The sequence below is a fragment of the Nicotiana tabacum genome, chromosome 7 (assembly GCF_000715075.1).
Source record: "Nicotiana tabacum cultivar K326 chromosome 7, ASM71507v2, whole genome shotgun sequence".
Classification (NCBI taxonomy): domain Eukaryota; kingdom Viridiplantae; phylum Streptophyta; class Magnoliopsida; order Solanales; family Solanaceae; genus Nicotiana; species Nicotiana tabacum.
The window spans coordinates 169,033,079-169,086,044 of record NC_134086.1 but is presented as its reverse complement, the minus strand read 5'-3'; the positions used below and the strand labels follow the sequence as shown (position 1 = coordinate 169,086,044).

General features: G+C 35.5%; 2 protein-coding genes and 1 pseudogene across 40 annotated transcripts; 1 reads left to right on the top strand and 2 right to left on the bottom strand.

The window, feature by feature from the left end:
- Positions 1 to 13,707: 13,707 nt before the first annotated feature.
- Positions 13,708 to 28,546, bottom strand: LOC107783644 (uncharacterized). 37 transcript variants are annotated; one of them, XM_075218061.1, is made up of 16 exons: positions 28,165 to 28,546; positions 25,408 to 25,471; positions 24,260 to 24,545; positions 24,022 to 24,102; positions 23,879 to 23,941; positions 18,833 to 18,886; positions 18,471 to 18,615; positions 17,272 to 17,340; positions 16,489 to 16,663; positions 15,589 to 15,802; positions 15,456 to 15,505; positions 14,661 to 14,788; positions 14,414 to 14,479; positions 14,152 to 14,318; positions 14,029 to 14,070; positions 13,708 to 13,942 (listed from the first exon to the last, which is right to left on the bottom strand). In XM_075218061.1, the coding sequence occupies exons 1-7, from the start codon at positions 28,173 to 28,175 to the stop codon at positions 18,605 to 18,607; spliced, it is 570 nt and encodes a 189-aa protein (XP_075074162.1). In that variant the 5' UTR covers positions 28,176 to 28,546; the 3' UTR covers positions 13,708 to 13,942; positions 14,029 to 14,070; positions 14,152 to 14,318; positions 14,414 to 14,479; positions 14,661 to 14,788; positions 15,456 to 15,505; positions 15,589 to 15,802; positions 16,489 to 16,663; positions 17,272 to 17,340; positions 18,471 to 18,604. The 37 variants fall into 37 exon arrangements, with proteins under 37 accessions (XP_075074162.1, XP_075074149.1, XP_075074176.1 ...); XM_075218048.1 differs by having other exon boundaries at positions 24,022 to 24,105; positions 24,260 to 24,561; positions 28,396 to 28,532; XM_075218075.1 differs by lacking the exon at positions 17,272 to 17,340 and having other exon boundaries at positions 15,589 to 16,663; positions 24,260 to 24,500; positions 28,165 to 28,289; positions 28,396 to 28,533.
- Positions 28,547 to 28,690: 144 nt separating this feature from the next.
- On the top strand, positions 28,691 to 38,231 carry LOC107830203 (putative E3 ubiquitin ligase SUD1). Of its 2 annotated transcripts, none has more exons than XM_016657690.2 (9): positions 28,691 to 29,232; positions 31,876 to 32,565; positions 32,798 to 33,565; positions 33,654 to 33,865; positions 33,986 to 34,339; positions 35,441 to 35,601; positions 35,689 to 35,852; positions 35,938 to 36,084; positions 37,368 to 38,231. In XM_016657690.2, the coding sequence occupies exons 1-9, from the start codon at positions 28,885 to 28,887 to the stop codon at positions 37,860 to 37,862; spliced, it is 3,339 nt and encodes a 1,112-aa protein (XP_016513176.1). In that variant the 5' UTR covers positions 28,691 to 28,884; the 3' UTR covers positions 37,863 to 38,231. The 2 variants fall into 2 exon arrangements, with proteins under 2 accessions (XP_016513176.1, XP_016513180.1); XM_016657694.2 differs by having other exon boundaries at positions 28,692 to 29,232; positions 35,444 to 35,601.
- A 1,156-nt stretch (positions 38,232 to 39,387) lies between these two features.
- Positions 39,388 to 46,549, bottom strand: LOC107830216 (polyadenylate-binding protein 2-like; annotated as a pseudogene). Its single transcript, XR_012693689.1, has 9 exons — positions 45,858 to 46,549; positions 44,292 to 44,410; positions 43,507 to 44,162; positions 43,324 to 43,401; positions 43,143 to 43,232; positions 42,483 to 42,620; positions 41,044 to 41,223; positions 40,768 to 40,971; positions 39,388 to 39,840 (listed from the first exon to the last, which is right to left on the bottom strand). The product of XR_012693689.1 is annotated as a polyadenylate-binding protein 2-like (transcript).
- Positions 46,550 to 52,966: the final 6,417 nt, after the last annotated feature.

The window sequence follows — 52,966 nt, the reverse complement described above, 5'->3', positions numbered from 1 at the left end:
AAGTTACTCCATTACGAAGTAATAAAAACTAATTTAGAAACAAAGAACTTATGAAGAAATATTATTCTTCTAGAAGAAAGAAAACAAGTAAAAAATACTAAAGAAAAGAAAGAGACCAAAGAGTAGTTTCTCCCAACAAGACTCAATGTCTTCTATCCAAAAATCACACTCTATTTATAGAGTTTTTTTTGCCTGAGGTTCTCCATAGTTGCAACTATGAAAATTGTAGGTGCGACTATGAAAGTTATAGGTGCAACTATGATTTTGCCAATTGAGTTGAAAGACTATAGTTTCAACTATAATTCTCTAGTTGCAACTATGTATTTGTTTCATGATTTTCAGTTGCCATCATCGCAACTATGGTGATATAGTCCATTTGCTTCTTCATTCCCAGTTGACTACTCAATTCCCACTTTTTTGCTTCTTTTCTTCAATTTTCATATGCTCTTCTCCTACGAAATATGTTAGAAAATATGGGAGAACGTAATATATTTATCATGTTTTATTTAAAATCTTTAATATTTAATATATAAAAATATACGAATAAATTATACCCATTAATGTTATATCTAAATAATGCATCTTATTTATTATAAATCAAAATACTTTAAATATATTATTATTTATAGTCAGTTTTATTTTAAAGCAAAGTACAAATATATACAACTGATCCCTCAACCATCTCTCTTCTCCCTCAGTTCTCTCTGCTTTTTGGTATCTCGAAGTAGGAAAGAAGATCTTGGTTCCGAGTTTAATTCGCTGGAATGGAACAATTTTTCATTACAAACCTGGTCATGAAGCGAACTTCATAAATGTTGGTATGTCATTAAAAATCTCAAAATTTCCGACTTCCACTGTCCTCAAACTACTGTTAATTCTCAATTTTGTTATTTTAACATCCGATAACTCTATCTCATTTTCGCCTCTCTCTCAGAGAGGGCTAAAGGCCCAAGCGGCTGAAGCAAGGCTTTAGGCCCCGTAAGTTTGGAGGCCCCATTTTTTAGTAACCTAGGTTTATCTAATTTTTTTTGTCATGACCCAAAAACTATAATAGGTCGCGATAGTGCCTAACGCTATCGTTAGGCAGGCCCACATGTGAACCTTCAATTTAATTATCCCTTTTTAACTTTTAAAAATAAAATTTTCCTTTTAAAACACCGAAATAAGTAAGATCTCATGCAATCATACATACTTCTTTCTTAAAATATCAAGCGTGAAAAATACATAAACCATAGTGATATTAATAATAAGTACAACAATACATAAACGCTAGAAGCCCCCAAAACCCGGTGTCACAAGTGCATGAGCAATCTAGAGAATATACAAAACTAATAAACCTAATGTCTGAAGTATAATAGACAAAAACAGTAAACAAGGTAGAGGGAGACTCCGATATTCGATCCTTGAGATCAGTACATGTATTTGGTTAGACTTCGTGACTCAGTATTACTAGTCTTGGGAGGTTGTATCATTATTTCCGTTGTTGGTTTTGACACTTGTATTAAATTATATTTCAAAAAAAAAATGGCTTGAATTGTTATTATGATCGGCTTACTTAGTCTTGGAGACTAAGTGCCATCACGATACTTGTGGTGGAATTTTTGATTGTGACAAGTTGGTATCAGAGCTCTAGTTTCATAGGTTCTACGAGTCACAAATGGGTTTAGTAGAGTCTTGCGCATCGGCCACTTCTCATTCCTTATGGTGCGACATTTATTCAGCTTGAAGCATATATCTTATGTTCTTTTGCATCCACTGGTGTATGAAGTTGTGCACATGGTATCAACTATACGCCAACGGTTCATGACACTATAGAGGGTATATAAGGGAGCCATGGTTGCTCAAACATTGCTACAACGTGTCGTCCAGATCGAGGATGCGGAAGTATTAAGAGATCATTTAGTTGTGCACGTGGGGGTGCAGTAGGTTCTGACATCTGGTTGATAAGTATGAGCTTGAGAATATTTATTTGGTTGCCTAATCGTCACAATCGTAGTAGGGTCATGAGGTGGATGTAGATCTGAAGATAGTTGGTGGTATTAAAGACTATGTGGTTCGTATGGGATTTCCATTTAGTGAAGAGTACATACTAGCAGTCAAGGCACTGGAGGAAGCAATTTTGATTGTCATAAGGATGACATCTTCCTAATAAATGGATTATTGTGTCTTATGACTAGTGTCGTACGAGCGGTGAAGGTTAGTATTGTGGATCATCGGACTGTGTCCTATGGCTTTGCGCCAAGTGAGGGGAGTCCACTATCAACAATCAGATTGCGAGGTCATGTGTTATATTAGTTTTGGCTTGAGATGTATATATGTAGTATTGAAAGGTTCTTCGAAACTTGTATATGATTAAGAACTGAGATTTGTATGGGATGATGTTGGGATTTGTGGTATTCCCGCATCCTTAATAATTCTACATTTAAGTAGTAGCGGGGTTATGGAAATAATTTCAGAATACTCGAGGTGCTCCAGTAAGTTTTTTTAATGCACCACTAGCACGGGGTTCCTATATTGGTTATTCCATCTATCCGTCACAGACTCAATATGAGCAGCTGAACCTGCAGAGCGATTGTTATCAGTGTGGTGATACTAGACATATCATGAGAGATTGTCCCAGACATTGGAGAGGCCGATTTCATCAGAATACTCAAGTTACAGGCTTTATTCCAGTTACGACCCCATATGCACTGTCAGTTATGGGTGGAGGACAGGCGGGTAGAGGGCGCCCTAGAAGGGGAAGGCCCGACCCGTTGATATAATTGATATGGTATGGCTGAAGCCGCTACACCAGATGATGTCGTTACAGGTATGATTTTTATTCTTAATAAAGGAGCATTATTCTTATTATGATTCAATTCCGATTATCGAGGCGAACCCTCTTATTACACTCTACTTATGGGTAAGCTTCGTAATTTTGTGACCCATTAATATGTTTATCCCTGTTGGGATATTTGATGGTATTAGCCCGTGTCTATCATTTTGTTTTGCTCACTATTGAGGGTTATAAGTCCAAAAGTGACTTTCTATTACTCACTACAGTTGGTTTTAATGTGATTTCGAAATAATTGATTTCAATTTATGAATTATATTCCCTACTGGTATGGGGGTTCATTGTACGTTGTGAAATTGTTTATCGAAATTTATGAAAAGAAGAACAAGAAATGGAAAATTTCAGTGGCACTATGTGCAAGATACTTGTGATTTAAAGTTGAGGACGAGATCCTCGCATTTTTATATGATGTGAAATATTTAAAATAGGCTACAAGCTGCGGTAGAAATTATATAAGGACGAGGTCCTTGTGGTGAAAAATTTATTTGTTTAAATTCTCCTTTTGTGAAATTAAAATTTGTACTATAGTATTAATAGGGAGTCATACCTCTTGGGCTTATTTGATAAATTCTTGTATGTATTTTTGTATAGATTTAGCCATATTCATGCTGTGAATATTGAATTTTAGCTTACGACGTTAGTTCCCATGTGGCATTAAATGTGACTCGTTAATTCGGGTAAATAATTCCGAGGTCTTCATGCCTCGCGTGTTACTGTCAATGTTGTGAAAATCTGAAACGAGGTTTTAATTAATATGAGATTAATTGTCGGTGCTATAATTGATTATGAATAGCTATTATGATCAAAGATGTGGTTATGGGCATACGTATGATATGTGCGAGTGTAAGCGCGAAATTGCTACAGCCGGTTGAGATTAACACAGTGTGTTAATATGAAAATCAAGCTTTTTTTAAATTTATCAGAGTGTGAGAAATAGGCTTTAAAGTTTATAAATGAGGATAAAAGGAATAAGCTCAACTGAGATGGTGTTGTCAGATCCATGTTAAATTACGGTGACGTAAAATCACCCACGAGTATATGTGTAAGAATACACTCAGAAATTTAATGTCCTCAGAATAATTCTTTGCACGTTCGAGGACGAAAGTATGTTTTAAGAGGGAGAGAATATAACGATCCGACTTGTCGTTTTAAGAATTAACACCTCATTCAACGAGTTAAGGTCCCGAGCAAATTCGTAATACGTATTATGACTTGCGTGTGCGGTCAAGTTTGATTTTCAGAAGATTTGGAATTAAATTGAAAGAACAATTCTCATTTTTGAAGCTTAAGTGAAAAGAGTTGACTAGAGTTTGACTTTTGAGCAAATGACTCCGAAATGGAGTTTTGATGATTCCAATAGCTTCATATGGTGATTTCGGACTTAGGCGTGTGCCCGGAATTGGATTTGAAGAGGTCCGTAGAATAAATTGAAGCATTTTGGCGAAAGTTGAAAAAATGAAATTCGGAAGTTTGACCAAGAGTTGACTTTTGATATCGTGGTCGGAATCCAATTCTGGAAATTGGAACAGGTCTGTTATGTCATTTATGATTTGTGTGCAAAATTTGAGGTTAATCAGACTTAATTTGATAGGTTTCGGCATCGAATGTAAAAGTTGTAATTTCTTAGTTTCATTATGCTTGAGTTGGAGTGTGATTCATATTTTAGCGTTGTTTGGTGTGATTTGAGGCCTCGACTAAGTTCGTAATATGTTTTGAGACTTGTTGGTATGTTCATATGGGGTCCCGAGAGCCTCGGGTGAATTTCGGGGTAGTTTCAGATCCTTTATAGGCCATTTGTAGCTGTTGGTTTTTGGCTACAGCAGTGTGCTATGCGATCGCTTGGAATTAGCCACGATCACGATGAGTAAAATGGGAAAAATTGTCCAGTGATTCGCAATCGCGGAAGGACTTTCGTGATCGCGTAGAGAAAATTTTTACTGCACTAACCCGACTTTGGAAGCTTGTATCTCGCAATCTATAAAGAATTTGGAGATGATCCAAAAAATAAAAGTTGTAGCCCTTTGTGTCTAGTTTTCAGAAATCAAACCATTTGGCATTTTGAGTTATGTACAAAATGTTATGGTTGGTACACTACAACCTTTCCGGGAAGAGTTTGGAAATTGTGAAGAAGAAATTTATGTTGCACAAGGCTGATTTTGGCAGCTTATATTTCGTAATCTATATGGAACTGAGAGATGAGCAAACCATAAAAGTTGTAGCTCTTGGTGTTTAGTTTTTAAAAAGTTAAATCATTTGCAATTTGGAGTTTTGTACAAAAAGTTATGACCATTATACTAGAGGCTGTATGGAAGAGCTGGACACTTGTTCTTTGCGATTGCGAAGGGCAAATTTTGGGCTGAGAAATGTTGTGCTTCACGATCGCGAAGCATTTTCCGCGATCATGAAGAGTAAATACCTGACGAGTAACTATATTTTGAAGTTTCGGCCATTTTTAACATATTTGGAGCTATGAAGCTCGGATTGAAGCGATTTTCACCATATAGATTGGGGTAAGTGTTCTATATTCGAAAGTGATATTCTTCATGATTCTATGGTTATATTCATCATTTATTTTGGATTTAAATGAAAGAAATCAATTTTTTTGCGAAACTTTTCAAGAACAAAAATTTAAGATTTAGAGGTAAAGTTGTTATCGGCATTTGATAAAATTGGTATGGTTGAGCTCGTATCTGAATGAGTGTTCAGATTTCATGAAAATTATGTTGGGTTCTGAGAGGCGGGTCCCGCGTTGACTTTTGGTTGACTTTTTAATGTGAAATTTTGACTCAACATTTTATTATCCGGAATTATTTCCGATGAATTTTAATGATGTTGTATTAATTTGGATAGATTTGAGCTGTCCGGAGGTCAATTCAAGCTAGAAGGCTATTTTGGAATATCGGCCTAATTGCGTAAAGGTAAGTATCTTACCTAACCTTGAGTGAAAAAATTACCCCTTAGACATTGAGTACTATGTGTCATTTCTGAAATGTGAAAAACCGTGTACGCGAGGTGATAAGCACGTACTCAGGTTTATATGTGCAAAACTTATTGGTTTAAAGTCTTAATTATTTTTATGTATTAAACTGAATAATTGTGGACATTTATTCAATCCTCTATTTGTCATGCCTCAAATCCTTATTTGTCGAATTTATTTTTATATGATAAATTGGTGTGATTGTTACTTGAATTTTTCTGTGAATTCTCTGTATTTGTTGATTCGATATTCCCCGCAAAATAACTATATTATGGATTTTACTATTTGCAAATAATTAAGTAAATAAGTTTAAAAAGAGGCGTTATATATTTATCAGAAATTTGGATTAAAGAAGGTGTTGTCCTATGCTGAGTTACTTTTCCATCCTTGTGGTTGTTTTTGAGGTTTTATATACGTTGTGTGGAGCTTTGGGCTAATTGTTGTGAAGTTAACTGATTTTGTCGTATCTTTGGAATTGGTTGTGGCCTACGGGCAATTTGTGACATGTTGTAATATTTGAGCACTTGATGTGCAATTTGTGACATGTTGTAATATTTGAGCACTTGATGTGCAATTTGTGATGCGTTGTGATATTTGAGCACTTGAGGTGCAAGTTGTATTATGCTGTGTTATTTACTTTTGGGACTACGAGGCGGTACCTCGGGAGCTCCCCTATCTTGCATATTTACTTTTGGGACTACGAGGCGGTACCTTGGGAGTTTTCTGTCTTGCATATCTACTTTTGGGACTACAAGGCAGTACCTCGGGAGCTCCTCTGTCGTGCATTTACTTTTGGGACTAGGAGGCGGTACCTTAGGAGCGCCCTTGTTGTTTACTCCTATTGTATTATGTTGTCTTTTCGTGCGACACTCTGAGGATTTGTATTTCTGGTTTGTACTTGTTATCAATGAATGAGTTGTTTTAAATAAACGAAATTACTATTATGTTTTAATTTAATAAATTTTACCTCCAAATCAGTAGCGTATCGGATGCTTTATTTTAATTGAAATGTCATTTTATTCTCTCAAACTATTTCAAAAATAAATTCATTTCTTTGATGATTTCTTACTTGATTTAAAAATTGTAACCTTACTTTATTGAAAATAAATTGATCATGCGGATTTTTATATATTGATATTTTATGCACGTGAGTTGTTTGTGCGGTTATGATGGAAATATGGGCACGAGGTACCATGAAAATATGAAAGTAGGCTGAGACTCGTATTTTTACGATTATGAAATCAGGTTTCACATGGTGACTTTTATTTGAAAGAATTATATTCAAAAATATCATTTGAAAGAATTATAGTGAAAGATATTTATTGGAAAGAATTATATTCGAAAAATATTTATTTGAAGGGAGTATATTCGAAATATATATTTATTTGAAAGGATTATATTCTAAAGATTTTTATCTGAAAAACTTATATTTGAAAGATTTATACTTGAAATACTTACATTTGAAAGACGTATGTTTGAGGGACTTGATTAATTGGCCGTATTTGTATTCCTTATTCGTTTGAGCAATATTTATGGTGTTCTCGTTGCCTTGTTGTTTATATCACTGGTTGATTATTGTTGTTATCACTGCTATTAGCTTCCTATTATTTTTATGCTATATTGCACAGGTTATTAGACTAGTGAGTGTCTTGACAGTACCTCGTCACTACTCCACCGAGGTTAGTCTTGATACCTACTGGGTACCGACTGTGGTGTACTCATACTACACTTCTGTACATTTTTGTGTAGAGCCATGTATTGAAGACATCAGACTCAGACAGAGTTAGAGTGTGATCGCAAGAACTTAAGGTAGAGCTGCTTGGTCGTCGCAGTCTCTTGGAGTCTTTCCATTTATTGTATTGTCAACTTGTATTCGAATAGTATTGTATATTCGATCCTTGAGATCAGTACATATATTCGGTTAGAGTTCGTGACTCAGTATTACCAGTCTTGGGAGGTTGTATCACTATTTCCGTTGTTGGTTTTGACACTTGTATTAAACTCACTTTTAAAAAAATAGCTTGAATTGTTATTATGATCGGCTTACTTAGTCTTAGAGATAAAGTGTCATCACGACACCTGTGGTAGGATTTTTGGCCGTGACATCAGTATCTTTATTCTAATCCTCAATCTCATTCATAATCAAGGAAATCAATACACAAGATAAATACAAATAGCACAACTAAGGTACGATGTGAATCTAATTCTACCTGGACATAACATGAATATAGCTACGTGCGGATTCTCGTCACCAGGAGCGAATTTAGGGGGCGCAAGGGTGTTCACCCGAACCCCCTTCGCCAAAAAATTACACTGTGTATATAAGGCAAAATCTGGTTTACTTCTGTATATTATGTTTTGAATCCCCTTAAAATAGCCCAAAAGCATGGCTTAGTGGTCAAGGAGGTTCAAAATAATTGTGAGGTCTTTGGTTCAATTTCCACTAGCTACAATCTCATCAAAATTTTTAACTTATTCCTTTTTTGAACCCTCCTAGCAAAAGTCTTGCCTCCGCCACTGCTCGTCACCTCGTGCGTACGTAGCTCTCCACAACAAGTAGCACACAATATTTAATACACCTAAGAAAATAAATTCCGTCTTACAAGGTTAGGCAAGATACTTACCTCGCTTCCAAGTCCTCTATCTGGCACTTTAACCTTACTAGGACTCCTCAAACGACGCCGAGCAATCCGAAAATAATCAAAAGTTGCATGAACTAATCAATATACGCTCAAAAGTTCATAATTTAGCTATTAAACTAATTTCCCAACAATTCCAGAAAGTCCATAAAAATTATCCCCACCTGCCCGGATTCAGAAATTTTTTGAAGATAAATGTTACCCACGACCTCACAAAATCAAATATATAATTTGCTCCAAATTTCATAACCAAATCTGTGATCAAAATCCAATTTTACTTAAACCCTAGGTTCTCCGTAATATCTCACAAATTCTCACTAATTTTCATGTTTAATCTACCCAAAAACCCATGTTTTTAACTTAAAAATAGGTAGAATTTACTTACATTGTGATGTTCCACAATGTGCTCCCAAATTCGCCCAAGACCAAGTGAAAATGTGGGGAAAGTAAGCTAAGTCCCGAATTAAATGCACCCTTCTGCCCAGCGTTTATCGCACCTACAGTCACTTGACCGCATTTGCGGTCTGGCAGGTGCGGTCCAAAGATCGCATATGCTATCACCCTCAGCCTCCAGCATTTTTGCTTTTGCAAACAAGGATCCGTTTCTGCGAGTCCGCCTCTACGGACTTTCTTCGCTTCTGCATGTCCGCTTATGTGGTCTTCAGCCCATCGAATCGTTTCCGCTTCTGCGGAGTACCCATTGCATTTGCGGGCTCGCAGATTCGGGATAAACCTCACATTTGTAGCCTCCCGGTTCCAGCCCAAAATTCGCTTCTACGACCATGTGGCTGCTCTTGAGGTCTCGCACCTGCGGCCATTTCCTCGCAGGTGTGATTGCACCTGACCTGAAGCCTTCAGCAATTCCTTAAGTCCAAAACTCAATCCGATGTCAATCTGATTCGTACTCGAGGCCCCTTGGACCCCATCCAACCACACCAACTCATCCTAAAATATGATACAAACTTAGTCAAAGCTTAAAATCACATTAAACAACATCAAAATCACGAATTGTGTCTTAAAACCTTATTAATCAACTTCTAAGCTTCAAACTCATTTCATCCAGCTCCAAACGCGTCGAAACATACCGAGACAACTTGGAATAGTGCTAAATTTTAATCCAACTCCGAACACATCGAAACATACTTAGACAACTTGGAATAATGCTAAATTTTAATCCAATTCCGAACGCATCGAAACATACTTAGACAACTTGGAATAATGCTAAATTTTACGCACAAGTCATAAATCACGACAGAAACCTATTTCAAGGTTCGGAATCCCAAACGAACATTGATAACATCAAAATCCACTTCAAGTCAAACTTAGGAAATTCTAAAACCTTCAAAATGCCAACTTTCAACAATAAGCGTCGAAATGCTCCTGGCCCACTCGAAACTCAATCTGAATATACGCCCAAGTCAAAATTATTGTACGAACCTATTGGAACCTTTAAATCCCGATTCTAAAGTCATTTACTAAAAGTGTTGACTCAAGTCAAACTTGGCCACCTTAGGCCACTATTATGGAACTAAATGTTCTGAATTCAACCCAAACTCTTCCAAAACCAAACTAACCATTTCCACAAGTCATAAAACAGTAAAAATACATGCAGAAAGTCTTAAATAGAGAAACAGGGATGTAAAAGACAAAACGACATATCGGATCGTTACATTTTAAAAATAAAGTTTTAATATAAAAAGTACTACAATATTTTTATGAAAAGGAAAAAGAACCTTGCTCTATTACAAATGTTAACTATTAGCATATTTAGGGGATATAAATCCTTTTTCACTTCGGGGGTATGGAACGTTTTTTTGGTAAAGGTGAACTTTTTACGTGATTAATTTTTTTTTCCATATTTATATTTTTACAACAACTCTCACATTATTTTATCTTCTTTATCTTCTTCATCAAGTTTTGGGAAGTGTCTATAATATATTTCTTACTCCCTTCTGTCAAAAGCACACATAAGACTCTTATCATTCTTCTTTGTGGAACAAAATTCGAAGGTGGTAAAGTCAAAAAAATTCTAATTTTCTCTACATATACTGAATATAGAAATTTGTGAGTTTTTTTTTTTATTTTTCTCCAAGTTTTAAGCACAAAAGCGGCGAAAGTTATTTTGATATCAACTCATCAATTGAATTATCCAACCAAGTTATATTGCCCTAATCTTTTACTATTTTTTATTTAAAATTTATTATTTTTGATATTTCGATAATGTCTCAAGAGTGATAAATGAATAGCTATTTTATTAGAAGAAGTAGCTATTCAATTAGAAGTAAATGGAAAAAATTATTAATAATTTTGTCTCAATTGAAAAGGAATTATTAGAAGAAGTAAATTATAAAAAATTATTAATAATTTCGCAACTCACAAAGTTAGGAAAATGGACTTCAAATAAAAATAATGACCCAAGAGTTTTTTTTTTAAAAAAAGAAAAACACCAAGGTCTCACATTGCAGTTTGGCTTTAGGCCCCAAATTGGGTTGAGCCGCCTCGGCTCTCTCTTGGCGTTTGATCCAGATCCATATCTCGAATTGGGTTGAGCCGCCTCTGCTCTCTCTTCGCCCTCGGCAAGGCCGTCGTTTGATCCAGATCCAGAACTGACGATGTTAGATCCTGATCCCGATCCAGGCGGTGGGTGGTGACTTCGTAATTTCAGATCTGGTAGTGGGTGGTGATGGTTTTGGTTCGACGGTTGTGATTTGCGGAGACGACAAAGGGCGGTGATGTGTGCAGACGATAGAGGGTGGTGACTTGCTCGGCCGGAAGACGCCATCTTCGAGGAATTTTCTTCTCTTCTTTGCTATTGAGTTAGATACAATGATACGAATACATTGTATTCTGTACAAATAAACTCAAAATGGAGTGTATTCGGTATTTTTCAATGCAAATACAACTTAGTTTTTTTGTATTTTCGCCTATATTTATGTATTCAAAAGGATTTTTGTGGCAGATCCTTGTATTTTTTGAATTTTTATGTGAATACAGCCGAATTAAATGTAGTGAATTGAATACAGTAAATTGAATATAACTGAATATCATTATTTTTGTAATTTTTATTGTTTGAATACAATCAAATTGAATACAATGAAATTAAATACAACGTAAAATAGTTAAGAATGAATATAGCTGAAATTGAATACAATGTATACAATCGAATTGAATAGAGCAGTATACATCCTATTTCTTAATTTTTTATTGTTTGAATACTACTGAATTCAATACATTGAATAGAATATAAAATATACAAGAGCAAATACATCATAATTGAATACAGTATAAACAACTGAATTGAAATCGACATACATCCTATGACAAACAATAGTAGCTACGGATTAGCTAAATTATAGCTACGACGAGCAATAAGCCTCCAAACAATAGTCATTTCTTAAAGTTTTCTAGATTGAGGGCTTTGGCCCATGGCTTTGGCCCAATTAGCATCTGAACAAAGATCTGATTTCTAACTATATTCTTTGGAGCAGTTCTGTTGAAGTTAATATTTCTCATTCATTTGAGTTACTGTAAACGATTAGTAGAACATACATGAGAATCATTATCAGAAGTGTGTTAAAATGTCTAGAACTACAGATGTGGATAGGTAGCAGTAATGCATCTTTTTAAGTTGCGTGTTTCTTTTCTTCGTATACACGATCGTTTTTTTCCAACAACACTCATAGTTAAGTGATAAGGGTTGTGGTGGAGCGGTACTCGTTCGTCCTTTACTAGATGTCTCGGGTTCGAGTCTCTAGGTATGGAGTCGTCTTTGTTAGAGAGCGCTTTACCTCTAATGTAGGACTTTCCGGAGCGAATCCGGATTTAGTCGGGCTCGGGCCCCAATTAGAGGCGGATGCATTGTGATAGTTACGGGTTCAATTAAACCCATAACTTTTGATGCGGAGTAAAAATTTATATGTAAAAATTCATTAAAATTGCAAAAATAATAGATTAGAACCCATAACATTAAAAATATTATGGATTCAATATTAAAAATCTTAAAAGTTGAACTCATAGAGTTTAAATCATGAATCCGTCTCTGATCCCAATGTGGATACCGGACACCGGGTGGAAAACCAAAAAAAGGTGATAAATATTTAAATAAAAAAGAATAACATGTATTTCTCATATATTAATCTCATACATCTAAGTATCTAACAAGTGTGGTAATTTTCTCTTCTCTGAAAATGGAACAAGCAATGAGGTAAACTTATAAGCAATTATCCCAAGAAAAGGAAATCTTTTTGAGCATGCATATTTTGTTCTCTCCCACTCTTTTTACCTTCATAGCTGCATTGGCCGTTACTTTGCGGCAAATGTTTTCATTGCAATTCCCAATTTTCACTAGAGAAAAAAAACTCTGGTGCGTACTACTAGAGGGACAGAATAATGTAAGAAAAAGAATTCAGATAAAGTTTCTTTGGCACTTAGTTTAAATGACGACAATATTTGCACTTAAAATAGTAAAACAAAAAAAAGTTGATTTAATGACTTAAATGTGCATTATCCATTTTAATTTACACCTATTATCTTAGACTCAATATATTTGGATCGCTTCATTCGTCTTCCTTAAAAATAAAAAATAAAAAAATCGACGTCTGCCTTAAAATTTGAAACATGAAAATTTAAGTCCATGTGATAAAAATCAAATAAGTATTAATTCTATCAGGTCCCACTGGTTCATTGTTCCAACACAATACTGATCAATCACTTTCTCCCACTGGCCGAGTTTATTTTTGGCCAAAAGTGTTTTTTTTTTTGCCAAAAGCACTTTTGATCAAAAATTGAGGTGTTTAGCCAAGTTTCTGGAAGGAAAAATTGTGTTTTTGAGGAGAAGCAGAAGCAGTTTCGGAGAAGCAGAAAAAAGTAGTTTCTCTCCAAAAGCACTTTTGAGAAAAATACACTTAGAAGCAGTTTTTTAAAGCTTGGCCAAACACTATTGCTGCTCAGAACTGATTTTCAAACTAATTAATCAAACACAAACTGTTTCTCACCAAAAGTACTTTTGAGAAAAAAACACAACTCAAAATAAACTAATTTTTACAGCTTGGCCAAACGGGCTATGAATATACTAGATGATCTTGCCCATGCTTCGCATGGGCCCAACAATTTGCAGTCTAAAGTTCTCTTCATTTGTAGTAAAGATTATAACCACATGATCTTGCTTATGCTCTAACAATTTAAAGTCTAAAGTAATGGTCAATTCACTGCCAAATTTTATCCTAAGTTGAAACTGCAATCTTGAAGCTTTGAAATAATTGAGGCAAAAATAGCACAAGTGTCTAGTCTTGTATACTGAACCATAAATGTAAACCAATACAACAGCAAATAGAAGATAAAAGAGGATACAACATGATTTGTTTTATTAATTTGATCATGTCTACAAAAATAGGGCTCTAGCTTTTGAATAAGATAAAGCAATCCTATTCTGTTTCCCAAGAATTCAAAATCTATCTCATCTCTCAACGGCGCTGCATCAACTTCCGAGCACATCTGCACCCAATGCAAATTAAAATCCCCATTACACCCATTTATATGTATTAATATTTTATTTTATGCACAAAGTTTTGTAAGCTTACATAAAATGTTGTCACAACACCAGCAGAATCACAAACCACAATCTATATACCAAGAATGTGAATATTCAAATGTTAAGAAAAGAAAAAGAATGTAAGAAATAAAAATATTTGGGTTTTAATCACCTAATACTTGGTCTAAGGTGAGATAGCAGATATGTCCATGTGAGAAGTCTTGAAATGAGCACCAGTTTTCCTGAAGTTGTTTTCACCTCCCATGAGAGGGCACCAACAGGACAATAGCCAATTCCACACAGAAAGTTCAATTGAAGAGCATTATATTCACCCAGTCCCTATCAATAGATGAGCAAAAGCAGAAAAGCATGTGACTTTTAGAAAGAATGGGGATATTAGAGAGTTCAGTCCGATTATATTATAACACTCTTACTTGCTGATGTCATCAAGGTGGTCATCGAGATCCAAACATACTTCAATTTGTCTGATGAGATGTAATCTAGAAGGGCCATATTTACTAATGGTTATATGGTCGAAACCAAACCTTGTTTTTAACAAAATTATTTGTTCAAGGGAAGAACAGAGAAAAATTCCTCGTTTAAACTAATGAAGAAATTATAACCCTCTCAAAAGTTAGAAAGCATGAGTATACAATTCTAACTTCTAACAGGGACACTTACCTTCATGGTTGTGTTGTTGAACTGATGGATATCTCGACTCCAAATGATAATTTATGTTGTGCCATAGATGAAACTGTTTAAGCACCTTTAGATTGGCGAGTTAGCATAATCATCTTGAGCAGCAAATACTGAAAGAAGGGATAAAACATAGGAAAAAAATCAAAAGTGGTGTGGACGGCACTGGAGCAATATGTCAGAAGAAACATAAATGAGAAAATCCGCTACCAATAATGTGAGCAACAAAGGATATAATAGTAGGGCAGGGCAGAGCTAACTAATAACTCTAGACATCAGAGAAACCATAATTCATTTTTTCACAGGCTTTCTTATTTCACGAAGAACCAAGTAGTTTTCTACGTAGAAAATTATCGAATTGACCAAAATCATCGTTTTCTCAGCTGTTGCCTCTTAGAGTTCTTACTTGAGTACTTTTGCTACAAACATCACAAATTCTCCATCAAATAGTGCACCTAAACCATCAGCAGTAACAATTACTGAAACAGAAAGTGCCAAATAGGTATAAATGACTTTATAATTAGCATGTTAAATTATTTGGTTCAGGGAAAAGATGTATTTTATTAGAGCAGCTGCTGAACTACAGGTAAATTGCCTAAAACATGCTGCCGAACCCTTTTTATTCTAAAATTTAATCGGCAAAAGCACAAATCTTTTTAAAGGGAATTATCATTATGCTATGAGGTTTTAAAGTATAAAACTTCACTATTACATAAATCAAACGCAGCAGAAAACCAAAAGGAAAATATATGGAATCGAATTAGTATGAACTAAACTCACCCCGGAAGCACAATTCATTCTCTCCCAATAAATATGAATGAGCTAATAACCTGAGGACGATTTGAAACAGGGTAAAATAGAGTGAAGAGAGAATCCATAATAACCACAAAAGCAGAGGGATGGCTAAGCATACCTGAGAAAAGGCGGGACACGCGCCGCTGTTTTAAGATACATATCGATGCAGCGTTGTATCCTAATAGTGTGCCCAGCCATAAATTCCACTTAAAATGTTGGTGCTTTCTTAAAAAGAAATTGGCCACTCTTTTTCAAAAGAATGTCATTCATCTTGTGATACAACTTCCACAATGCTCTTGGAGAAATCTAACCAATGAAGTTCCTTTTGTAGTCTTAAGAGGAAGCAATAGCACAGTTGTGCCTATGAATTAGCATCGAGGTTCATAGAAGTATGTATTGTTTCTTTCTTTAAGAAACAAGCGACATATAAAGGAGAAGTGGACCAACAAAGTAAATATGTTAAAGAAAGGAATAGAGCAAAATATCAGAAATAAAGTTCTCCAGAAATAGCCTGCACTACACCACTCCCATCAGGTATAAAGTTTTAAATTTTACAGTTTAATTAACAAACCACAACTAAAAAACTATGAGACAACTAAAAGCTATGTGAAAATTTAAACCAATTAACTCAAGATGACAACAGGTCTATTGTTATATTACTGATTTACTGGTAGTAGCCACTCTTCAGTTTACTCATGAATTTTTGTAAAGTAATTCTTCGAGCTTTAATTAATCCACTTCAGATTATTTCCTACTTCTGCCCTTCCTCTCCTTATTGCTTTTACTTTACTGAACGTGATGAATAGGCATTGCTTTATAATTCTCAGTCTTTCTTCAATGTCACTCAAAACAATTTCTAGAGATCAACGTCAAGAGAAATTTTAAGCACAAGAGCATTTTATTCAATTACAAATGATCTAAAAATAGAGCACTTTATTCAATTATATAAGAAGAAGTATCACAGAGTTCAAATGTAGCAACTTATCCAAAGAAAAGAATTATATGTGGAACAACTTACCCATCACTTCTAGTTTCTGAATCTGATATTTTAGTTGGTCAGGATCCTTCTTCAATATACCCACTTCTGTCACTTTCTTCCTCTCTTTCTTGTTCTGGGAAAGAGGTCGTCCTTAGAACCATCCCTCAATTTTCCTTCTGTCTCCAATAGATGTCCCATAAGACTCAAAGCTTGTCTGTGCGTACATAAAAATGTAGAATATGCAAGTAAAAACGATAGGCTTCAAGGTTATGTCCACAAAGCATATAAGCAAAATAATTAATCTGAACCAATCTCTTTTCCTAATTTTCTGTCGTATCACATTATATATGGTATAAACATATAGCCATTGCTAGATAATAGATGTTTCCTATCAAAGAGTTAATCTCACAACTTCAGACGAATCCTATAATAAGGATGAAGTATATGAAGCCACTCAACATTTAAGACATTTAGAATGAGGATACATGAGCATATAGCTATAACAGTACAAGTGCAAGAAAAAGGTCAACTAACATAAACTTATAGCTACTTCTATTTCTCAAATTTCTCATCAGTAGTAAAATGTAAGAAAAATCACATGAACTGTTTTTAGGAAAAAAAAACTCAATATTTAAGAAAGGGGGGTTAAAGGCGACATTCAAATCAGGGGCTTCTTCAGGACACAATTAACTAAAGTTCCTTTTCAATTCCTGTTTGATACAATAATGCTTAAAAAGCTTTCACCACTTTTTTATTTTTCATTATTTCTTTCCAAGTAATATAATTCTATACTATTTATATGTGACAACAAAATTACCTAACCTGTTTCACAACAAAGCAACGAGCCCTCTTATAACAGGAGAATCCTGCTTCGTAAAAATACTGCTAGCCCTAGAAGATGATGCATTAGCTGAGTTACGAATAACTAAATTGTCAAGAAAACAACATTTTTTCAATTCAATTTAATTCAGCTCTGTAATTTCGTTTTCATGCAATTCTCTCAACTTTGAATTACTCTTTTCTTTTCCCTTTGTGACATGCAATTTCACAAACACATAACAGGCAAACTGAAAGTGAAGCTGCCAAAGAAAAACAATTAAAACCTAGAAAGCAATTGGTGATTCCTTAGACCTATTTAAACCCAGAAGCAACACAGGAAGAAAGAGAAGTAATTACTTCCAAAATGCAGGGATCAAATCTTAAGAAGTAGAGTAAGAAAAAACCAAATAGAGAGACACAAATTGAGAAAGATGAAAATTTTTAAAAAGAAGAAATATGACCATCGGATATAGAAGAGACAGAGTCAAAGGAATCAGTAGAAAAACAGAAGAGAAATGCTCATTTTGTGACAGAATCGTGCACTCTATATGATTTTGTCGAGTGAACAAGCACATGACTTTGTTAAAGCTAATTTCGTGCACTTTAAATGATTTTCGCTCGACAAAATCAAGATTGTAGCTGTCTGAAATCAACCTGTGCTACACATAAGTGAAGTAAAATTAAAAATTCACCTTAATTACTGAAGCCAGTCTATATGAATATCCCACCTACAAGCTACAACTCAATAGAGAAGAATATTACCAAACCATGTAGCATGACCAGACAGTTCAAGAACAAAGCGAGTAAGTACCATAAAACAAATGATACCTATTTTGTTTTATAAGGTGAAATTTGGAGATGAATGACTTGTGAAAAACATAGAAATTTTCTCTAGAAAGATGCAGTCATTTGAAGACCAATGAAAGATGGCAAGAAATTCAAAGCTATTTGACTTATGGGGTGCCAATGCAAGAAGTTCATCATAAAGGCATAGATTATTTGACGGCTGGACAAAATCAGTGTTGTCTATCTTCGTTAGTTAGAGGTGCTTACGGAAAACTGATTTGCGATTCTACTACCATAATATAATCACCCACAAGAGAACATACTTGTTATTATTCACACCAAGGTTGAAGAGGGCTATGATTTCAATTTCTTGAGCAATCAAAATTAGCACAGACGTTTCAGGAGAAAGAGGAAACCTGAGGGTTGTTTAATTCCATAACAGCCCCCTGCAGCAGCTATGTAAATATTTTCAAAAGCAATCCTTTGTTGCCAGACCAATTCGACAGTTGTGCATTAACTCGTGTATTATGACGCAACAAATAATACTGGGTCATTTAGTTTCTGTCAAATATATATGATGTCAATTATTTGTATGTATTCATAATAGTTGAATGAATATAATAAAGACATTAAAGAAGATTAATTGGACAACTTCCAGTAGTAAAACTAATCACATCATTGAAATATGCAAAGATATCCATATAAAATCAAATAATGAAACAATCTCTAAGGTAGAAAATGAAATTACTATATCAAAATTTGGTTAGTGTGACAGTACCTTTTAGTACCAACTTGTGAAAACATTTTACTTTAGAAGATCTTTTTAAAATACCTGCAACACAGATTATACGTATCAGTAAGCAGTAAAGGAATATAAAGACATCAAAATAGAAGATGAATAAATTTTTAATTTATTTCTCATTTTGTTTCTTAAACGAACAACAAATTTTTTTTCGCCAACATATTGAATAGTGATGTATAAAAATTTATAAGAGGAAATCAGTAAGTACATTCAAATGAAGAAATAAGATACAATTGTTATTACCAATATACAATAGACCGTCCTCCTTTATCCGGGCTTGGGACCGGCTGTGTTACAATATAATTTGAACACAGGCGGAGTTAAAAATATATATTTTTTTTTGATGTAAATGTCAGTCAGGTCAGCTTCACAGAGTTGGAAAAAAATCACATAAATATGCAAGTTGCTATTGTATTTATAGATTTGTAAAGATGAATGCTTTGACTTATTGGTCTTGGAAAGTTTCACAATGTAAATATTCTGATTTGTATATTTGGCATCCAAAAACTATATCAGATGAGTAAAAGTTTAGGAAGGATTTGTAGATACACAAGTCAACTCTTATTTAGCACATAGTAAATTGCAGAGAAACTATCTCAAGTCTCAAGAAAATTATTGAAATAAAGAATATAAGGTTAAACCAGGAATATAAAGAAGAAAGCTACAGACTTATAGAAGTGCTTTTTGAATGATTTCGTCATACACTATGTTATATGTAGAATGGTCATCATCGTTATCTACGGTTGGTGGTCGGATTAATATTTTAATACAACTTGAACTCTTTGCTCTGGATAAAGCAACATATAGCTGGCCATGAGAAAATACTGGCTCACGCAAATAAATACCAACATAATTTAATATTTGCCCTTGCGCTTTATTTATCGTCATTGCAAAACACAAGCGTATTGGAAATTGAGTTCTTTTAAATGGGATTGGTAGCTTCTCATCATCTGAAGATAACAATGGTATTCTGGGAATAAATACATGCGTATCTTTAAAATCACCACTTGCAATTTTAGCACATATAACACGACTCTTAAAATCACAGCATATCAGTCGTGTACCATTGCATAAACCCTCACAAGGATTTAAATTTCGCAGCAACATGACAGGACAATTTTCCTTCAAGATTAATTTGTAAGGAGGCAAACCAGCAGGGTTCAATAAATGTAAAAAACCCTCAAACTGGCTCTGATCATTTGGTTTAACAGTTTCATCCATTGCAATAAATGTTTTAGCTTCTTTAGGGAATTGAGCTATAAGTCTATCATTTATTTCATCAACAAAGTCATTTTTTGTTGTCAAAATAACGCGCGAAGTTAAAAAAGAAGAATTGTGAAGAGACATGTGCAAATTAGGATATATTATGTTAAATAAAAGACCCAAAGATTCTTTTTCAGTAATATAAGGAACAATGAAAGACTTTGGAATTTCTATTTTATTATCCATGTTTTTTTTTTCTTTTCCATTTCCAATTCGCATCAAATATTCACAAAAAGAGGGATCAGTTTTGGCACGCATATTCTCTGATAATTGCAATTTTTCAAGTTCGTTCCATATTTCGAAGTTCAATATGCTTTCTCGAATGAAATCTTCCTTTTTTCCACTTCGAACCACAGGAAGAGTTTGTCTAAAATCCTCTCCAAACACAACAACTTTTCCGCCGAAAAGCACATTTGTGTTCATTATATCTTTCAAGAGAGAATCTAAAGCTTCAATCATGTTCTTTTTTGCCATTGATACTTCATCCCACACAATCAATTTTGCATCACGAATCAAAGATGCCAATGAGCTTTGCTTGCTAATATTGCAAGAAAATTTTTCATCGATATTAATCGGAAATTTAAAACGTAAATGAACTGTTCGTCCTCCTGGAAGGATCGAAGCTGCAACTCCAGAAGTTGTTGTTGCTAATGCTACAAATCCTTTAGATCTCACAGTTGCTAATAAGGCACAGCATAAAAACGTCTTACCACTTCCTCCAGGACCATCAATGAAAAATGCTCTTGATTCATTGACAAATACTCTTTGCAAGATTATGTCGTATGCTATTTTCTGTTATGTATTTAATTTTCTATGTAACAACAAATCTTCGTTACCCACAATGATGTTTCTTTCGAAATATGCTTCCTTCGCTTCATTTGCCATTTTCGAAGATGTAATATTTTCTGAAACAAGATTGAATTCATTAATATCACGACCCATAGAATGTAGTATATCATTGATGTGATTCAGAACAGCGATGTGGATATCTTTTGCTGTATATTGGCTAGGATTTTAAAATCTTCGGACATTGAATCTTCAAACTGTTCCCGTAGTTCTCTTGGATTGTCAGGGCTACAGTATACTAATAATGTAGCAAATAAACGTCTTAAACTATAAGGCATTTGATAACATGCAGCCTCTAACATACATTCAATCAAGTTGTTATCACAATGTAACAACCCTTTTTTTTCTGCAGATTCTCTAAATGTGTCGCAGCATATTTCATTTACCGTTAGAAGATCTTTGTATGATTTTGGTGCTCTCACATTCATTAGTAATAATCTAAGGTAATATCTTTCTCCCTCTGTTGGATGACATGTTACAACCCGGCCAATAACGTGACCTTGTTGTCGTTGAGTCCACATTTTATAGCTAGATGACCATACGAAGTGTTGTGGAAAATCTTTATACATTAATTTAAACTCTTTAGCATCTTTGTTTGTTTCATTCATCAAAAAGAATTCTGTCAGCATCGTCTTCTTGATCATAGGATTTTTCACGATACTATCTATTGTGTCGTTTTTTTAAAAGAGACAAATTGTAGTCCATCAAGATGTAATGGGAGGTGGTAACCACTCGGAGTTATTTCACTAATAGGAAACGCAAATAAGCGCCACATAGCTTCTGAAGGTGACACCCATCTAGCAGATTGATACTCTTTTATCTCATCTATTTGTATACTTGTGTTATCTTCGTGTAAGCCAAATGATATCTTATCATGTCCTTTACAGATATATTTGTATATATATTTCACAACTTTAATATCGGAGCAAACTTCTACATTTATATGGCAATTGTATTTACATAGCAGATAGGGGTTGTGTAGGGAACAACCCATGAGTTATCAAGAAATTGTTTTCTAACTTTCACAGATTTACCAGTATTTCGTCTTCTATAAATTGGGTATGAGTTCTTTCCTTTCGTCGTCTTATCAACGAAACTCTTGGGGTACTTAAATTTGCACTCATTTCTTTTCATACATAAATTTGTGGGATTTAAATGACCACAAGGCCCATGCATCATGTGTTTAACGACAAGCTTATGTAAGTATGAGTATGTATCAGGGTCAGGCAACTTAGCACAAACAAATTTGTCATAAGCCTCGGGCGTTAATAATTTGTAGTCATCAGTAAGTATAACAAGAAAATGGGCATGTGGAAGACCGGATTTTTGAAATTCTAAACTGTACACAAAGGAGGCAACTTTTCCAAATATGCTTCTTTTTAATATATCTGTTTTCATCTCTTCTACCTTTGCTCTGAATACTCGACTAATTAAATTAGGCCTATTTTGAGTTTCGTCTGTTGGGAGCAAATGTTCCTTTATTTCAAGCCAAGAGGGATTACATTTTATGGTCAGAAATATATCAGGCTTTCCAAAATGCTGTACTAACGCAATAGCATCCATATAACGTTGACGCATATCTCTCGGACCACCCGTAAAACTTGTTGGAAGAAAGTTTTGTTTTCCTATCTTAGAAGCTTCTCTTTCGCCAAGTCTCAAGATATCTAAAAGTCCTTGTAGTACATCAATTCGAAATAAATCTTGGTTAAATGAGGCAAAATCTAATCTTTGAGTTTCTACTTTTATGAATTCATCAACTGAATATTGTTGAAATAATCTACCAGAATGTAAAACTCCGTTTTCCTCATTGTCTCTCATCTGGAGTTTGTAACAGTAGTATTCACGACAAGAAACATTATTTCTTTTTCGTTTCCCCTTTTGCAGAACATCCGCTTCCATATCAAGTAGTCCATCAATTGAACACATGTTAGAGACACTCGGAAGCTGCTCAGTCTCATAGTAAGCTCGCTTTCTCAATTTAATTCTAGGTTGTACGATTTTTGGAATACCGCAATGCCAGCCGTTTTGACCATAAGGAAATAAAAGTGGATATTGCAAAGGATCAGAGCAACCATAATAGTAATTTACTAATTGGTTTTTGTTACTGTGAGTATAAATTCGAATATGGGGTGTAAAACTATTATTGCTCATTTCTTGTTCTAGCCATAATGCTGCTACTTCTGACACAGTTGGCAGGTTATATACTCATTGATCTAAGCCAGAGCCACATCTCAATGCAATATAAAAGTTTGATAATTCTGGAATATGTATTAGAGATTTCAAGAAGATACAATAAGGATTTATCTTTCGTATGTTCATTTGATTCTGAACAATTGATTGTCGAAGTATATCCGACGAAGCCATTCGTTTTAATATTTCTGCATTCTCATCGTAAAAATACAACTGTAAATTTCTTGGTCGCCGATTTGTTGGAATTAAATCATTTATAAAGTGATACATTTGACCTTGTACTCTAAATGTATAAATTCCTTGGTTTCTTTTTGCTAGTACTTTGTCATAGTGCACCCCAAGGGAAGTAAATGCAAACATATTGTTGTATAATCTAAGGTAGGTACGGAAGTGTTCAAATTCTTCGGTATTGCCTAAATATAAATTCAAGAGTTCATTAGGCATTTCATGTGACGTCAACTTAACTGAACCATTGCTACAACAAAATGCCGGCAGCTCATATTCAAATATTTTTGCTCCACAATATTTACAATCTGGTACAGTTTTTAAAATGGTTGCATCAGTGGGTAGTTCTCTAATGTTCCAGTTCCAACTTATTATTTTTTATTTAGAACCTGTGTATATTAGTTGCAACAATATATCCTATTAGTGTTGAGAAGAGAGAGGCAGCAGGTGGTGTTATAAGATTAAATTGAGATAAACCTAGATTAAATTGAGACAAACCTTTGTTTATGTCAGTAGACGTCTCTACATGATGTCGGTCACAGGGTGCACCAGAGGTCGAACCTAACATACAAATAATTCTAATTAGTATATTAAAAGGGAGTACAGTCAAGCTACAAAAAAACATATTTTCACTCACTTACCATGTTCAAAAATGGAGAAGTGATCAGCAATATTTTTTCCTTTGTGACAATCAACTACTGCCCCCACAGCTGAAGATATACCTGCTAATATGGAAATCTAAATATGTTTAGTAAGAGCAAATTGTATTTAAGTACAATCACGACGAAGAACACATATATACATGCATATATTTCTGTCTACAAATAGTGTATATGTAGATGTGTCTTTTGTTCGAATAAATCTTTTTCGGTTTCTAACCTTTCCCAGCAATGCATGGTGCCTCGACTATCGTCAGATTTTTTTCTGTATGCAGCTCAAACCCAGCAGCTTGTTTGGTATATTCAAGCAGCGCAGTCGAACCCTTTTTTAATTCAAGTTTTTTTGATCGCCGGCGTGTTAAAAGCAATTCTTTTTTATCAACTGATAACTGCTTGTATAGATCACGTCTTCTACGATTAATTTTAGAGACGATTTCTGTTGAGCACTGTTGCTTCCTTTTCTGCGCACAACAAGCTGACGGTAAATGCTTTTTAACAGTTGACATCTGCAGTTCAAGTAATCTATAAAACTTTAACATCAAATCTGCAGTAACAACGATTTCTATATATGAAATGTTCTACAAACAGATACAGAGAGTTACAGTTCAAAGTGTGTATTTGCTATTCTAGGCAAATAAGATGGTGACCAATACAAAGAATTCAATAGTGGTAACGCTGGAAAGCAAACGAATTAATACTATAATTGTTTCTTATTATAGAATTAGTTTTTGTATATGGCAGAAACTTTGAACATTGACTATGGTTTTAGTGTACAATAGAAAGAAGAGCACAATGATAGACGAAGCTTATAAATATTTATTGGTAACTTATTAAAAAAATAGTCAAATTACTAAACGTATTAAAGCTGTTACACCACTGGAAGAAATACAAACTATTGTCAAATTTCAAATAGTTTTAAGTTGATTAGAGGAAATTATTGAAAACATGAAAAAGAATCTCTGTTGTAGCTGCACTATTAGTTGCCTCAAGAGAATGAAAAGAAGAAACTTCATTCTTTCTCATTTTCTTTTGTAGACCTTTCAACTGCTAACTCAGGAATTAACTTTTAACAATTATTTCACTGCCTTGGAAAATTTAGATTCTCAAGATACATATATCTGGGGCTCAGAGCACAGAGCAATGGTAAACTAATATAACCAATATTTTGTCAAATACAGCCTTTGAAAATACAAGTTCCAAAATAGATATAGGTCTATCCCTCCAAATCTTCATTACAAACATACACAAGATCATTAGTTTATCATTCCAAACTAAATCCAAATAAAAAATTAGAAACCACAATCTCGAAAATAAATCATGAATCAACAAAACAAATTTTATCGTTAGGGAAAAGTAGAATTTTTTTACCTTAGATTCATTTTTGGACTCGTTGGCAGTAGCTTCAGTATTTCTTGCCATAGGAAAGTTGTACCTTTAGATGTGCAAGAAAAGGGAACACATTAGAGAAGCCCAAAAAAAAACCTATTTTAAAAAACTTCATTGTTATGCATCACAAGTTTATCAATGGAAATATCTTGTAATAGGGGGAGAGATCAGTACAAATTCGAAGTTAATTAGATCAGCTAGCATTCATGCCAAAAGGAAATAGGGTTTTTTAAAAGAAGTATACGAAAAGTAGTGTGTGTATTATACCAAAAATGCAATATTTTATATTATGCGATTTCAAATGCGATCGAAGAAAAATTTAAGCAAAAGAGATGTCATTTAATCTAGATGATGTTATCTTCTTCCCAGATAGTGAGAATTAAGTGCCCCTCTAATGAAACAAAAAACTCTATGGTTTTCCGAAAAAGATTTTAATCTAGTGTGATTTAGTGTCAACAATAAGTAAAATTTGTAGGCAAAAGTGCTTGAACAAATTAAGAGGGACAGAAACTTGCACTTGCTCAAGATAAGGCAATATGATGGTTCATAAGAACTTTAAAATCATTTTAAGCAGCTACTGCCAAATGCTGCAAAGAATTACTGTGAACTAATAAATCAAATAAACCAAACAGTGAAACAGAGCTGTTAAAAGGTCAAAATGCAGAAAATACAAACTATTGCATTTTTTTTTAATTTTTTACCAAGAATTGATTGGCCTTAACAAAACTTATTACCAACTGAAAAGAGATACAAAATCTACCACATGAACAACAATAGTTCGTCATAGAGTGTAGTAGATAATGCACTTCAACAACTGCATCAACAAAGTACGCAAATAAATAAATTCTAAATAGAGCTTCATAGATAGATTCGCCGTTTCAGTGATGTCTTGGAAAATCAACAATGAGATGATTAGTTAAACTTGTTTTGCTGAATAACTGTAAAGTATCCTCTTTTCTTCTGACATGTCATATATATAGTGTTATAAGATAAGCTACATGTTGCCCATTCAAATTATGTTTATAATCACTCACCGAGATGCATATGTAATTATATTTAATTTCACATGAAGATTGAATACTTTGATAACCACTTTCGAGATACCATATTCAAAATATTTTTTGGGTAACCCAAAGTCAAGTTGTTTAAATATATTTATGCTTCCAAGTTCAAATATGCAATAAAAAGGTGACAGCAATTCCCGATGTATCCATTGTTCTTATGATGCAAGTGGAATATGAATTTCCAATAAAAAATTTCATGGTAACTGGAATGCAGTTTATCACTTGAACTATCATGTATGGTTTCTATGAACTGCTTTGGTAATTGCATGGTTTCTATGAACTACTTTGGTAATTACATTCTTTGGTAATGCTCAATCTTGAAGACTATGGGCGACTAAGCTTAGGGCAGATCTTATTTTCACATAGTTTCATTAGTGCTTTCTACTTTTGTTTCCACCTTTTTAATAACTCTTCAGCCTTTATCTTCCTTTTCTTTAAGGTATGAGAGAAGTGAGAACAGAGATGATGAAGAGGTACATTATTTTTGTATACCCTGTACTTTTGTTAAAAAAATCATGTAAGCAACTGTAGGACTGATTGAAGTCTATCAATTAGTTCAATATCTACAATTTATGCAAGAAAATTAGAAGTCAAATGATATGCATAACAACAAGTTATAGTAGATTTGCTATAGAAGTGTTTATTAGTTATATGCTAATACACATAGCGTTACAATTTTATAATCAGTTCCACAAATAAGCCATGAACATTCATGTTACCTTCTTAGGAAAAAGAAAAACTATGAAGATTTTCCATGACTTCATGTTTCAAGTTAGTTCTTGTCAAAGTTTATTGAAAGATGGTAACATTGTAGCCTTCCAGTTAAATATACGCTAAAATTGTGGGAGTGCCCAAAAGATTAAAGATGACCAAGTCTCTCTCTCTGTATGTGTGTATTTACCTAATTTCTCCATATGAGCTCTTTCCTACATGCTAACAATTAAACATCACATTTCTATCGCCGGATAGATTGTCAAATCTAATAGTGAATATAGCTTAGCTCAGAATTCACATTTTTTTTATCAAAAAAGACAATGAGCTCATATTCACATTTCTTGATAACAATAAAAAAATACAATGAGCTCATAATGACCTCCAAATTATTAAAATCTCAGCTTTCTCACTAATCTTTTTATAAACTAAACAAAACTTTGCTTGTTAGAGAAATCTCAGAGGAAGCATATCAATACCCTTTCCTCTTATACATAAGAAAGACTTATTTTTTAGATTATCCATAAAAAAAAGTTTACATATTAGTACATAAAAAATATCATTGAACATTGCTGGTTTAAACCCCTATGCGTGGTCCCAAATACCACCAAAATTTCAACTGATATTAAATTTTGAACCCATAATCTCAACTCAATGGACAACCAATTGTCACCCTCTGTATTTGTTAGTTTTCCTTATTGGGAAAATCCATATTGAATAGGAAGGTGCAGAGAACTTCAATTAATGGATGATCTCCAGAATAGCAGCAAAGTGGCTACCAAAGCAATAAAGAGCCTAAACGTTAGATAGTCGAAGGAAATCCCAATTTCTTTTCTAGGTATTTTTGAATTTCACAAAACTAACATAAAATTACAATTTAATTTCGAGCAACAAATCAGCAAGACCCCAAAAATAAAACAATCACAATCACATGTAATGGAAAAAGATAGAACAATAAACTAACCTTTCAGCCATATGATTATGTCAATTGAGGAACTACTGAACTACAAAACCCCAAACAAAACCCTAATTTTCTGTTACAACGAAGAAGCAGAAGCCAAAGGAATTCTGAGCGAAGATCAGCGGTGACTGTGAACCATGTGATTATGTCAATTTAGCAACTAATGAACCACAAAAATCCAAGCCAAACACCAATTCTTTCTTACAGCGAAGAAAAAGGTTGTGGAATTCTCACCGAAGAGAGGAAAAAGCATAGCAAATGTAATTCTGTACTTTGAAATTAGATACAAATTAGATAGAGAAAAACAAAGAAGATGAACAGATAGAGATAGAGAGTGACTTATCTGTCATACTGAAGTACCGCAGATAAATCAGTAATGCGTCAGCTGTCATATTGATCACACGCGTTAGCTTTCAGTCAAATTTAGTAGCAATATGAAATGACCAGAATACCCTTTAGCGGAAAGCAGACATGACGACCTTCTGCTTCTCTCGCTCTTCTATATATTAGTAAAATGCGAAATCCTCGTTATCATCAACCAAAAATCAAAAGAAAAATAAGCAGACGCGTAAATATAAATATCGAGGGACAAAACCGTAATCAGACACAACCGACGTTCTCCCTTCGTCCACGATCCTTCATCCTCTTTTAAACCAAACACAGTTCCTTTAATTCGTCACGATCTCAAAGAAACCCTAGGAAACCGAAGGAGATTACTCGCTCATGGAGTTCGCAACGGCGGTGCCGGCGTCTAGTAACGGCGCCGAGGGAATTTCTCCGGCGGAGCGCTCCTCCTCCGTTGATGCGATCAATTCGTCTTCATCCCCGTCTTCTTCCTCGGGTTCAGTTGCGTTGTCTCCGGCGCAGGTGATTGGTAAGGATTCGAATTCTGTGGCTACGAGCAGGTATGATGACGACGACGAAGAAGAGGACGTTTGTCGGATCTGTCGAAACCCTGGCGAGGCCGATAATCCCCTGCGGTATCCTTGTGCTTGCAGTGGTAGCATAAAGTTTGTTCACCAGGATTGCTTACTTCAATGGCTTAATCACAGTAACGCTCGCCAATGCGAGGTTCGTTTTTTTTTTTTTTTTTTTTTTTTGCAAAAAATTGTTCTTTTAGGTTAAATTAAGCTCTCTTGTTATTCAATTTGAAGATTGTTAGGTATTTCCTTAAAAAGGTTTAAGCTTTTAGTTAAATATTTAGTGCGGTATAGGGATTGTTTTGCTTATTTGAAAGTAAAAATTTCTTAGCAGTTTTGGAAGGTCTTCTTAGTGCAGCTTTGCAAGCTCAATTTTGATAGGGTAATAACTAGTAATTCATGGTTTGGTAGCTACCCTTTTAAAAAATGGCTTGCTTATAGCTACTATTAGATCTTTCACTTAATCCGCACAATTTCCTTTTCAATATTTAATTTTGTTGGTGTGTTCGGAATCTTCTTTGCGTACTTGTAGATTTATCTCTCTTCTTTTTCAAGGTATCAATAGGATTTTCACATTATTGACGCACTTCTTATAATTTACTTGCTTTTCTTGTCCCCTTTATTGCAAAACAAAGCCACATCTTCTTGCCCTTTATCGGGTTGTAGGATCATTCTACTAGGACATTCTAATACTCATGTATTATACTTTTAGAAGTCATCACTCATCTGGTATAATGCTAAGGTGAAACTGGGGTAGTGGTGGGGAGTACCATAACGAGAATTACATTTGTACGTGAATATGACCAGTTTATATAATGGTTGGTCACGGATAATATTAAGGGTGCAATATTGTTCTTTTATTGAGATACAGTAAGTAATGTTTGTAATATTGTTTGTATGCCAGGCTATTAATATGAGCGCCAGGCTGTCAAACATGTTATTATCAAATATAGTCTCAAAATCGAGTACTAAAATTCTTGCAATTAGTTTCACCTCAAAAAAAAAATCTTGCAATCAGTTTGTACTTATCTCGTAGAATTGAACTAAGTCGTGATGAAACTTTCTAAAGAGTGATAGAGCCTTGATTTAGGAGTTTGAACCTATCTCGTAGAATTGACCTTGATTTAGGAGTTTGAACTTAGCTCATAAAATTGAACTTTTGAGTCATGTGAAAGTTTCTAAAAGGTGATAGCGTTGGTTGATTTAGGGACACACTACAAGAGTGATGAAATTGTATGATTGAGTGTCAAAAAAATCTTTTGATGGTTGTTGAGGAAGATGAAGTCATATCAACTATAAAATACCATAAATGATATGCAAGATGAGCTATCATAAGTGAGAGAACATTGTTAGAAGATACCCTTATCAAAAAAAACATTGTTAGAAGATACATATTAGATTTTTATTAACGTGAGCTTATGTCAAGGATCTGCATTGAGCCTATACTTATTTATCCTAGTTATGGATGAGCCAAAGATAGTTTGCAAGATGTGATCCCATGGTGAATACTATTTGCAAATGACATTGTGTCTATTGATGAAACTAGCGAGGGTGTCAATGAAAAACTTGAAACGCTGAGAAGTACTCTAGAGAATAAGGGTGGAAGTGATAGAATATGTAGACTGCAAGTTTAGCCAACATAAGAAAGATGAAATTGAGGTCAGATTAGATGGAATTGTGGTGCCTATATGTTGGCAATTTAGATATTTAATTTGCTCTAGTATGCTAGATGAGATTTTAGCAATAGAATTACCGTAGATGATTGAAATGTAGGAGTGTTATGGGAATGTCATATGATTGGAGTTTACTTACTGTAAAATGGTTATAAGACCAATAATGTTATATGGGAGTGAATAATGGAATTTTAAGGTCCAAGTGTTGTAAAAATGCGGAAGTTAACATGATGTACAAGCATACAAGATTAAACAAGATCAGGAATGGTCACATGGTCACATCTCTGACAGAATGTGTAAGTAACAAACATACAGTCGTGTCCTATATAGACTTCCATATCCTTCGGTTCGTAGGGTGTGAATCAAGGATGATTTACGGATTTAAAAGGGGACAAGATAGACCAAAATCACAGGAATGAAGTAGTATTAGAAAACCTACAATCTCTTGGGATGTATGTAAGATTTAGCAAGAAAATACAACATAATAGAAGCGTAAAGATCCATATTGGCGATATCAACTAATCGGGTGTAAGGTTTAGTGTTGATGGTATGTTTACATTAGACATTAGATTTAGTGTTGGTAGGAGTTGTTTCAGTCTTGTGGGATTATACTGGGTCGTTGTTGTTGTTGTTGTTGTTGTTGTTGTAGGAGTTGTTTCAGTCTATTAGAAATTTGTATGTTAAATAGAAAATATAAAGAGTTTCTAGTATTAGATAACCCCTACATTATTGGAAATTGAGGTGATTCGAGTCTGTATGGAGTGAGATGGATAATGATGATTCTTTTTTTTGATAAGGTATGGATAATGATGATTCTTATAGCCAACCTAGTTTTGGACTGACGCATAGTGTTGTGTTGTTGTTTGTACTCATCGTTAAAAGTTGTGATTTGAATTTTATAGTCATACTTATTAAATGAATATGAGCAATATATAATTTTCTGACTTCTCGAAGTGTGTATGATCTGAAAATCACTTAGACTTAAAATTGACCATAAATGATTCTACACAAGATTGTGGTTGGATACTGCATCACATAGCTATTGAAAGATTGCTTGTTTTCTCTCCTAGGGTCATCCCTCTATTGGTGGAATCTGACTAATTTCCTTTATTTTAACGTAGGTATGCAAACATGCATTCTCGTTTTCGCCAGTTTATGCTGAGAATGCTCCGGCTAGGCTCCCTTTTCAAGAGTTTGTGGTTGGGATGGCAATGAAAGCCTGCCATGTCCTGCAATTCTTCCTGCGTCTTAGCTTTGTGCTTTCTGTATGGCTCATCATAATACCTTTTATTACATTCTGGATATGGCGGTTGGCTTTTGTTAGAAGTTTTGGAGAAGCTCAGAGACTCTTTTTGGGTCACTTATCCACAACCATTATTCTTACCGACTGTCTCCATGGGTTTCTGCTCTCTGCTAGCATTGTTTTCATCTTTCTTGGGGCAACTTCATTAAGGGATTACTTCAGGCATTTGCGCGAACTTGGGGGACAGGAAGCTGACAGGGAAGACGATGGGGACAGAAATGCTGCCCGTGCTCCAAGAAGACCTGCTGTTCCAGCTAACGGAAATTTTGCTGATGGAAATGGGGAAGATGCTAATGGTGCACAGGGGATTGCTGGAGCTGGCCAGATAATCCGGAGAAATGCAGAAAATGTTGCGGCCCGTTGGGAGATGCAGGCAGCAAGGCTTGAAGCTCATGTCGAACAGATGTTTGATGGTTTGGATGATGCTGATGGGGCAGAGGATGTCCCTTTTGATGAGCTTGTTGGCATGCAGGGTCCTGTGTTCCATCTCGTTGAAAATGCATTTACTGTATGTTCTTGTTCTCACTTGCCACCTTTCACATGCTTGGCCTTTCTTTTCTACTGTGATAACTGAAAAACTGCAGTCATTAAGTATACTCTTACCGGATTGGTGAATATTTGTCTCTATGATAATGATTTAACTCTCTAAGCTCTCGTTCTGCAAAAGACCACATTCTCATGTCTGCAAGCAGAACATGAGTAATTAACTGATATGTGATGATTTTCCTTGTTCTGTGCAGGTTCTTGCGAGTAATATGATATTTCTTGGAGTGGTGATCTTTGTTCCCTTTTCATTAGGACGAATTATACTCTATTATTTGTCTTGGCTTTTGTCCTCTGCGAGCAATCCAGTATTGTCCACTGTTATGCCACTAGCTGAAACAGCACTTTCCTTGGCCAATATTACTCTGGATAGTGCGTGGACTGCTGTTGCAAACTTAACTCCTGCTAACGAAGAGAGCAGTTTGCTTGGTCAAGCCACAGAAATGATAACAGCAAATGCCACTGGATTGAGTGAGGCGGCAAACAACCTCAGTACAACAGTGTCTGCTGATCTTTTGAAAGGGTCAGCTGTTGGAACATCCCGGCTTTCTGATGTTACAACTCTTGCCGTTGGCTACATGTTTATATTTTCTCTGGTCTTCTTTTACCTCGGGATAGTTGCTTTAATCCGATACACCAGGGGAGAGCCTTTGACGTTGGGGAGATTCTATGGTATTGCTTCCATTGCAGAAACCATTCCCTCTCTCTTTAGACAATTTGTAGCAGCTATGAGGCATCTGATGACTATGATTAAGGTTGCTTTCCTCCTTGTCATTGAACTTGGGGTTTTCCCTTTGATGTGCGGATGGTGGCTGGATGTTTGCACCATTAGAATGTTTGGGAAGTCGATCACACAAAGAGTGGAATTCTTTTCAGTATCTCCATTGGCAAGCTCATTAGTTCATTGGGTTGTAGGGATTGTTTACATGCTACAAATAAGTATCTTTGTTAGCCTTCTTCGAGGGGTAAATTTCCAATTAGACTTACTGTGTCTCCAGCCCATCTCTATCTCTAATTATTTCCTTTTATTAATTATCCTCACTCTTTTTATAGGTCCTGCGTAATGGAGTGCTTTACTTTCTTCGAGATCCGGCAGACCCCAATTACAACCCATTCCGGGATTTGATCGATGATCCTGTACATAAGCATGCTCGTCGAGTTCTTTTGTCAGTTGCAGTCTATGGAAGCTTAATAGTGATGCTCGTGTATCTGCCTGTCAAACTTGCCATGCAAATGGCTCCATCCATTTTCCCACTAGATATCTCGTAAGATTGTTTCCTGTCTATCCCAATTGATTTTGGTTTCAATATTTATGTGATATGTGAATTCGAGCTTTGAGCTTTCATCCCTTTTGTGAACTTACAAAACTGTTATTCTCTTCGCAGTGTATCTGATCCATTTACTGAAATACCTGCCGACATGCTTCTCTTCCAAATCTGTATTCCCTTTGCAATTGAGCATTTTAAGCTGCGTACAACAATCAAGTCTCTGCTCCGCTATTGGTTTACTGCAGTGGGCTGGGCTCTTGGTCTTACTGATTTCTTACTTCCCCGACCTGAGGATAATGGTGGACAAGAGAATGGGAATGGCGACCAAGGAAGGGTGGAGTGGTTTCAAGCCGTGCATGGTGTACCAGATCGAGCCTTGGCAGGGTTTGCTCCTGATAACAGAGCTAGGCATGCAGCAGCTAATACCAACTTTGTGGAAGACTATGACACTGACGAACAAGCGGATACCGAGTAAGTTAAACTATGCTCCACAATAACTAATCCTGTTTTTATTGGACAATGAACATATTAAACATTTCTTATGTTGGCAAATTGAGTCACTTCACTAGTATGTTTAAAGCCATTTAGTGCAGGCTTGCTTCAAGAGATAATGAACATCAGGCTCTTTTTTATTTTTCTATGAGTGTCCTCTTTCTTCTGTCTCATTTAATGTCTGATTGGACAAATATTCCTAGTATTGTAGTAGAAAATATTGAAAGGATGGTTGTTAGGTTGATTGGTAAAACATCACTTTAAAGTTTAATATGTGCATAGTGAACTGAACTTCGAATTCTTAAAAACTCTGAAAGTTGTATAGAATAAATAGTATTATCAGGTAACAGTGTCAAACATTTTGGCTTCACAAATCAGAAAAGATGTCATATAGATTGGAAGTGAAGCGGAGTATTAACTAGCCTCTTTCCAAATGTGATGCAAATCAAATAAAAAACACTCCGAGGTGAGCTTCATTAACGGCAATCTTCAGAGTACATTTGGCAATTGTATATAGACTAGTGTTTGTTGTGGACTGTGGTATACTGGTATTTAGCTAGCTAGTCACTTTTGTGTAGACTGTGCAATCAGTTCCACAAAGGGATTATTGTGGTATCTAGACTCATTATTTAAGCATAAATCATGGTGGTGTGATTAAGTCTCCTGTTTGTTCACTGTTTCTTATGTTTGGGTTTTTTCCTACATGATTGTCATATTCATTCTATTTGGGAAGGTCACACACATTTTTTATCCCTGGAGTAGGTAAATAGTTTTCCTTTTTGGGTCATGATATTTGTCAGGGCTAGGGTGGTTTTTCTAAACAAAAATGTTTGATCTTTAGGGCCTTCCTTTTGTTCTTCATTTTTTCATCTGGACTCCCATATGTGATCAACTTCCTTTTGCTTGTTAGTTTTGTTTTGTTGGACGAAATTGTGTTACACTGCTTATTACGTTCAATCATAGCTCGTGTTGCTAGTTTCTGTAGCATCAAGTGATTTAAGTCATAAATAGTGATACTCTGTCTAAATTCCTCAAAAAAACTTTTAGCAAGAGTCTTATGATGTTTGGAACATTCTTTAGCAGGTACGCCTTTGTGCTCCGTATCGTGCTGTTGTTGGTAGTGGCTTGGATGACTCTCCTCCTCTTTAATTCTGCCCTCATAATTGTACCGATTTCACTTGGACGTGCGCTCTTCAATTCCCTCCCGCTGCTTCCAATAACACATGGAATCAAGTGCAATGGTATTGCTTTCAATCAAGTCCAAGTTGGTTTCTGCTCTTCACCTGGACAATGAAAATGCTGACCCTTTTGTTGTTTTGACTTTTCAGATTTGTATGCATTTGTAATTGGAAGTTATGCCATCTGGACAGCGATTGCTGGAGTGAGGTACTCAATTGATCAAATTAGGACTAGGAGGGTTACAGTTTTGATGAACCAAATTTGGAAATGGTGCGTCATTGTTCTGAAGAGTTCTGCACTGTTGTCAATATGGGTATGACACCTTTCATTTTGGTTCAATACTTGCATCCTGAATTCTTTTTTCATAATGTTAATTGTTTTGCTGGTTCTGTTTCCAGATTCTTATTATCCCTGTGTTAATTGGGCTGCTTTTTGAACTTCTGGTCATTGTGCCAATGCGAGTTCCCATTGACGAAAGCCCGGTCTTCCTTCTTTATCAGGATTGGGCTTTAGGACTAATCTTTCTAAAGATCTGGACCAGGCTGGTAAGTGTCATATAGTTTATCTACTCTAGTTGCATTATGAGCTTTTGGTTTTACATGTTTATCTACACTAGTTGATAGGCAGGGCTTGAATCTTTGTTCTTAATTCCTAACTGAATCTGAATCTTTGGTGTTACACGCATTTGTCCTGGAGCATGTCCTTTACCTTTTTTGTGGTATCTTGTAACCACTTCAGAAGTTTTTTTTTTTTGGGGGAGGGGTGGGGGGGTTGGGGGTGGGGGAGCCATTAGTTTATGGTTTGATTTGCTCTTGTTCCCCCTATAATTTCTGCATATTGTTCATTTGGGAGCAATATTTTCACTATAGAGCAGGATTTTTGAGTTTTCACTTTGTTTAATCCAATCCTGTATTTTACAAATCCATATGATTGAGTCCTTTTTTGAAAATTCAAGAGAAGTTCATGGCGAGATGAGACGTTTGTCATCACGATAGGTATCAAGTGGAAGTGCAGCTCAATACCCTTGTTCCAGTTATTCTTCTGATTGGATCATTAGCTAAAGCAAACTTTACCCATTAGTTTATGGTTTGATTTGTTCCTCTTCCCCCCCTATAATTTCAGCATATTGCTCATTTGGGAGCAAAATTTTCACTGTAGAGAGCAGGATTTCAGTTTTCACTTTGTTTAATCAACTCCTGTATTTTACATATTCATACTGTTGAGTCCTATTTTAAGAATTTAAGAGGTCACGCGAGACAAGCCGTTTATCAGTACGATAGGTGCCAAGTGTAAGTGCAGTTCGATTCCATTGTTCCAATTATTCCTTTGATTGGATCATTTTGCTAAAGCAAACTTTTGTACCATATTAGGGCATCCATTAGTAAACTGGTTTGGTTCGATTTGTCAGATTCTGATATTGACCAGCTAGGCTTATGTACATGTATCGATCAACTGAATTTTGCTCTGGTGGGATCAATTCAATAAAGAAAAAAAAGCAATTCGTAAATACAACAAATAGTCCTCTTGAACCTGTTATTCCATACTGAACTTTAAACTGTGAACTGGTTGAGCTTGTTCAGGAAAATCTAGATCTTGACGCTGCAGCCATTTGAAAAAAATCATATCCCTGGTTGAATTGAAGCAATAACCAGAATATTTAGTATTTCTAGTAGCCATTTTTAACATTCCATGCAAAGACGGTTCACTAATGAGGATAAGTCGTTTGGCGACTAGTATCCCCTTCTTTGTGTAACTGCACATGATAGTTACCTTCACATTAGCATTTTATATACCTTACTAATTGTTTGACTTGATTTCCGCAAAGCAGGTTATGCTAGATCATATGATGCCACTGGTGGATGAGAGCTGGCGCCTGAAATTTGAGAGGGTGAGGGAAAACGGTTTCTCTAGGTTGCAAGGCTTTTGGGTGCTTCGGGAGATTGTCCTTCCTATTATCATGAAGCTGCTTACGGCATTGTGTGTTCCATATGTTTTAGCCAAGGGTGTATTCCCAATATTTGGTTACCCCTTGCTTGTCAACTCTGCCGTTTACCGATTTGCTTGGCTTGGCTGCCTTGGCTTCAGTCTGTTATGTTTCTGTGCTAAGCGTTTCCACGTATGGTTCACCAATCTCCACAATTCTATACGTGATGACCGTTATTTGATTGGCCGTAGACTTCATAATTTTGGGGAAGAGGTAGAGCGGAGGCAAAATGAAGTAGAGTTGTCCAGAGAGGGAGAGATCCCTATAGTGAATGGGGATGTCCAAGAGGTTGCTGATGTAGGACTAAGACACAGGCATGGCGTTACCCAAGATGCTTAAAGTGTGTATCACCAATCTTGATCCTTCAGCTGCTGAATAAAGTTGTGGAAGTGGGGTCAGAGGAGGCTGAGCAAAATTGCGGATGGATTATAATTCTGCCTTTCGACAATAGAGAAACCAACTTGGAATAGTTTTGAGCAGTTTCTCTATGGTAATATTTACTACTTGTGAATATGTGTACTCTTACTCGGAATTGATATAATTAGTGATCAATTTTTCAAAAAGTTCTAGTTTGTTTAGTCCTTTTGTTTCTCTTTTCCATTGTACGCAAAAGAAGGAAAGGCAAAGAATATTAGTCCTTTCTAATTTATCATTTGTAAAATGTAAATGTAAGAGGAAACAGGTGAATAGGTGATCTGTCTTCCGGTACTGTCCAGAGTTAATCGTTCTTACTTAGAGAAGGCAGTTGTCATTCAACAGGAAGCGATTCTCTAGAACAATACGATGGAACTCTGAGAATTTGACAGTGAAGCAAAGAAGCATTATCATATGAGCAGGTATTTGCAAACAACAGAATCCTGCCATATTTGAGAAGGGTGAATATAAGGGAGATGGTAATGACATTATTTTCCTGTTGTTTTATGGTAGGGAAGGGAAGGCAAGGAGGTGCTGGAGACTGGAGTATTTCTGAAACGTAAAATAGGATTTTTTTTATTTGGGCGGCTTGAGATGAGATGACAAGGCTATTTTTTGTGGGATTGAAATGGGAAAAACTCGTTTTGAAACAACAGCGCCCTTTTTCTTTTACATCCCCTCAATCTTTCATAGGGAGTAGGTTTAGCATGTACACCGCTCGAGATTTAATCAGAACTTATGAAGAATGGTAATAGAAATATGGTGAAATGATAATATAAATTCAAAGATCTTTATCAGTAACTATTTAAAGGTGTCAATAAGAACTGTCTTACCAGAATGTCGTCCTTCCTTTTCTCTCCATTTATCAATTCATCACAAACGAAAAGTCGGCGTCACATTTTGTCTAAAGAAATAATAATATCTATGTTTCTTCATACGGTTTATTAGACTTCTTCGTTTCTTCAGCTTCATTACTATTCCTATCGTCTTCTGTATTGGCTGTGCAGGCAACGCAAGCAAATATAGGAACAAACTAGGAATTGCAACGTTACACAAATTTGATTTGGAAGGGCTATGATATCTTCCTCTTTTTATTTTTCCATACCTCAATATAACATACAAAAGAATGTTAGGGTTAAATTTTCAGCTTGCATCTGCAATTAAACTGAAAAGCCACCAGAAAATTCAGGTGATGGAAAACATGCTCTCAAGTTTACCAACACTCCCCCCCACTAAGCATTGGGGTAGAGGCCAGCTCAGTTGACCAGCACCTTTCCCTCCACATTGTAGGTGGAGGATCAAATGTCATCAATAGCTTAGCATCCCCATGTAATAAATAAAATAAAAAGAAAACTCCCTCTAAGCATCTGATGAAGATGCCTGCTTAGAAGCGAGAAAACCTCGCACAAGCATATGTACCAAAAAAGCAAACCAAAGAAATAATCCTAAGTTGTCAAAAGCCATAAATAAAAGTACCAGCGCAAAGGTTCTGGTAAACCAGTTGTCTGAGAAACTCCAAACTGAAACGAAATGCAACCCCAACAACATGCTAGTCAAGCAATGAAGTCTAAGAGATTGTCTAGGTGAAGAAAATCCAAAAGTGAAATCACCCTAGAAATGAATAGTACTTGACGGTGAAGAGCATTAGATATTTTTGAACTTAAGAAACCAGACCATCATTCAGTGACAACGAAGCCAACTGATCAGTCGGATTGCTCGACTGCTGCTGAGAAACATTCCTCAGAACTTCCATAGCCTCTGCAACCTTGGCTTTCAGGGCTTCAGGCGACTCAAGCAAGTGCAATACCTCAGTCTGGTCCATCTCCAAGAGCATGCCAGTCACCTTGGCAGCCGTTTCTGGCTCCAGCTGTTCGACCAAGGGGTACAAGTTTTCACCTAGCATCTGCAGACAAACCATATAAATTGTTCAAAGGGGAAACTAAAGCATAATCCACACAGTCAGCATTGCAACCTCTGTTGTTATGTTGGTACTTAGTCGTGCCAAGAAAAGTTGCATACAATTGGCGGCACCTTTTGCTTTATAGGACTTTATTTTTTTAAACAAAAAAAAGGTACGAGAGCAGGACATCTCAAAAAATTCAATGACAATTCAGTCATCCAAACATGAAGTGCTGTAAATACATGTCCTCAATAAGCAATCAGATAATACTCCCTCCACCACATTTTGTCTATTGGGTCAGCTTTAAATCAAAGTTCGAGAGAATGGTAGAATTAATTAGCCGTGCTTTTGGGTAAATATATGTCAAAATAAAGGCTGGAGCTTTGAAAATAATTAAATATTTCTCATCAAATTTGGAATGATCTGGTATTAAGTATGCATTTGACAGTTTACTGATATTGTTGAACTTTGCCAATTCCTAATTCATACTCTTCAGGTGAACAAAGGAGGATAAAGGGAGAACGTTTAAGAAAAAATTAAAGACCAGCATAATACCTTCTGACCCATAGTTTATAGGAACCAAACCTACCTTCAAGTAGAACTAAAACTGTATGGACATGCTAACTTACATTTATCAAGCTCTTTACACTATTTCAGTTTAATAGGAAAGATTAATTCAGATATCACAAAAGCTAGGGGCTGAAAGGTGAACTTTAAGGTCTTCAGTATTCCAACTATAGAACCTCTGTTTTCCTACCCCTTTCAAAATTTATTCTGATCAAGAACTTCTTTTCAGATTTCATCTTTTTGAGGGAAGATCAAGCTAATATTTCAGGTGATGAAACAGAAACCAGAAGAGGAAAGCTGAAGTGACAATTACTTTCATGTTCTTGGGGATCGGTTTTAGCTTCTATAAAGAAAGAACCATACCGTCCTTTGCTCTGTTGGAGAAGCATTAGCCAGAGCAGTAGCCAAAGCCCCTACTGGAATAGGTTGAACAATTCCTGCATCACGCACAGGCATGCCACCCATATCATATGGGATAGAGAACATGCCACCACCTACACCAGGAAAAGCTACATCGGGGAGGCCACGTCCTGGAGGATACCGATATCCACGCCCCCTAGGAAACATCTGCCATGAAAGCAAACTTTGAGCACTTCTATAAACACATCGCACAGAGAGACAGCAAAACTTGCCACAAACCTGTTGCTGCATCAATGGAACTGGCTGCTGTCCCTGCTGCAGTGGAACAGCACCTCCGCGTCGGCCTCCGGGACGTTGACCTTGCTGCCCTTGCTGAACCATGGGCATAAAGAAATTAGGCATGGGTCCCCCACCAGGCCTCATTCCAGGTACAAGTTGCTGCTGATATCCAAAACCAGCCTGACAAGTAAAGAAAAGTAGATGGGCACCATTAAATTCTATCAGCGATGCCTCAATCCAAAATTAGTTCGATAAAGAGTTCCAGTCAGCCAATATGGATCCACTATAATTCAAAGAAGGCAATATATAAATGCAATTTGACTGCAGAAAAATTAAGTGACACACTAGAACTGTAGGAGTTTCTTTTACTCTATATCTTCTTTTGAAATGTTCTTTCACTCTTTATATTTCCCTCCCTCCTCTACTCTTGTCAGATTACCTTCCAAAATATTGAGTTATAATTACTACAGGACCAGGCATCAGCAACTCATCAATAATTCTCTGCCTAATAAGCCTCCTACTCACATTACAACTGTAAAGCCATCTGACTTGAAAGGCTAAATAAACATCCGGGGAAGAAGATCCCAGACAATATCCAAACAATGTCGGGAAGAATAGATTGCAAGGTCACTGATCTCTGTATCTAACAACTATGACTATTTCATTGGAGGCACAGACAACATCAGCAGAGTAAAGGATCAAGTATCGGCATAACCCACATATCAAAAAATATGTTTTGCCTGTGTTTCGGAAAAATTTCCAACCACATCCATCGCACAAGATACCAACTCCACAAAAAAGACAATCCAGGACATATACCTTTTGAGACTACTAGTCAGTTGGCAAAATATTGAAAACCACTTGTCAAAGTAAGAAACTAAGCGGTTGTTCGGTAGGAAGTATAAAAATAGTGTTGGATAGGGTGTATTAGCAATGCTGGTACTAGTAATGCTGAGATTATTGCTTATCCACTGTTTGGTTGGGTATATTAAAGCATTGCATAATTTCTTAAAAAAGTAGTTGTTTACAAAAATACCCTCCACATTCTTTAACTTTGTATACTTTAAGGGATTTGAGGGGAAATTATGTCTTTAACCATGCTTATGCAAGTATTAAAAACCTTTGCATTGCTAATACCATGGTTTGTTGTGTATTAGTTATACATAGGATAATACCAAATAGGATGTATAATTAATACAAATATTAGTTATTAGTTATACATAGGTTGAAAAAATGAACAATGTTAATGCTTGCATTGTTTAGTAATACAAATATTAGTTATACATAGGTTGAAAAAATGCACAATGTTAAAGCTTGCATTGTTTTTTCTAATACCTCCTACCAAGCAACCCCTAATAACAGAAAATGAGAATCCCTAAGTTTCAAACAGTACTAAGTCAAGAGAGCATTAAAACGGAATATACACGACGATTTATTACTTGTGGGGGAAGCATAGCTGGTTGTGGCTGGCCATAGAATATTTGTTGACCAAGACCATGACCGCCAGGAGGGTACATCGGCATTCGAGGAGCAACTGAAGATGCCATTGCAATTGGACGCATCTGAGAAAACTGAGCCTGCAATTTAAAACAAATGAAACATAAAACTATGTATTAGTATCATCATGTAAAGGATTTAGTAACTAGGAGATAAGTTAGTAAATGCCTCCTAATCAATATATCTAGCAAGTGTGGAGCGGAGCATATATCCAAAAGATCCCTCAATGTCCTGGCACCCAGCTATCTCAATTCAACTCCCCAACCCTCTCCTCCGCCAACTGCTCTTTCATCCAACCTTCATCACACATTTTTTCTAGAAAAATCAGCAGTTGTAACAACCAACTAAAGGCTTTCTCTTTTTTATTTGGTATTGTTAGGTCAGTTTCGAAAGACTCAAAAGAAACTCAATGAATTATAAACAAATAGGAGTACAAATCTTTAAGATGGTAAAAGATTTGGTTACTAATTAAATCAGAAGTGCCAAAGCCAATAAGTCAAAATTGGATAACAAAGAAATTCAAAAAGGAGATCGCATTAAATAGAGACAAAAAGCACAATTTTTCAATTGTTTAAGCCCAAAAAAAAGATAAATAAAAATACCTGTAACCTTGCTCTTCTCTCTTCCTTGCGTTGCGCAAGGGCAACATACAGAGGTTTGCTAACAACCATCTTTCCATTCATCTCCGAGAGCTGTGAAGGAGAACAGTTAAAAGTTCAAACTCTATCCTGTCCATGTTCAGTTGACTTTTACTAACTGTATTAGAATGGTTAAGGAACACACCGCTCTTGAAGCCTCTTCAGGGGTTGAGAATGCAACAAATCCTGATCCTTTGCTTACCCCACTAGGATCTCTCATAACCTGTATAGCAGCAAACATCAAAAAACAACCACACTTCCAATCACATTGCATATATCAGAATTGGAGGCTTATATAAATTTTTGAAAGACAAAGAATGCAGCTTACCTTGCATGAAGTGATTGTGCCATACGGAGAGAACAATTCCTTAAGCTTGTCATCACTAATGCTGTCATCTAAATTTTTTATGTATAGATTTAAACCTTGTGATTTGTCAACCGCCTCCTTGGCACTTTGCTCAAACCGATGTTTTAATTCCATTTCCCTCTCTGATTTCTTCTGAGCTCTTCCTACAAACCAATCTTTGTTATCCAATTTGTAACATTCAGAGCTTCAACAGCTCTAGCAGCATCTTCAGCATTCTCAAAGTTGACAAATCCAAAGCACCTGGATTTTCCATCTTCATCCTTCATAACTGCAACGCTAGTAATAGTACCAAATTCACCAAAGATTTTCCTGAGCTCTTCCTCTAACGTTGATTCAGATAAATTCTTCACAAAGACATTGGTAAATCTTGTCTTATCCACAGCCATATCTCTTTCTTGCTTACGAACGAAGGGTCCTACATATACTTGCTTATCATTCAGCAGCATACCATTCAGTTTCTCAATAGCTTTTTGGGCAGCTTCATCGCTGTCATACTGCACAAACCCATAGCCCTTGGACTGACCAGATGAATCCACAGCTACCTTACAAGAGAGAATGTTTCCAAATGCAGAAAATGTATCATGTAATGCTTTGTGGTCAATTGCCTTGTCCAAATTCTGCAAAACATAAGGCAAAAAAAAGTAGGTTGAGACTTGAGAATATGCAAGCAAGCTTTTGAAGCTATATAAATAAGTTGACCAATCCATGAAACAAGAAAAAACTCTCTATAAATTCAACAAAGTGACCTTAATAAATATGTTCCCATTGCCACTTCTTCGTATAGTTGGGTCTCGATTTGAGTACATTATCCTGATTGGCTTTCCATGGAGAGGAGTAAAGTTCAGCACTTCCAACGCCCTTGCAGCTGTTACAAATAAGATAATTGAACTGTTGATGAGGCCCCAAAGAAAAAATATAATAAAATAGTCGAAGAAACAAAGTAAAAAAATAAAAGAAAAAGAGACGGATAACTTGCTAAGAGCATGTTGTCGTTCTTTATTGTTATTGGTAATGGTCGTCTTCTTTTTGTCGCTATTTGTGATGCTGATTAACATTGTGTAGCGCTTTGGACATGAAAAAATTGATGACTAGTATATGTACAGGCAAAATACTATAAGAAAACGATTTAGTAGTTAAAGTTGCACTACATTCCACTTGGAAAATTATGGTTGACATGATAGCATAATAAGCGCACAAACTAGCCCCCACACCACGGATATCAACAGATGCAATTCAGAACCATGCAGTCGGGGACTCAGGCACGCATCAATGCATGCAAAAGTAGGTGTCCAGTCAAACTGAAAATTAATCTCATTGCGCTCGAATAAGAAAAGAGCTCAAAGTCTACAGGAAATTGAATATCCAAGATTTGCAATTTCATCTTATAGATAGGGCAGCCCGGTGCACCAAGCATTCTGCGTTCAACCAGGGTCCGAGGAAGGGCAGGATCTCACGGGGTGTGATATAGACAGCCTACCCTAATGCAAGCATTAGTGGTTGCTCCCATGGCTCGAAGCCGTGACTTATAGTTCAAATGGAGACAACCTCATCTTATAGTTGAAAATACCAAATATCCAGCCTGTTGTAACTTTTGCTTTTGTCTGACTAAGTTGCTTTGTCGCCTGACATATTATAAGCTGCTAAGCCAAAGCAGGAGCCACCATGGGCAGAACAATTCCAGTTGCAGTACAATAGGATAATCAGCAGCTTATTTTTCCAAATAGTTTTCTAAAAAGCAATGCGCACATAAAAGAATACATTTTCTTCTTTTTTATGACGGTGGTGTCCAGGCTAGCATATGACATTTTCTTATCAAAGTGGCTGGAAGTTGATACATCTAGAAAGTTACTTTTAAACACGAAAAAAAAGGGACCAACACACCCCCTCACCTACCTCCCACCCCCACCCCACCCACCCACCCAAATAAAGACCATCTTTCTCCCTCACAATATAACAGATTGCAAAGCAATTCGGAACTTAGATCATCTGGACCACAAAACACTTAACAATAAAAATCGCATGAGCAATAGACACCTCAACAAAAAACTTTAAAGAAATTCACGAAAACACATTGCTTTACACTTTCCACTCACAACTCACAACATTTCCTGAAGTTATGCATGCCATCAAACAATTCGTAATAGCGATTTCTAGTTCAAACAATTTCAAATACAAGGAACCCCAAAAACCAGCAAAAATAACAATTATGCATCAATGCCAAGCTAATTGGAGTCAGCTATATGAATCTTAATCGTTCATGTGGCTAAACAAAGCTATGGAACACACAACAAAGCTAAGTCAAACATACGAACCATCTTGAGGGTTCCCATAATTGACGTAACCATAACCGAGCGACCGTTGGCTAGTCAAGTCCCTGCAAACCCGAACCGAAACAACTTGCCCCAGCTGATTGAACAGATCATAAAGCTGCGAATCGGTCACATTGACATCAAGGTCACCCACGTACAGTGACGTAACAAACTGGTTGTTCACACCACCAGCATTATTCACACCACCCTGTGGCTGCTGCTGCTGCACCTGAACCTGTGCCATCTCAATTCAACACAAAAAAACGAAAAACGAAAATAATAAAGATAATTTTCTTTTTCAAACTTTTTTCCGATTTTTTTGTTTTTTTTTCTAACTTCCCTCTCCTCTTTTTATTCGCAGATACAAAATCTCATATAAATAAAAGGCCGATATCAATCAAACTCGATGAGATTGAGAATTTTGAGATAGAAGATACTGAAACCCTAGAAAATTTTGATTTTTTTCCAATAGATTTTCTTTTTAGCTTTTTTTCTTTTTTTTTTCTGGATAGATGATAAAGAGAGGAGAGGGAAGGTGGATAAGTCGGAGATCCGACGGAAAACGAAGGGATCGCCGCCGGCAAGGCCGGAATAGGAAGAAAGAGGGAGGAGAAAAAGATATAGGGGCAGCTTTAAACTGCAAAATTGCAGAAGAAGAATAAATTGGGAAGGTTTTTTTTGCCTTAATAGAAGTAAAAATTTGGGTTTTGGGATTTTGTGTGTGTAAGCAAAGCCAAAGCCCTAAGATGATTTACGGAGCAAAATATACGCCGTTCGATTAGGGAGGGAGAGGGTCCCACTTGACGTGGTCTGATGTAATCCCTACTGTTAGCTGGCAGTTGCGATAAGAGGCCTTCTTATTGGTTGGATGAGCGACTCATTCAACTTTCTGTCTCGTTTTTTTCTTTTTAGAAAGCTTCAAATAAAATTAAATCTATAATACCTTGGTCACTATATTAATTCATTGAAATTCCTTTTTATATTTAAGAACTAGTCAATTCCTCTGTATTATGTGCACTTGTATCAATGAATTTACAAAATAAATTTTCGTAAATACATTTGATACATAAGATATAGGGAGATAAAAGGTCGCTAAATTTAGATATTTAAATAATTTTTCAGAACAAATACATAACTATAATATATATTTTATCATGCTCTTGTGAATCCCAACATAGTTTATACTTTATACAGAACCCTTCTATTGAAAGAAGATAAATTCAGCTAGTATTTGTACATATATTTGGTGGAAAGTTGAAAAAAAATTGAAGTAATGTTGAAGAATAATTTTTGGAAGTTGAAGTTCTGTTTAGATATGTATTTTATTTGAAGTTTCGTAAGTGAAAGAAAAAAATTCACTTAAAAATTATCTTAAACCAATTTTCGAGAACTGAGGAAAAAAACTAATTATATTCCATAATATTTTCAATGTTTTGTTATAAAATAAACAACCAAAATTTATGACCAAATGGGTCTTTGGTATGTATTTATATCTATGGATGGATGGAGAGATCATCGTCGTCTTGTGAATTCCACTCGAATTTACATCAAATTGCTCTATTAATCATGAAAAACTCTTTCAGAAAATAAAATATTATTTTTGTTAAGAAGTCAATAAATCTCAAAACATCATAGTCAACTTTTATTTCTAATCCTCGAGCGCGATAAAGCATATTATATGTTCTTAATCTATTATGTTTGTGAATAGTAGTAAATAAAGTGCATAGAGTCAATAATTAATGATAAAATATAATTTCATTAAGCATGATAAAGTTTTTTTTTTTATGTATATCGATTATGCACTATTGGGGGCAACCTTAGGGGTTGTTCAGTTGGGAAATATGTTATTCTGGAATTATAATAACAGATATAATAACAGAGTTATAATATAAGAGAGTTAAATAGTTATAGAATTATTCGATGGATATATTTTTAGTGGGAGATTTTTGCTTCATAAACTAAATATGAGATATACAGGTCGAGTATAAAATAAAATGTGTTTGATATTACTAGATGAATTGGGATAAACTTTTATTTTAATTTTAACCTTAGATTTTTTTAAAGAACGTCGGGAAAAAGCTTTAAAAGGGTCTTTTTGTCATTGTAGTGCTTTATTCTGAGATTATTATCTCACCCGATAGAATAATATCACAATTATGATATAAATTAATCTTCGGATTGCTAATCTCAAACTCAAAAAATAAACCAAATGCCAAATAAAATAATTCTGCATCTAATCCAATGATTTTTGTTATCCCTTAACGCACCAACCAAACAGCCTTTAGTGTTTTGACAATATTCGAGAAACGTCATTTTATAAGTTTATGAAAAGCAACCACATCTTATCAAATTATTTAAGAAAGATTATCTCTTTCGAAGCAAAACACACACAAAAAAAAAAGATTAATAAAATAGATACATAAAAATACCTGGTTTTTAAATGGATTCTCATCAAAAACATCTTTAATAAACCGTGATATGACAAAATCAAAGAAATCATCTGCTGGTCGTCTTTTCGTTTTAGAAGAAGAAGCCCCTGCCATCATAAAGAGTTTGGTTTTTACTGTGATCACCAAAAAGAATCACGCAACCAAATTCTTTATTAATATCCTGAAAATCAAAATAAAAAAAAATGATCAAAACTGCAGCAAGCTTTCGGACACAAATAAATAAAGTCCTTCCAACAAGATAGTAATTGTTGTTGGAGTAATATATTTTTGGCTTAATATAAAAATTCATTTGGCATGCAGCACTATTTTATTCGGATTGTATTTCATTTTGTTTCTTCTTAATTAGAACTTAGAATTAGGCCTGAAAATTTATTATGGCATGCCACATCAAATTTTCGATGCAAGATATATAAATCTTATTAGCTTAGCTTATTTTATTTTTGATTTAATCGAAATTTAATTGAGTGATTTTAAGTGACAAAATGGGTAGTTCCTTTATTACTCACAGTACTTACCAATGGATTTCTAAGACGATCCATCACACTATAAGTATGGGCAAATTACGGTAATGAAAAATTACATCTCTTACTTCTTACTTCAACCAAATCGATAATTTATTTATTTATGCTTAACAATACAAATCGATATATTTATACATATTTTATTGTATCGTACGAGGACACAATAATAGTGTGTCTCGATAAGTACTTCAAAAATTAAAAACAATACTTATTTAAATTAAAATATTTATTTTGGAGAGCTATGGTGATTGGTCAAATTCAAGGATAAATAAATAACTTTAAATCATAGCGATTTTTTTTTATTGTGATAAAAAAGTTGGAAAATTCTCATTAAAAGTAGAGTCACGCCCAAAAATACTATTACGAAGAATTTAGATCCTTCGAAACATTTTCACAATATGAACAGAAAGTAACCTCATTTATTATCGACAACACCTATATGACCAAAGTCGCATAAGGCTGCTCCATCTCCTTATTACTAGTTGTGAGGAGCTTGTGCTGAGCCCGGGCCCAAGCTCACTTGGAGAGAAGGTATTATCTTAATTCATTTTAGTAAAATCATACGATGGTGGAAAACTATAATGTTTAATTACTTGCAGCTAAACAAAAATCAGGTTCAGTGTAGCACTCAAAATTGATCAAAATGAACAAGTTGTATTAGTCAAATCAAAGGATTACTACTGCAATTACTTCTAAACATCAAAAGTTAACAAGAAAAAATAAACATTAATATCTAATAAAATCTACACTTTTGCCACCTAATAACAAAACATAACTATGCAAAAGCTAGAAGAAAAAAGTTCACAGCAATTCATCTTCTTCTTGATGACTACCTACTTTATTTTCCTACCCACTTTGACCTTTCAAATACCAATACTTTCCTTAACTCTCTCTTCATTATATACATTTTTTCCTTCAATATCCACGGCCAAAATAATTACAGAAAAAATGAAAATGACCATATAAACATACCGCCTTCTTCAAGATTGCTAATACTTGTTAAACTAAGAATGTGACAAACACAAAATCTTCATCCAATTTTAATATTTAAGATTGATTAAGATCAAAAAGTGTCACGATCCGAATTTCTCACCATCGGGAGTCGTGATGGCGCCTACTAATGTGAGCTAGGCAAGCCGACTGTTTGAACCAATTACCTTTTTACCCCTTTTATATTCTTTAACAATTATAAAACAATAACGTGTAGACATCGAAATTTACAATAAGCGGAAGAAAAGTAATGAACTATCTGAATATGTATCCAATACAACTGCTTGAACATCAACTACCCAGGACTGGTGTCACAGTTTCACAGACGGTCTAAGAATACTACATACAAAGTCTGAAAGATAAAAGATACATTATTTCTGAAATAAGTAAAGGAAACAAGATAAAGGAAAGATAGGAGGTGACGCCAAGGCCCGCGGACGTCTACAGGACTACCTCGGATCTCTTGTGTAGACTGAAGACAGCACCCTCACTGCGGTCCAAGCGCTCCGGTATCAGTATCTGCACACAGTGTAGAGTGTAGTATCAGCACAACCGACCCCAGGTGTGGTAAGTGCCTAGCCTAACCTCGACGAAGTAGTGACTAGGCTAGGACCCGACTACCAAATAAACTTATGCAGTTAAATCATATACAACGGAAAAATAACAGCAGATAATTACAATTAAAAATGGGAGGGGGAAAACATGTTTCGGGGAATAAAAGATAACAACAGAATATCAAGAGGAATATAAAGAAACCAAAATCCAATTACTAACAAGGATAAGGAAAACAAATGCAGAATTTACTTTCATTTCACATCTTGTTACAGGCGTGCAACCCGATCCCATTTCATATATCTCGTTGCAGGCGTGCAACCCGATCCCATTTCATATATCTCGTTGCAGGCGTGCAACCTGCTCCCATTTCATATAACTCGTTGCAGGCGTGCAGCCCGCTCCCATTTCATATATCTCGTTGCAGGCGTGCAACCGGCTCCTATTTACATATCTCCTATGGCGGCGTGCCACCCGATCCCAGTTACAAATCAACAACAATCACAAAAGAATCCCAGCAAGGGATCAAGAGCAATATAACAACATTCCGGTAAGGGAACAAGAGCAATATAACAATATCACGGCAAGGGAACAATAATATCAAAACAAACATCCTGGCAACGGAACAATAATATGACAATAACATCCCGACAAGGGAACAATAATGATAATAAATGTGAAGTGCAATAAACCACAACGGAATCATAACAATTACAATACAAGGCTCACAGACATGCTTGACACCGACGTATAGATACTCGTCACCATGCCTATACGACGTACTCCATAATTAACACATAGCAAATAGGACTCGAATCCTAATCTCTCAAGCTAAGGTTAGACCAAACACTTACCTCGATGTCACAGACACAATTCAAGCCTCAACTATCGCTTTACCCCTTGATTCCACCACCAATTCGCTCGTATCTAGCCACAGGTTACTTAATTATATCAATAAATGCTAAATGAACCAATTCTAATGCATGAAAATAAGTTTTCTAAAGTTTTACCCAAAAAGTCAAAAATGGTCCCCGGGCCCATATGGTCAAAACCCGAGGTTCGAACCAAAACCCGATTACCCATTCCCCCACGAACCCAAATATATAATTTATTTTGAAATCGGACCTCAAGTCGAGGTCCAAATTTCCAATTTTTAAAAAACCTAGGTTCTACTCAAAACACTCAATTTCCCCCATGAAAATTATTAATTTTGAGTTGAAATCATATGAAAAGATGTTAAAGATTGAAGAAATATAGTTAGAAATCACTTACAATCGATTTGGAGAAGAAGTTGCCTTTGAAAAATTGCCCTAGGGAGTTTATGTTTTGAGAAGATATGAAAAAAGGTTGAAAATGCGTCTAAGTATGAATTTACAGGTCTCTGATGTCGCAATTGCGACCAGGGTACCCTTCAGAAAATTGGGACTTTCGCATTTGCGACCCACTCAGTTTTCTGGTCATCATCGCATTTGCTAGAGACCATTCGCAAATGCGAAATCACATTTGCGAGAAAACAATCGCATTTGCGACTCAGGCTGCTAGGTCCATTCTTCGCATATGCGAAGGTTTGTCGCATTTGCGAGCTCGCCTTTGTGAAGCCTGCAGACATAATCATACCAGCTAAAACCTGCAATTTTCCCAAGTCCAATTCTACTTCGTGACCTATCCAAAACTCACCTGAGCCCTCAGGGCTCCAGACCAAACATGCACACCAACCTAAAAACATCATACGGACTCGCTCGTGCATTCAAACCACCAAAATAACATCAAAAAAATATGAATTTAGCATCAAAATCATGAAATTTCTTAAAACTTCAAATTTTCCAACTTTCTCAAATACGGTCTGATTCACGTCGTTTCAAGTTCGTTTCTTACCAAATTTCATAGACTCATCTTAAATCACATATAAGACATGTGTCGGGCTCCGAAACCAAAATACGGGCCCGATACCAATGGTTTCAAACATAAATTGTCTTCTTTACTTCATAATTAATTCAGCAAAATAATTTCTTTCAAAAATTCATTTCTCGGGCTTGGGACCTCGGAATTCGATTCCGGCCATACGCCCAAGTTCCATATTTTCCTACGGATCCTCTGGGACTGTCAAATCATGGGTACGGGTTCGTTTACCGAAAATGTTGACCGAAGTCAACTCAAACTCATTTTAAAGGCAAAATTCATCATTTTCAGAGATTTTTACAAAATGAATTTCCAACTACGCGTCCGGACTGCGCACGCAAATTGAGGTGAAACAGAAAGAGATTTTTAAGGCCTCGAAAAGCATAATTTATTTTTAAAACAAGTGATGACCCAGGTCATCACAAAATTTTTTATTAGTTAGATCAAATGATTATTACTGCAACTATCACAAATGTTGAATTCACTCTTTGGTCCCTTCTCTTCGCCTCCCTCCCCCTTCCCCCTTACTCCGAAGAACGAAAAAAAGTTGGATTCATTACCAATAATTGATTGGATCTCTATTCATTCCTCCTCATGACAATAACAAATACAAACATCAATATTTGTGGTATATCTACATAATCTCTTTGCTACTTTGATGGATTAAAATTTTCTGCACAACATCACCTTCGAATGTGAC

Excerpts from the sequence above, each read along its gene's own strand:
- LOC107783644 (XM_075218048.1), bottom strand. Across the intron at positions 23,942-24,021 it reads CTTCTCCATTTTTGAACATG|GTTCGACCTCTGGTGCACCC; the intron begins GTAAGTGAGTGA and ends TTTGTATGTTAG. Across the intron at positions 18,887-23,878 it reads GTCTACTGACATAAACAAAG|GTATTTTAAAAAGATCTTCT; the intron begins GTTTGTCTCAAT and ends TCTGTGTTGCAG.
- LOC107830203 (XM_016657690.2), top strand. The coding sequence starts at position 28,885 with ATGGAGTTCGCAACGGCGGTGCCGGCGTCTAGTAACGGCGCCGAGGGA. Across the intron at positions 29,233-31,875 it reads GTAACGCTCGCCAATGCGAG|GTATGCAAACATGCATTCTC; the intron begins GTTCGTTTTTTT and ends ATTTTAACGTAG. Across the intron at positions 35,853-35,937 it reads CTGCACTGTTGTCAATATGG|ATTCTTATTATCCCTGTGTT; the intron begins GTATGACACCTT and ends TTCTGTTTCCAG.